Source organism: Plecotus auritus (genome assembly GCF_963455305.1).
Source record: "Plecotus auritus genome assembly, chromosome: 3".
NCBI classification, from domain to species: domain Eukaryota; kingdom Metazoa; phylum Chordata; class Mammalia; order Chiroptera; family Vespertilionidae; genus Plecotus; species Plecotus auritus.
Window position 1 is genome coordinate 222,568,722 of NC_137772.1, and position 66,635 is coordinate 222,635,356.

Here is a 66,635-nt window from a genome sequence, read left to right on the forward strand (position 1 = left end):
TGAGCCAAACCGGTTCCGGCCACCTGAGGTTATTTTTCCATTGATTTTTGGAGTGGAAGGGAGGGGGAGAGACAGAAAGAAATATCAATGTGAGAGAGATACAGCGATTGATTGCCTCCCCGACATGCCCTGACCAGGGCCAGGAATCCAGTCTGCAACCAGGATGGTAGGTCCATTAAGGAGCTGGAACTTTTATTCCTCTGCCTGAGAATGAACTCCCCTAACCCTGTGATGCCTGAATGTCGCTCCTCACAGAGACCTAATCACCCAATTTAATGTTGCTTCCATCTCCCCTCAACCTCATGACCTTGTTTGGTCTTCTTCATAGCCCTTAGGGATGCCAGAGATTATCTGATGTATCTGTTCATTCACATGTCATTTCCTTACTAGGAGTTTGACACCTTAATCACTGTCTCTCTTCTCTTTATATCAGGACCTGGATCATACTCAATGAACTCGTTGAATGAAGGATAAATATGCCTTGGATATCTTAATTTACTAAAGGTTTCTAGTCTTCATACAGGGGCCTGCAAGGACACAATAAATAGATGACAGAAATCTTAACATGGAATCATGAACAAAACTTGAGCTAAGAAAAACTTTGTAGGGTTCCTTTACCTTCCAAGTCTGGTTAAAGCTGTCATGTTTTCACGGATTCGTTGTACCTGTTTATGACTAAGACGGGAAACAAATTGCAGTTATTCTGGTTTAGCAATGGAGTCAACACACTCCATTGCTCTCCGATTTTCTTTCAAGAGAAAATATGAGATTTCAAATAAGCCAATACAAGATTTCGGAGTGATTTGAGTTATACCTCTGCAAGGTTAGAGATACAAAAAGAGGTCCTGGTCTGAGGGTGACATAAAGTACAGGTGTTTGGGCTGGGAAGGAATGTCCAGTAAGAATAAAGAGCTGAATGGGTCACACAAATTCAAGACTAAAGATATGGCTATGGCTGGGAAGCGGAAAGAGGATCGAATTTAGGGAGAAAGAACCCCATAGATGACCAATTGAGGTCCAGGAAACGTGTGCTCAAGTGCGTCGAAATCGTGTTCCTTAACCAAAGGCCATTCTGGGGCATAGAGGCGGGCTAGCGACGGCTCCTAAGTCTCCTTCCTCGTTATTTAGATGGGCAGGTGAAGGCGGAGCTGCAGAATGCCTGCACAGTCTGTCCCTGGCGAGGACGTTCAGTGAGCTTCCTGAGCATTTCCCGAACTGGACTCAGGAAACCAAACGATGCCAGGGCCCCGGCTCCCCCGGCCTCAGGCCTCCAAGGGAGGCAGCATCTCGGGCCTGGCTCGGGAGCCAGTCACGATTTGCGAACGGCCCGTGTGTGGACTCGGATTTCGGAAACAAGAGGGAGGCCGCCCACCCTCACCCCTTTCCCGGCGGTAGGAGGAGGAAAACCCGCCGGCACGCGAGCGGCAGGGTGGCCGGGGAGGCGGGGCTGGGGCCGCAGGTCGCGGTCCCGGCGGAGGAAACAGCCGCCGCCCCAGCTGAAGCAGTGTGGCCGGGGCCTTCCCGCGGGAGGGCGACGAGAGCGAGTCCTTTCGAGCTTTTCCACCCCGCACGCTCACGTCTGCCCGGCCCCGCCCGGCCTCGCCCCAGCCGCTCGGGCCACCGCCTCCTCCCCAGCCGACGCAGGAGGGGGAAAAAACCTCCGCCAGCGCCTTTAAGGGGCGTGGCCACGTGCTCCGCCCACACCCCCCTCGCGCCAGTAAGGGGTGGGGTGTAGAAGGAGGAGCTGGGGCGGGGGGAGGAGCCAGTGCACTGGTGCGCAGGCGCAGTGGCTGGACGGCAGACCGTGTGTTTCCAAAATGGCGGCAGCGATGGATGTGGACACCCCGAGCGGCACCAACAGCGGCGCGGGGAAGAAGCGCTTTGAAGTGAAAAAGGTTGGGTCTCGCCAGCGCCTTCCTCAGGGAAGCTAGAAAGGCGCGGATATGGCTGGCAGGCCCTAGGATGACCGAGGCGCGGGGGAAAGGGCTTCATTTCTGGGCGTTCCTAGGACCGGGTACCACGAAAGGAAGCTGGGGGGCGGGTTTTAGGGTTGATCGGCATGACTGTGGCCCACTGTCAATGTCAGTATTGGTTTCACTTAGAGGCTGAGGGGCCAATCACGAAGGTGCTTATTGAGATACGCGGAGTAGTGAGTGGGCTAAGGGAGCCAAGCGTCTGAGCTGTCACTGGAGTGGTGGTGTTGGGGGGAGGGCGGGGTGGGTGGAAGGGGGAGTCGGAGCGGTGCGGAGGGTGGAGGATGGGGCAGTGCAGCTAAAGCCGGGAACTACCGCATTGGAGGCCTCTGAGGAGCCGGGCTGATTTCCCTGCCCCGCCCCTTTCTGAAATTCGGGGTCCCTCTCACCCTGAGGGACCCATACCCGGCCTCGCCTAATTGAGGCGTCCAGTACCATTAGCTCCTTCTCTGTCCCGAGCCCCGCCGAGTAAGTGTCTTGAGTGTAACTCTTGCTTCTGGGAGGTGTGTTGGTTTGTAACAAGAAGCCACCCCCGTCATAACACATCCAGAATCCCTCTCCAAAAAAAAAAAAATAAAGCCTGGTGGAATTCGTTAAAAAGAAAATGCGAGCCCAAATTGTATCTTTTAAGGAAGGTTTGAGTGATAGTTGCGAACGACCTGCTAAAAGTGGGAAAGCAAAAAATATGGATCGTGTCTTTTTGCATGAAATGCTTTCCAGTGGTGGTTTGCTAAGAGATTGGGAGAAAAGTGCCGAGTCCTACCTAAGATAAAATAAATCTGTTCAAAGTGAAGATTCTGAAACAGGGACGGTGTAATAGCTGTACCATTAGGCCAAACGCAGACAGCATTCCCCCCTCTAGCTGCTTTTTGGCGTTTCATTGTGGGCACTGCGTACTCGGTTACAACCAGCAGCCATATTGAAGAAGAATAGAAGTAGGATATTTTTCCTCCAAGTTGAAGCTATCGCGTGAAAAGTGCTGAAGAAGTTACTGAGAACTGGATTGAAAAAGATGACAGTTTGGAAAGTGGCCCCAAATTAGTGGGTAAAAAGGAAGTTTGGGGATATTTATCATTGCAGAAGCCAGGAGGTTGAGTTACTTCAATGCCAATTTAAATAAACTCTTATTGGGGAATTTTTCTTAATATAAGAGTCTGAGTGTGAAAAGTTGAGAACATCGGGTTATTTGATGGTAGGAGCTAAGTCAAATTCTAGTGAATGCTAGAGTTTGTTTTGAAGTAAATCTTGTAAGATTTAAGTGATGACCTTGTTCTGTGTACTGACACTGGGTAATTAGTTATCCAGCTTATCCCACGATTACCCATTTTATGATCCAGTCAGCATCTTAGTTCATTCTGTACCTAGCTTTCACCTCCCTACTCCTGCATCCAAAGCTGCCTGGAAGAGCAGATACTAACTTATGCAGACATTGATCTCTCCCGCAAATGCACAGTAATTCAACTCTGTGCTTATTAAACCTGAAACAGGCACTTAGAAATTATTCCTGATTTGCTTAATGATGAAATTATTTTAAGCTGTAGAAAAAAGGTAAAATTACATGGGGACTCATGAATTTCTATGTTGATATACTGAACCTTTTGGAGAATGGTTGAGCATATGTGTAGCTTGCTGTTGCCATCTAACAGGAGACTAAATTAATGTGCCAGAACTATGTGGCATGAAACCCTACAGTGTGTGTGTGTGCATTACAAGGAGCGTGTTTGTCCCCCTTTTCTCTTTGCAGTGGAATGCAGTAGCCCTCTGGGCCTGGGATATTGTGGTTGATAACTGTGCCATCTGCAGGAACCACATTATGGATCTTTGTAAGTAATTGCAGGAGGATGGGAGGAAATTGAGAAGGTTACAGAGATTGTGGCTATCCTGATGTGACCAGTTTTATTCTTCACAATGAAATATAAAGCACAGGCAGAGCACTTGGGGTCTTCTGCATCTAGCCCATTGGTATGTTTGAAATAGAGTAGTTTTTTATGATGTTCTGGAGGCATACCCATCTCAGAATAAATCTGTTCAGTCTAAAGATGACAAGGCCACACTTAGAATGAATTGTGGACCCAGAGGCACTGTTGAGTCCTCTACATTTTCCATCTCATACACAGACTCAAAAGCAAAGGTGAAAGGAAGAAAGTAAACTTTGAGCTAAAATATTCAATCAGAGCTACTTTTTGCTGGGCAAGATATATAAATAAAAGAAGCCTAAGAAGTAAGAATTTTCAGTCTTAGCCCCAATCACAGTTAGGACATCACTGCCAACATCTAAACAGACAGTTAATTACACTAAAGACATTTTATTTAAATCTCCCCATATTCCACCACACATGGCAGATTTGATTATAGCTATTGGTGGACTAACTTAAAAATAGGGGCCAGAATGTTAACCCCACCAGGAAGAGTTGAGATTACTTTTTCATCCAGGTACTAAAATGGTTTGTTATTGACATCAGAAATGGGACAAAGAAATTTCAACTTTCTAGAATTGAAATTATAGGCAGTTATTTTTTAAATCACTCACCTGCCTCTCCAACTTCATCTTAACTCACTCTCCTGCTCACTCTGGTAGTGTCTCTGGCTTTCCATTCTTGAAGTGTCCGTGGTCTTTTTTAGAGCCCTTACATATACTGTCCTTTTTGCCTGGAATATTCTCTGCCTCTTCTCCCCCCTACCTTGGTCTAACCCACCACTATCCAATCTAAATGTGAACCACAATGCAAGCACATACGTAATCTAAACTTTACCAGTACCCACATTAAGAACATAAAAGAAACAGGTTATTTTTATTTTATTTATTCTACTATATCCAAATTTGATTTCAATATGTAATCAGTGGTGTTTTTTTTTTGTTTGTTTGTTTGTTTTTAATATATTTTATTGATTTTTCACAGAGAGGAAGGAAGAGGGATAGATAGTCAGAAACATCGATGAGAGAGAAACATTGATCAGCTGCCTCCTGCACACCCCCCACTGGGGATGTGCCCGCAACCAAGCCACATGCCCTTGACCGGAATCGAACCTGGGACCCTTCAGTCCGCAGGCTGACGCTCCATCCACTGAGCCAAACCGGTTTTGGCGTAATCAGTGTTTTAAAGTGCGATATTTTACATTCTCTCTTTTTTTTTTTTTTAAATATATTTTATTGATATTTCACAGAGAGGAAGGGAGAGGGATAGAGAGCTAGAAACATCGATGAGAGAGAAACATCGATCAGCTGCCTCCTGCACACCTCCCACCAGGGATGTGCCCGCAACCAACGTACATGCCCTTGACCGGAATCGAACCCGGGACCCTTCAGTCCGCAGGCCGACACTCTATCCACTGAGCCAAACCGGTTTCTGCTTACATTCTCTTTTTTTTTTTTTTTTTTTTTAATATTTTTATTGATTTCAGAGAGGAAGGGAGAGGGAGAGAGAGATAGAAACATCAGTGATGAGAGAGAATCATTGATTGGCTGCCTCCTGCACACCCCCACACTGGGGATCGAGGCCGTAACCCAGGCATGTGCCCTTGACCAGAATTGAACCTGGGACCCTTCAGTCCATAGGCTGACACTCTATCCACTGAGCCAAACCAGCTAGGGCTTTACATTCTCTTTTTTGTACTAAGCCTTTGAAGTGTATTTTACACTTACATTTAGTCTAATCTTAATTCAGACTAGCCAATATCAAATGCTCAATAGCTACATGTATCTAGTGGCTACTTCATTGAGTAATGCAGAATTATCCTATAATTGGTCTTCAGATCTCACTTTGAACTTGCTCGAAGATGTTTTCACTGACTATACTTAGATACAAACACAGGCTATGACGGTTCTGTTAAATATTCCCAAGACGTTGTATAGTTTCCTTTGTAGCAACCATTTAATTTAAATTGGTCCCCTCTCATGTCCATGTTATTTACTGCTTTATTCCCAGGATTTAGCATAGTGTCTAGTAGTACATTATAGGTTCTCGCTAAATATTTGCTCATCTATATATATAAAAGCCTAAGCGACCGAACCTCTAGTCGAGGGGTCATTATGATGCGCACTGACCACCAGGGGCAGACGCTCAATGCAGGAGCTGCCCCCTGGTGGTCAGTGCACTCCCACAGTGGGAGTGCCGCTCAGCAAGCTTACCGAGTGGTGGTGGAGCAGCAGTGGCAGGTGCAGTGGGGCCCAGGGCCCAGATGAGCGGGAGCAGTGCGGTACCCAGCCTGGGCTCGGGCTTCTCCCTGGCTGCCTGCCGCTTTGCACACTACTGCGTTCCTTGGATGGGGCCGAAACCGGCAGTCCGACATCCTCCAAGGGGTCCCAGATTGTGAGAGGGCACGGGCCAGGCAGAGGGACCCCACACACTGGGCTTCTAGTTGAATAATAAAAACACAGAATTGAGGAATAGTTGGTGATCATTGCAGTTTGGAAAGCACAAATCAAATACTTTGTGTTGGAAAGCTATCATAGCAGGTGTTGGTAGCTTATTGCCCTTGGTTCCTTTAAGTTTTGACCCTGTTTGCCTTTTCACACAGCAGTCAAAGCAGATCGGCAGCTACCATGATGTTTAATACAGATAGAAGGCTCTCATCACAGGAAAACACACGCACGTTTTTAAATGTGTGTGGGTGGGGTATTTGATTACGTGCTTGCCAATTTCTTGGCCATGCATTTTCATGAGGAGTTATGCCCAAGAAAATTTTACTTTTGGGGGCTCTCTTCTGTAAATAGTTCATGATTTCATATAACCCTGATTTTTTTTACCTCTGTATTTAAGTTGTGTGTCTGTCTGGGTGGAAGAGAGTGCCCTTCTTGGGAAGATAATGACAGACAAAGGCCGTTGATACTCTTCTCTTAGAGTTGACCACTTCAGGGATCCGTGTAGGCTTCAGTTAGACACCTGCTTTATCATGTATTTTAAATGTCACATGAACAAGTGGAACACTGAACTCCTATAACAAAACATTATGAAAGTAGTATTTTCAAGTTGTATCTTTTATTCATTCAATAAATAATTATATCCTGGACCTTTCGCTAGGCACCAGAATAAAACAATGACAGATCAAATCTGTATCCTTAAAGAAACATACCCTTTTGTTTAATACAGTCACTAAAGAGAAATCTGATTGCCACAACTGGACTTGTCTTCCTTTCAAAAATAAATGGAATATGACTCTTTTTTTTTTTTTTTTTCGGAGAGGGAGAGAGTGATAGAAACATCAATGGTTGGCTGCCTCCTGCACGTCTACTGGGGATTGAGCCCACAACCTGGGCATGTGCCCCTGACTAGAATCGAACCTGGGACCCTTCAGTCCACAGGCTGACACTATCCACTGAGCCAGCCTGGCTAGGGCTGGAATATGATTCTTGAAAAAGACGTTTTGTTAAAGATGAGAATAAGATTCTTGGTTTACAATGGCCATTTTATAATATATTCTGGTCTGGCATTAAATGAATACGTATATACATAGCTTTAAATAAATAAGAGTAATTATGGCTATGCCCCAGTTGGACTCTCCTACAAAGCATTCTTGGTCTGAAAACTTCTTTTTTTGAATCCAAATTGATACTACATGCCTGCATTTACTTTATATTGCCCCATTTTTTGGTGGCTTACAGAGTTGATTAAATACACAGTCTACTGGGTGTTTTTTCTCTATCTCAGGTAATCTAGTTCCAGATGAAGAAGGCATCCAGAGAGGCTTAGACCCAGCCTTTGTCCATAAGAAGTTAGTCTCTTCCTAAAACCATAGCTTCATCAGTGTTTCGAAAGTGTGGCATCTGTTCACTTTCATTTCTTCCTTTGCTTTCATTGAAGTTTAAAAATTCCCAAGCTGCCCTAACTGGTTTGGCTCAGTGGATAGAGCTTCGGCCTGTAGACTGAAAGGTCCCAGGTTCGATTCTGGTCAAGGGCATGTACCTTGGTTGCGGGCACATACCCAGTAGGTGTGCAGAAGGCAGTTGATCGATGTTTCTCTCTCGTCGATGTTTCTAACTCTCTATCCCTCTCCTTTCCTCTCTGTAAAAAAGCAATAAAATATATTTAAAAAGAAAAAAAAAAATGTCATGATCTCGCTAAAAAAAAAAATCCCAAGCTTTGTATGTCATATGAAATAAGCTTTACATGTTGCTTGTCTGGGTGCTTTTGGTTGACTGTTCCCCTGTTCTGGCCATAAGCATCACTAAGTGGCAGGCCCAGATCACTAACCCACTGGCAGAACAGATTTGCTTTGTTGACAGTGTTTTAAAGACTTAAGATTTGACGTCTTCGTGTAGAACGGGTATAGCTTGCTGCAGGTCTCTTCACCCCCTTTTATCACTTCTGTCCCAGTTCACATGTGTCTGCCTGACTCCTGTAGGCTTCGGAGCTGCACGTGGGTAAGCCTGGGTGTTCTGAGGGCCTACAAGGAAGCATTTGTCAAGAATAGGGAAAAGATGCCAGTAATCAGAACAGTAAGAGTTATGAGGTGACTTTGAATTTACGAGATTTACCAAATTAGGAGGAATCACTTTCATTTGGACAAGTCAGGCTATGTTCAGAATTAAAATGTACCTTTTCTTTCATTACTCTGTTCTTGAACATGGGTAGGAAATCATTGCAAAGCAAACTGTTAAGTCACATCTCTGCCTTATCTGTTCTTCACTCCTTTTCACATTCATTAAGAAAACAAGCCTAATTAATCAGTTTTACTCCACCGCTCCCTGCACCCCGCTCCAAGCATGTCACTGTGTAATTGTGCAGGTAGGACTGCTATAGATTAAAAGGTTGTTGCTCCTGCGGTCTGATCTTGTTGCTCTTGTTCCCACAGGCATAGAGTGTCAAGCTAACCAGGCATCTGCCACTTCTGAAGAGTGCACCGTTGCGTGGGGAGTCTGTAATGTAAGGAAACATCTTCCCCTATCAGCATGCTTGTATAAATGTATTACCGCTTTTCCGGCTTGTCCAGTCTTGAAAATAACTAGAAAAAAAGAAAATGACTAGTCCAACTTTCTCCCAAAAGCTATACAAATAGTTTAAAGATTAAGCTTTTGTGCTAGTCACCTGTTACAGGATGAGAATTATCAGTTATCGTAGAGGCACTAGTTTGTCTTCACACAGGGTGGGCCCACTTTGTTATCCACATTTTGGAGATTAATCTTTGGGAACTGCTTTCAAGAGCCTATGGCACAGGTTTTGGGATATTGTCCTGTTAGTGGAAATCTTTACCTTCTAAACAGATTTTTTTTAAAAACTATATTTCTTTATTGATTTCAGAGAGGAAGGGAGAAGGAAAGAGAGATAGAAACATCAATGATGAGAAAGAATCATTGATCGGCTGCCTCCTGCATGCCCCCTATTGGGGATCGAGCCCGCAACCCAGGCATGTGCCCTTGGCCGGAATCGAACCTGGGACCCTTCGGTCCGCAGGCTGACGCTCTATTCACTGAGCCAAAATGGCTAGGGCTAAACAGTTTTATGTTTTTTTAAGGGTAGGTGTCCTGTGGAACTAAGTTTGATGAATAAATTGAGTGTTTGTGTGTGCGTGCATGCTTGCGTGCATTTTAAGTGTGGCAAATGTACTATATTCGGATTTTTTGGGGGGTGTTCTTTTTTAAACATGGCTCATGCCAGAAATGTTTTGTGCAGCATCGTTGGACTGAATGTACAGCCTTCCAGGATGTGACAGCTGTGAAGGATAACATACATCAAACATGTTATTTCTAGCATGTGTTAAAATTCATTTATAGCCATATAGTCCTAGTCAGATGAGCTAAAATTGTTCTGTCTGGACCTCCTGTGCCAAGGATCCAGAGGACCCACAGCCCCCTGCATGGCACAGACCTAAGAGGCTTGGAGTCAGATCACCATTCCCTGTTGTTGTGACTTGACTAAGTGACTTCGGGCAGGTATTTGACATCTCTCAGCGTGGGTTTCCTCATGTAAAATAGGGCTAACAGTAGGCCGCACAGAGTTTAATCAGAATGAGATGATTTTAAATTCACAGTGCTTAGAACACCTCTTGACACATAGTAAGCATAAGTGTTTGCTAAGTAAGTACCAATTGGGAGTAGTGGTGTTTACTGAAGAGATAGCAGCTATCAGTGCTGGAGGCTCACATGCAGCTTGTAGTTAGTTATCCTCTTAGTTCTGTCAGGGCCTTCTGGGCAGTGTCACGGAAACCTGTATTGGCTAAGGGACAGCGTTGGTTGCTTATGGGGATAAAGAAATAAAATATATTGGGCTCTTTGCTTCCCTGGCATTCAGGCATATACTAAGAACCAGGTTACTCTGTGGCAGAAGGAAAAGAGAGTGAGCTTCCCCTAAATTGCGCTAAGGAGAGACTGACTCAGCCTGCCATAAAGAGGAGCCCGCATGGCGTGGCAGAAACCTTTGGACTAGTCATGGGTTCTAGTTCTGGGTCTTTTACTAAAACCAGCTCCATGAAGTAGGCAGGTCTCTTACCTGGGTTTCAGTTTCCTGTCTATAAAATGGAGATGATAATACCCGTCATGCTTGCTTGCTGGAGTTGCTGTAATGCTCAATGATGGAATATGTCAACATCTGCTGTAAACTGTGAAGACGGGTCAGTGTACTCTGAGACTGCTCAACATTTCCATAATATACCTTAGATTATTAACAGGAAGAAAGTTGGGGTCAGGCAGGTTCAGGGTTGCTGTCACCTGCCGTGTAGCCTCATTTGCATCCCCTCTTTCCCTCATTTTCTGAGGTGATTGGGGCATACAAGGACCCTGGACTGCTGCAGAGTGCCTATTGGGGGAGGTGGGAGGTGGAGAAGGGTGTCTTGGATACCTTAGGTGAGTCTGTGACTATCCATAGTGTACTAGCTATGGATTCCACTCTTAATTACAGAATTCTGATTTTGTCTTTGTCAGAAGACAGTTCGCAAGTTAATAGTCCATATAGTGATTCTTCTTTTAAGTTCCATGCATGTTATGGGAAACATAACTGACAAGATTTCAAGACTGTTATTAACCCAAGCCTGCAAATTCTTTCATTGTTTGGTTGAGTGTCAGCATTTCTCCCCTGTCCCCACCTCAGCTGCCCCATCACACATTAGATAAGGAGGAACAGTTGCCACTTGTACCTTAATACTCTACCCCAGTGGTCGGCAAACGCATTAGCCAACAGAGCCAAAAATCAACAGTACAACGATTGAAATTTCTTTGGAGAGCCAAATTTTTTAAACTTAAACTTCTTCTAACGCCACTTGTTCAAAATAGACTCGCCCAGGCCGTGGTATTTTGTGGAAGAGCCACACTCAAGGGGCCAAAGAGCCGCATGTGGCTCGCGAGCCGCAGTTTGCCGACCACGGCTCTACCCATCTGAGCAGGGGGCGGATAATGGCCGTTGCAGAGGTGATGTGATTAGCATCTGCAGGTCATTAAGGTGCAGGGCACACAGGCTGTCCTTCCCCCCGATCTGAAAGCTAACTCCTAGCTCCCTGTCAGTTGCCAGTATTCTTGGTCCTCTTGCCTTTTTACTTCCTATCTTGATCGTGAAATAAGTCCTTTGATGCTCTTTCAGCTGCTTATGGGCAGTTTGCCCATCATAATACTTCCTTTTACCCTAATTTTTTTACGTCATTCCCTTATAAGACAAAACCCCCTGCCCCTTAAAGGCGTATTGAGTACTGGGGTCCTGTAATAGCACTGTGTTTATGAACAAATCTGGAAATCAGGTTCTTCTAACAGAGTTGAGCTGGGTGTGGGAAGGTTGGAGAAGTACCCATCTCAGCTCTGGATGGGTGGCAGTGGCAGCACACTACCAGGGGCTGAGAAGGCTCTTCTCCTGGGGTTCTTCTTCTCCAAGGAGAGGGGAGTACAGCTGGGGACCAAGAATGGGGAGGTTTGACATCTGCATGTGTCCAAGGAGTGTAGAAGCATCCTTTACAGGCCGAGTAGGACTAGGGAGCCACCATATCTTCCCTTAAGAAAAAGGGAGAGTCACTGCTAGAACATACACTTCTTCCTAAATAGTTTCCTCCTTTAGTAGTAATGACATTTCTAGCAAATGTTTCATTGGAAATGTCCTTGTACCTAGTCCAAGTGTATGAGTTGTGACCTTTGCCTCTCATTGTTTTTTGTCTCCCATTGATCTTCTCCAGCCCCCTGTATGTAACCACCCACTGCATTTGAGACATATTGTGAGTAGATGGTTGAGCCTACACAGTTATTTTTAATAAAATGTGTCTTTTCTTCCAGCATGCTTTTCACTTCCACTGCATCTCTCGCTGGCTCAAAACACGGCAGGTGTGTCCGCTGGACAACAGAGAGTGGGAATTCCAAAAGTAGGTGTCTCTGGCTGTTTCGATGTTGTAAACCTGGGCTCTGTGGTCAGTGCTGTTCTCTGTCTCACCTCAGGCTGAAGGCTGCATAGTCTTAAAACATGGAGCCATGGAAATACCTTGTTTTACAAACTAGCTTTTGGTTGTTGTTTTTTTTTTAATATATTTTATTGATATTTTACAGAGAGGAAGGGAGACGGATAGACAGTTAGAAACATTGATGAGAGAGAAACATCGATCAGCTGCCTCCTGCACACCCCCCACTGGGGACGTGCCCGCAACCAAGGTACATGCCCTTGACCGGAATCGAACCTGGGACCCTTCAGTCCACAGGCCGATGCTCTATCCACTGAGCCAAACCGGTTTCGGCAGCTTTTGGTTGTTTAAGGCGCTCATCGGTATGGAAAATCCACAGAGGTGTGGCCAACATTAGAAGTTTGCAGCCTAGAGTTTCCCAACTGTCTTGGGTCTGTGAAAGTAGAGAATTTCATAGGATCTGCACACTATTAAATATTTTCAAAATCACATCGTGATAGAGATAACCATCAGCAAGGCCTTCTTAGCTTTCTGATTGTACATATATGCCCTTGTTATGTTGTATATGGGTGGGTATACATATATAATTTTTTTCCTTAGCATAGATATGAGCATCTTATATAGTAATTTACCTTCCTTTTTCATTTAATTTTGGAGATTTTTCATATCCACACATGTCAAACTACCTCCTTTCAAATGGTTGCAGAGTATGTTTTTGTGTAGATGTACTGTAATTTATTTAATCAATTCCTGTTGATAGACATTTAGGTTTCCAGTTTTTCACTATCAAAAATAATGTGTAGGGATGAGCATCCTTATACATGAACCTTTGTGTATATATGTGAGTAGTATATATCTGAAACAGTAATTCTTAAAAGAGGTATTTCTGAGTAATGAGTACATTTTTACTTTTGATAGTGTCAGATTTTCCTTTCCTCAGAATATGTACTAATTTACACTCCCTCTAAACAGTGCATCTACACCCCTATACTAGTATATGCAAGTTCAAATATGGAGATAATCAGGAAAGCTAAGAAGCTCTTGCTGGTGGTTTCCTCCAGAGTGAGATTAAAAAGACTAAGGTGGGAGACTCATTTTCCATCTTAGCTACTCTGATAGTTGGAAATTAGTCTTTAGTTGCTTTTTTTACATTTTTATGAGAAGGGGGATTTTTATTTCAATATGAGTTTTGCCTAATAGGATATAATTATGTTTAAAAACAAAAGAAGATTCTTTAGTTTGTTACGTGTTTAGAAATCCCTGATTGGTACAGTTATTTTGCTTTTAGACTGGGTTATTTACTTAGGTAAAGAGTTTTGGAAGTCATATCAAATGCATATTCATTTTTAAGAAACCTGCCAAATACTCAGTATCTAACTCGTACCATTGCTCTCTGTTCAACAAAGTGCATGCTGAGTAATGTGTAAGATGTACAGATGTCTGAGACAGTCCTTCCCTGTTCTTGGGGAGCTTGCGTTCTGAATGGAACCATGACAGGAATGCATGTCCAGGCAGAAGCACTTTCCTGAGTTCTCAAGAGGCCTTAGTGACTTGCTCTTCCCCAGAGCAGGCTCAGGATTCTGTTTCGGACCAAAACTGTGTGTGTTGCCCCTTATATATGCCCCGGACTGAGCCCAAGCACGGGGAGTGTGAAGAATTCCGTATGTGGGGCTTTGACACTGTCACTGTACCCAGCCAGCGACTTAGCCAGGGAGTGGTTTTCTCTTCCTTTTTTTTGTTCATTCTCACCTGAGGTTATTTTTTTCCATTGAGAGAGGTGGGAAGGAAGGGAGGGAAGGGGGTGGCAAGATAGGAAAGAGACACATCAATTGGTTGCCTCCTAGGCGCACCCTGACCAGAGCCAGGGAGCGAACCAGCAACCCAGGTACATGCCCTTGACTGGGAATCGAATCTATGACCCTTTGGTTCACAAGCCAGTGCTCTAATTACTGAGCACACCGATCGGGGCCAGGCAGTGGTTTTCAGTGCATTCGGAAAATAATTTCATAAGGAACACATTACAGCATTCTTTAATCTGATAGGCAGCTTCTGGGTTGTTCTCCAGCTCACTAACAAACACTAGAGCTCTACCCTGTGTGGAGTTGGGCACAACTTTTTTTAGACAATATTCAAGTGGATTTCTTACAAAACGAGCCTTTAAGGACCTAGTAGTAGCCTTTCAGAATGATCGAAGCAGTGATCTGGAGTTCAAGTACCCTGGCTTTCATCCACATAATGAAATAGTTTAATCAGAGGCCAACTGCCCAGAAAGAACCAGGACAGAAGATTAAGTAAGATAACGAAGAGTTTTGTGTTCAAGAAATCCATTTATATGCGAAGAAATTTCCCGGCCTTGTTTACTTTTTTAATCTTACCAGAGCCATATTTGGGCTTCAGGGGAAATCAGAAACCGCTTGGAATTCAGGCTTAGTTTTCCACATCCCGTAGTGGGGTTTGTGTGTGTTCTTTTCCTCTTTCTGACGCTGAGTGCAGTAATGGCCCCTGTGGTGGATTTTGAAAATGAAGGCTGCCCTGTTACTATTCTCGTACCTGCCTGAGTACTGGAGTGGAGGTGCAAAAAAGGCTCCATGGGTAAAGGGAGGTCAAGCGCTCAAACTGTCCGAGCCACTGACTCGAGCCAGCAGGTCGAGTTTCCTTTCACAACCACCAGTTCTGACTTCTTCTCACCTCCCTCATGCTGCCCAGCATCTCTGGTAACTAGGAGGAGAGGCAGGTGGGCATGGCTGAGTCCCAGGGAGGGATCTTCACTAAGGGGGTGGGGGTAGGCAAGATATTACAGAGGATGAGAAGATGAAGGGGCAGGAGACCAGTGGCATAACCCAGTTTGGGAGCCAGACTTACATCGCTTCAAAGTTTTCATCCAATTTGCTCAGATGTTTAAACAGCTTGTATAGTCTCAAAACAGGAAATTACTGAGGAATTAATAAAATGATTTACTTTGTCTTTCAGGTATGGGCACTAGAAAAAGAATATTCTCCATCAAGCTCAACTGTTTTGTTATTCACTTAATGACTTGCCCTCCTGTTACTTAATTGTAAGTTAGATAGAACTGGGTCTTTTCTGCTTTGTCTTTTCAGTTTGCTATTCCTGCAGTCCTGTTGTGTTCTGTGTCAAATAAAATCCAGTTGGATTCTATAATAGATGCTGTCTCTTGTGTATGTGAAAAAAAGGGAACATAAATGTAGGGTCCCCTCCTCTCGGTCGGACAGCCAGCTTGTGAAAGTGAGACGTTTGTTCATTAGAGCCAGGGCAGAGGTGTCCTGCGCGCACATCACTCGGTCACAAGGCTCTGTCCACATCCTGGTTACTGATGGCGATCTTGGGCAAGTCGCCTCTGCCCCCAGCTTTCCTCCTCTATACAGTGGCTTCTGAGGACTCACTGGCATCATGTGGGCACAGAAAGAGGCTTTGTAAGCTGTAAAGGCACTGTACAGATGTTAGCTCTGTGTATGACATACTGCTTTCTCCTCTTAGTTTAGAAAAGTAAACTTAAAAAATCTAATAGGTAATCTTGGCTGGCAAAAGAATAATACATGAAACCAAGTTAAAAATTGATGTCACTTAAAATAGAATTTACAGGATAACTCAAGTTTCCTTCACCACCATCACTTCCGGAAATTCGTTTGACATGTGTTACCCTGGTGGGCTTGCCAGTTATAATACTCAGTGTCTGTGTGTAGAATCTTCCCCTGAGAAGCAGTCTGGTTACTGCGGTGGTTCTCAAAGTGTGGTCCAGAGCAGCGGTCGCCAACTGGTGGTCCGTGAGGTCCGAAAGGTTGGTGACCGCTGGTCCAGAGGACTTCTGGTGGCACCTGAAATGCTTTGAGGAGGTTCATGAAATTTCTTTTCCAACTGCCTGTCTGTATGAGGGCAGCTTTTCTTTATATGATTCAATCAAAGCAACGTATTGAATGAAGAAGCAGATATGAAGATGCAGCTGTCTTCTATTAAGTCAGATATAGAGAGATCTGCAAAAATGTAAAACAGTGCCAGTCATCTAATTTTTTTGTTTTTAAAAATAATTACTTGTAATAAAGATACTTATTATGTTAAATGTGATGGGGTTTTGTTTTTTATAAATCTTTTAAATTTCTTGATTTTGATTTCTGTTATGGTAACTTTAGATATAACCCATACAAACAAAAATTCTTTAAGGTCTTCAATTTGTAAGATCATAAAAGGATTCTGAGACTAAAAAGTTTGAGAGCCTCTAACTTAGTAATAAAGAACTTTAAGTCTTGATAAACCTGAATCCAACCCAGCTTCCCCACTTACTATAGCTACCACACATGCCTGGCACAGAGCAAGCACTCACATGGAGGTAGCTGCTGCTGTTGCTGTTATTTTAGGGCTTCCACCTGGGACAGAAATACCATCCTTTAAACCCCTTTCACGTTGGTCATTTAAACTGCATGAATACTTTCAGTAGCGAAAACCACGTTAGCTTTTCGACACCATTATACGGTGTGTGTTTGGTGAGTTCCCAGGTATTTATTAGGACTCGGTTGCTGAGTACAGAAACTTAGCTCCTCCCTAGGTAAAGGGAAACCTATTGGAGAATGTGGCTATGGAATGGATCAGAAGAAAAGGCTAGGGAGACAGCCAGACCTAACGGTGTCGAACCAGGGAATCACTGCTGGCATTCTCCCTGCTGCTCCTCCACAGAGGCCAACACCTCTGCCACCCCTTCTCCCACCGCTCCTGCCACTTGAGAGGGACTCTCCCAAGTTCTGACTCTGAAAATCCCAGCTGGGTCCGGTGCCCGTAACTGGACGAACTGGCAGATGCGTGTAGAAAAGAGGGACTGCCTTGAGAACCTCGCAACTGGAATGTAGGGTAACAGTTGCCAGGAGAACGGGAGTGGTGCGGGAACGACAAAGCAAGAGGTGTCTACCTAAACGCTGGCTGGGAAGATTCACCTTGACCAGAGTGTCTTCTTGTAACACACATACTCAGTTATTTTTGTGTTTCCTTATGTAAGTGGGGGACATAAATCTTCCTCAAGAAATTAGTGGAATTATTTGCTAAATACCTACTATGTGCTCTACCTAGAGGACACAGCTAATTTAGACAGTCTAGGAGATTGTTGCAAGAATGAATGAATGATGGAAACTGATTCTGGAGAGCTTGGCAGGGTCCAGACTGGGCTTGATCTTGAAGTGCCCATTCTCTCTTGGTTTTCCTTCTAACAGCTGTGCCCTGTAGAAGCTTCTCTTCTCCAGTCTGCCCCTGAAGGTTCTGGTCTCGGTCCAGCTCTGTCTGGGAGACCTCATCCTCACCTGTAGTCAAACAGTGTACCAGAGCCTCAGATGGGCTCCTGACAGCTAATTGTGTGCCTCTCTTCCCAGAGTCACTTCAGGAACCTCTGGTTGGTAGCTTGGAAGTGTATTCATCCACAGAAATGGGATGAATCAGTGTCTCTTCCCTAGAGAGCCTGTTGTTAGTCATTTACCAGCAGACCACTGCACATTGTCTATCCCCGATTGTGTATCTCGGACACTCAAACGCAGCATGTCAAAAATAACAGACCTATGATCATTTTCCCGTATTAATGTCATAGTCACTCATCCCATTTCTGAAGCCACAGGCATTTCAGATACTCTCCTTCGCCTCTGCATTTAATTAATCATTAACCTCTATTCATTCTACTCTTGAACTCTCACTAAAATCTGTGTCGTGTTTTCCATTCTCACTGCCAATGACAGAACCCAACCCTCTTCACTTTTTTTAAAAAAATACGTTTTTATTGGTTTTAAAGAGAGAAACATAGATGTGAGAAACATCGATTAGCTGCTTTCTGCATGCCCCCCTACAGGGCATCGAGCCCGAAACCTGGGCATGGCCCTGACTGGGAATCGAACTGGCGACCTTTGGTGCAGAGCACCAAGCTCAACCAACAGCTACACTGGCCAGGGCTCATTTTTCTCAAAGAAGATTGAAGTTCCCTGACTGGCCATACTGTCATTAGTCTCCTTGCTACAACCTGAAGTGAATCTTTAATTTGGTCTGATGCCCCTTCCACTGGTTGAGAAATTTCCCACCTTGATGGAAGCAGAGTTCATTTCCCATCATAGACTTTGAACATGCTGATCTTGGCTCTCCAGCAAGGTGGGTTACCTAACTGCACCTCTCAGGGACACTCTCCCTGCCATCCATTATGACCGTGGGCAGCAGCACTGACAGCACGCATGGCCCAGTGCAGGTGGAAAAATGGATTATGAAATCCAGCGTTGAACAGCATCAGCAGCCAACACCTTCCCAGACTCGTTTTGTGGCATGGTGTTGGCTGTGGTCCCCATGGCTGCCCGTTTTCTGACCCCAATTCCCTAACACCCCTACTGCTCCCATGAGCTCTCCAAGACCTTTTAATTGTTTCTGTTGTTCTTAATCCTCACCCCAGGATATTTTCCCCATTGATTTTTAGAGGGAGTGGAGTAGAGGTAGGGAGGACAGGGAGAGAGTGAGAGAAACATTGATGTGAGAGAGACATGGATCAGTTAGTTGCCTTCCCAACCGACCGAGGCAGGGTATTGAACCTGCAACCCAGGTATGTGCCCTTGACTGGGAATTGAACCCATGAGTCTACACTCTTAACCACTGAGCAACACCAGCAAAGGCTCTCCAAGTCCTTTTAGTATGGACTCTACTATAAAAAATCAGCCAGCTCTTTGGAGCCCACTGCCCACTCTCTAAACCTGGCCCTGACCCCGTGGTCTGTAGACCCTCACAACCTGTAGTGTCACAGAGTGACCCTGTTTCTGCCCGTTCTTTCCAGCTTTGCATGAGTCCCTCAGCCCACTGGCAAAGCTAACCTCAGTGTGGAGAGCTCGGCCTGAGCACATTGGCTATTTGTATCACCTAACTAACTTTAAAGAACCCGCCACTGGCTTCTCATTTAACTTAAAATTGGAACTTCTCACCCAGGCTGACTCATCTCCAGGTGAGCTGGCCCCTCCCCGCCTTCCTTCCTGATCTCCTCTAAGAATGCCATTCACTCTGGTGTTCACAGAGCTCCAACCACCCTGAAGGGATCAGCGGCTGCCTGTGGCCTTGGCCAGGGACTCCCCCACGTCTCCAAATGGCTGGCTTCTTCAAGTCTCAGAACACACCTTCACAGTCACCTCCCCAGGGCGGACTTCCCTGCCCCCCTGTGGAAATGGCCATCCAGTTCACTCTATCCCATCAGCCCATGTTACTGTCTAGAAAGCACTTAGTGTGCTTGGCCCCTTATCTGATCACTTGCTTGCCTACCTTCTGATTCTGAAGTTCCAGGAGAGCAAAACCTTCTGTCCTATTTGCCCCTGAATCTTCAGCACCTACCCCTGTGCCTTCATTGGATAAAGAAAGAAATAACAAATGAACTGCCCTTGGTTTTATTTCGCTCCTGCCTGCCACGCCAACTGATCAGGATTGGGGGAATCCACTAGGAAAGAGTATTAAACTGATGGTGTAGATATGAGTATTTTTTCTGATCCCTAGAATAGTTGTGGTTCACTTTGAACTTATTTTTGTGTTATATGAGCTTAAGAGCTTGGTAATGTTTAGGTCTCTGAGTTTGCAAGACTGTCATGCAGGCCTCCCCTGAGCTTGTCAGGTCAGCATGTGGCCCCTTTCGTCCACAGTAATTATTGTTGATGTTTATTATTATTTTTTACTATTCATTGACTGTCAATGATGTGCCAGCCACCGATGGGAACTTGACCATTCACTGAGTCTTCACCAAAATAGAATCTGAATGCTGTTACTGCCCCATGTTACAGACCAGGAAACTGAGGCTCAGAGAGCTTAAGTGACTGTAAGTTCTCATTGTAGGGAATGGTGGAGGCAAAATTTGAATCGGGGTCAGTCTGACTCCTGTCCCTGGGCACAGGGTTGACACCAGGCCCTTTGCACTCCCCACCCAGAGGATTCGGCTCACCCTCTCTTGGTCTTCGCTGATAATAATTCCAACTCACCCCACCCCTTGCACAGGCCTGCCCACCCTGCAGTGCCGTCACCCATAGGCAATCTTTTCATTTTAACCTGTAGCTTTTTTTCTCTTCAAAAGACATGAACTTTAGGGAAGAAGGAGTGAAGACATCACCTGTTGTTTTTCATTTGTTTGTTTGCTTTGTTTTGTTTTGTTTTTAAGAACCCCAAGTTTTAATATATTAAAGGTCAGAGTTGAGTGTACAAATCAATAATAATAACGCTCTTCATCAAACTGAGGCTGAAGGAGCAGCCACGTTCCCTGGTTAATAGGGAGCCCTGACATTTGTGCAGCCCTTACCCATTTACCAATTAACTCCCTTCTCTCATTCCCCCTCACTAGCCCTCAGAGAGGCAGCGTGGTGGAGAGGAGGCAATCTTGGAAGGAGATAAACCTGCCACTGCGGCCATGTGACCTTGGGCAGGCCACTCTATCTGAGTCCCTCGTTTATATTTTACTTTAAATTATCATGCAATAAGTTTGACTTTAAGAAAATCTTGGTGAATAGTCCCATGAATTTGAACAGAACACGGGTTATTATAATCGCCACCACAATCAGCGTACAGAGCAGGTCCACCTCCCAAATACCTCCCTTGTGCTATCCTATGTAATAAAAGGCTAATATGCAAATAGACTGGACGGCAGAACAACCAAACAACCAGTCACTATGATGTGCACTGGTCATCAGGGAGTGTGTGTGTGTGGAACATGGCAGGCATCAGCCACGGCGGGATGGTGGAGCAGGTGAGGGAGGTGGTGCCAGACCAAGGCGGGGCTCCAGTTGCTGACATCGGAGCGAGCCTCTGGTGGTTACTGAAAATTCTTTGCTGCCGTGCACCATAGTCCTGCCCTGCTGCCTGCACCGGCCCCATTTGCACCCGCTGCTGGCGCCAAAGCCGCCACTTGCACCCACTGCCAGTGCCAATCCCGCTTGCACCCGCTGCCAGCACCAGAGCCGCTGCTCGCACCCGTTGCCGGTGCCCAGTGCTGGTCCCAATTGCACGGCACCATCAGCAGGTGTGAGCGGCAGCTGCCGGCCCTGATCACCCCTGAGGGCTTCTCCACCACCCCCTGTTCCTGAGGGGCGATCAGGGCAGCAGCTGCCGCTCATACCCACTGACTGTGCCAGCCCCGCTCGCACCTGCTGCTGGCACCAGCCCCAATTGCTCTGTGCCTTCAGCGGGTGCAAGCAGGGCCGGTGCCATCAGTGCGTGGGATCGGCAGCAGCGGGAGCGGGACTGTCGGCAGACAGGGGACGGGGTGGGGGGATCCTGAGACCCGCCCTTGTGCCTACCGCAGCCTTGCGGCCCACAGTTCCTTTCAAGGTGCACAGATTTGTGCACTGGGCACCTAGTCTCTTTATTAACATACTTTCCCCACTCCTAACCCCTGACCACCACTGATCTGTTCTCCATCCCTAAAGGGTTGTCTTTTCAAGAATATCATATAAGGGAATCACACAGTATGTCACCTTTTGAGATTGGCTTCTTTCACTCAACATAATGACTTGGTGATTAACCAAGTGGTTGTCTGTATGACTTATTTGTTCCATTTTATTTCAGCATGTGGATGACAACAAGTTGCTTATCCGTTGAAAAACATTTGGGAAACATGTTTGAGTCTCTTGTTTTGGTTGGTTGGTTTTGGTTTTTTGATAAATGGTGGTAAAATATACACACTATAAAATTTACCATTTTAAGTATACAATTCAGTGGCATTAAGTATTACGTTTAAAAAGTTTTATAACCATCACCAACTATTTCCAGAACCTTTTCATCACAAACATATTCTCTACTCATCAGACAATAACTCCCCATTCCTCCCAGCCCCCACCCCAGCCCTGGTAACCTCCATTCTTTCTGTCTATAAATTTTCCTGTTCTGGGGACCTCATATAAGTGGAATCATACTGTTCTTTTGCATCTGAGTTCCTTCACTTACCACAATGTCTTAAAGATTCATTGATGTTGTAACTTGTGTCAGAATTTTATTTTTTTTTAGACTGAATAGTATTCAATTGTATGATTATACTACATTTTGTTTGTGCGTTCATCTATTGGGTGTTTTCCACCTTTTGTCTATCATGAATACTTCTGCAATTATATACAAATAATTATATACAAATATTTAATTATATACAAATACAAATTACTAGTATATACAAATATTTGTATATAATGTATATAAATACCTCTTTGAGACCCTGCTTTCAATTCTATATACCTAGAAGTGGAATTGCTGAATCATATGGTAAATTCTATACTTAGCTTTTTAAGGAACTGCCAAATTGTCTTCCATAGAGGGTGCACTATTTTTACGTTCTGTGGCTTAAACAGAAATGTATTATTTCTCACAATTCTGGAGGCTGAGAAGTCCAAGATCAAGGTATGGGCAAGTTTGGTTCCTGGTGAGAGCTTTCTTGCTGGCTTACAGATGGAGGTCTTCGGGCTGTGCCCTCACATGGCCTTCCCTTGGTATTGGTGTGAGTGCTCAGGGACAGAAAGAGAGAGAGAGGGCCCGACCACCGTGGCTCAGTGGTTGAGCATGGAGCCATGAACCAGGAGGTCATGGTTCGATTCCCGGTCAGGGCATATGCCAGGGTTGCGGGCTTGATCCCCAGTGTAAGGCGTGCAGGAGGCAGCCGGTCAATGATTCTCTTTTATCATTGATATTTCTATCTCTCTCTCCCTAACCCGTCCTCTCTGAAATCAATAAAAATATATTATTTAAAAAAGAGAGGCCCTAACCAGTTTGGCTCAGTGGATAGAGCGTCGGCCTGCCGACTGAGGTGTCCCAGGTTCGATTCCGGTCAAGGGCATGTACCTTGGTTGTGGGCACATCCCCAGTAGGGAGTGTGCAGGAGGCAGCTGATACATGTTTCTAACTCTCTATCCCACTCCCTTCCTCTCTAAAAAAAAAATCAATAAAATATATATATTTTTTAAAAAAGAGAGAGAGAGAGAGAGAACTCGAGCCTTTCTTACTCTCTTCTTCTTCTTCTTCTATCTATCTATCTATCTATCTATCTATCTATCTATTTATTTATTTATTTTTGCTGCAAAAATCTTTATTGTTCCATTTGGTCCAGTGCATGGGCGAGGGCTTCAGGGCGGTTGAAGAATGGGTAGTTTCGGGGAGAGGCTCTGACAAGCCAGACATAGGGGAATGCTGAGGGGCCGCTTAAAGGCTCCTAGTTGTGCTTGAGGGTGAGCCTTTGGAATAGATACTCGCCCAGCCCAGCCTGGAGCTGGCCAGCCAGCGAAGGTTAGTCAGGTGTGGCCCATCTTCCTGATGAGCTTCACCTCCTGGCCCAGGAAGTGGTTCTGCAGGAAGTCGCAGAGACGAGGGCCTGCGGGCAGAACCCAGGCCTGCAGCGCCACAAGGGCCTGGCGCAGGCTCCGCTCCCAGGCCAGGGCGGCCTCCGTGGCGCTCCCCTTGGGCGGCTCCTGCACGTCCTGGAAGAGAACGCGGCCACCTCGCTGGTCTGGCGGCTTTAAGGTGCTCGGCGCCCTCACGCTTCCTCTCCGCCACCTGGAGGAAGGAGTGGCCCAGCCCTGGAGAGCCACATGGTCCCATCGAAACAGAAGCCCAGGGAGAGGTGGGTGTGGAGGCCGCAGAGGCAGGGGCCAGGCGGGTGGCGGCAGCCTCCACCTGGGGGGGGGGGGGATAACGCTGATGAATTTGGGAGCTCATGGCTGTTCGGCAATAAGGAGTTAAGGCAGGAAAAAACCCGGTGTGTTGGCTGGTCCCGGAGGTGGTTCTGCAGGTGGAGACTGGCTAAGACGCAGGAGAGTGGCCGGAGGAGGGAGAAGGGGCGTCCCTGGGCCTGTTCCGTCCAAACCCTGTGGAAGCAGGAGACAGACCTGGGCCGCCGAGGGCGCCTCTTTCTCTTCTTATAAGGACACCATCGCTTTAGGAGCTAGGGCTTCAACATATGAATTTGCGAGTGGGGAGGAGACACAATTCAATCCATTGTAACATCCTTGCCAACACGTATTATTTTCCATTTTTATAAAATAACCATCCTAGAGGGGTGAAGTGGTATCTGACTGTAGTTTTGACGTACCTTTCCCGAATGACTAATGATGTTGAGCCTCTTTTCATGTGCTTATTGGTTATTTTTGTATCTTCATTAGTAAATGCCTTAAGTGCTTGGCCCATTCTTTAATTGTGTTGGTTGGTTGGTTGGTGATGATTTGTAGGCGTTTTTTTTTTATATAAACTGGATATTAAATCCTTATCAGATAAATGATTCACAAGATTTGTTCCCATTCTTTGGGTTGTCTTTTCACTCTCTTTTTTAAAAATATTTTTTTATTGATTTTAGAGAGAGGGATAGAGAGATAGAAACATCGATGAGAGAGAAACATCGGCTGCCTTCTACATTCCCCCACTGGGGATCAAGCGCACAAGCAACCCGGGCGTGTGCCCTGACCGTGACCTCCTGGTTCATGATCCAACGCTCAACCTCTGAGCCTCACCGACCGGCTCTTTTCACTCTCTTGATAATGTCCCTTGGTACACAAAAGTTTTAAATTTTGATTAAGTCCAATTGATCTGTTTCTTCTTTTGCTGCCTGTGCTTTTGGTATCATATGTAAGAAACCGTTGCCAGATCCAACATCATAACTATTTGCTCTTAGTTTTTATTCTAAGCGTTGTATAGTTTTAGCTCTTAGATTTAGCTCTTTGATCTATTTTGAGTTAAATTTTGATCTATTTTTGAGTTAAATGTGGTAGGAGGTGAAGGTACAACCGCATTCTTCTGCACGTGGATATCCAGTTTTCCCAGCTCCATTTGGGAGAGAGACTGTTCTTTCCCTCCAAAATCCATTGACTTTATATCTGAAGATGTTCTTCTGGGCTCTCTATTCTAATCCATTGGTCTACATGTCTGTCTTTAGGCCAGTACCACACTGTTCTGTTTGTTGGAAGAGAATATTACCTCCTTTGCAAGCTGTCATGAGAATGAGAGAGAATGCCTGACACGTAGTAGGTGCTTAACAAACAGCTGCTATCCTTAGGAGGAATCTGGTTAGGTGCTTTCAGGCTGAAGGGAGCAGAGATCCCTCAGGGATTCACGAATGGGACATCCTCCCCGTCAGCACAATGGGCCTTGGCCACCGGACTGTCACTCAGGAGGCAGCGGGCCCTCCTCTGGCTGCCCCTGAACAACTGTCCACAGCTTCTCCGCGCCTGAGGTAGGTTTTCCGTTTCTGCTTCTCTCCTCCAGTGCTAATGTCTAAATCCAGGTGCCCCCAAAGACCCTGAGGCGAGAACTGGGTAGTTTATTTTGGAGGAGATTCCAGGAAGCACAGCGGAGGGAGAGGGAAAGTGAGGCAGGGAGTGAGGGAAGCCCGCGAGTGGGTTACCTCGCGGGGCTCAGTCCCTCTGGGGGCCAGCGGCGGGGCCACGCAGAGCACAGCGCAGCACTGCGGGGATGTACCCACGGACTCGCACGGCCTGGAGCTTTGAAACCTCTGGCCCCTCCGGGCCGCCCTGCGCAAGGGGCTGAGCAAGTTCCCACAGCTCCAGCAAAAGCCCTCAGGCTGAGAGGCAGAGCCAGGAGGGCAGTGGAGGAGAAAGCATCCATGCACAGGCCACCATCTCCGTCCTGTGCCTGCGGGTGGACTGAAGAGGACCGGAGGGATGCGGGGCAGGTACCAGCAGCCTCTGCAGCCAGCACCGCCAACGCCTCTCTGCCCTGACTCCTCCTCGCGCCTCCCGCCTGCTCAGGGCTCCCACTTCTCCTCTGAGCTCCCATCCCTGTCCCTGGGTCTCTGTCTCACTCGCTGCCCAGGTCAGTGGAAGTCTTGCACTTGGCCTGTCCTGCTGAGTCACCGCCTTGACTGGGCAGGGCTTCCCCACCAGCCGGCCCCTGGGGCTCAGGGAGCACTAACCTCCAAGGCCGGCAGCTTGCCCCAGGCCCGGATCCTCCTCAGTCCACATTTCTGAGGGCTGAGGAACAAAGCATCACTTTTGCATGAAAACCGATTCCGCCTCTGTCTTCCGTGGGGGCCGCCAGGGTTTTCCCGATTGCTCGCCGGCGGTACAGTTGGTGTCTCCCTTTACAAATGAGGAGACTGGAGCTCAGAGCATTTTAGACACTTGCCTAACGGCACACGGTTAGCTAAGGGCAAGCTTGGACGCGTACACAGTCTCCTGAGTCTAAATCTCACGCTCTCTCCACTCCATCGTTTTATCTCTCGCACAGGAAACAAAAGCTCCAAGTGCTGAGAGTCCTGGGAACCTTCCCATCGGGCGGGTTATCTCGCGCTGGGAAGGGATCTCAGACTTTCAGGGTCCTGGGTTCCTGGACAGCAGAGCACAAGATTGGGGTTAGTCCTAACCCCGCAGTAAGTCAACCCGTTCCCTATGTGCCAGATCAAATATCACCCTTTGTGAAATTCCAGTTGAAGCGAGTGGTAGCAGACATCAAAGATTCCAGAAAATTTTTCAGGAAGAAAGCATGAGATTGAGGAAGCTGCTTGGACCAGTCACGTTCTTGGTGGCAAATGCAGGAAACCAACCAGCTGGCTTGGGCAGGAAAGGGATTTATTGGTAGAATGTGGAGTGGCTCACAGAATGGCAGGAAGGCTAGAGAAGCAGCTTAGAAAACAGGCCTGCCCGGCAGGCGTGGCTCAGTGGCTGAGCGTCAACCTGTGAACCAGGAGGTCACAGTTCGATTACCGGTCAGGGCACATGCCCGGGTGGGGGGCTCGATCCCCAGTGGGGGATGTGCAGTGGGGGATGTGCAGGAACCAGCCAATCAGTGGTTCTCTCTCATCACTGATGTTTCTATCTCTCCCTCTCCCTTCCTCTCTGAAATCAATAAACATATATTAAAAAGGAAAAAGAAAACAGGCCTGAACCAAGAGGGCAAAGGGCAGCCAAGACCGAATCACAGATATGGTCGCTGGCACAGCCACTCCAGGACAAGTCACCTACTTGGGAGCCCAGACGGCCCCGGGCTGGGTCATACGCCCATGTTCGGTGCCCAGTGGGTGGAAGCGGGTAATGCCTGATCCATTTCTGTTTCTGTGATGGGAGGTGTGGGTTTAAGATAATTCCCCAAATTGGAAGGGTATTTGGAGGCTGAGCCGCCAAAATGACAGATATATTCAGTCTTGCTGTTACTCAGCCTCAGTGCTGGGCACTCCTGGTTGTCTCCTCAACACAGAGCCAGAGCCTCTTCCTCGTCAAAACACCTTCCCCCGCAAGACTTTCTCCTGCAGCGCATCAGCCTGGGCCTCCAGGTTTCTTGAAAGGACTGTTCACACTCATGGCGCCCCATTTGTCACCGTCCCTCCCAGAAGTCTGCCATTTCTCATCCACTGAAAGTGCCCACTTAAGTGACTAGGGCAGCCGTGGGCAAACTACTGCCCGCGGGCCGGATCCGGCTGTTCTATCCGGTTCTCTTGCTCTCCCCTCCGCTCCTTTACTTTGAATTTATATTAGTTCACACAAAAACTCCATCCATGCTTTTGTTCCGGCCCTCCGGTCCAGTTTAAGAACCCATTGTGGCCCTCAAGTCAAAAAGTTTGCCCACCCCTGGACTAGGGGCTTTCAGATGACGAACCAACTTGCAGCTCTTCTCGGCGAGAATCCAGGGGCTTGGTGAAACCCTTCCCTCTAGGTATCTGCCTCCTTTGTTTTTACTTATTTGATTTTATTTTTTAAATAGTCGTTTTATTTATTTGTATGTAAACGTATAAACCAACCAGCCAAACTGGTATTATTGTCATGACACGGCAAACTACTTGAGTAATAAATTAAGGGTTGTAGTGAAACAGCAAGAGGGGCAGAGGAAATCAGTGCAGCATATGACAGCTTAACCATTCACCTGAACTGAGGTTTTTAACAAGCCGCCCAATCCCAGGAAATAGGAATAATCCTTTCTCACACACCTTTGTAGTTTTACTTTCCATTTTTGAGGTTAAGATTCTCGATCTAGAGTTAGTTATCCAAATACTAGATCTAGTATTGTATCTAATCCTGTGTAATAAAGAGGTCATATGCAAATTGACATCACACCCTCACACAAGATGGCCACCACAAGATGGCCAGCAGGGGAGGGCAGTTAGGGGCAACCAGGCTGGCAGGGGAGGGCATTAGGAATGACCAGGCTGTCAGGGAAGGGCAGTTGGGGGCAATTGGGCCAGCAGGGGAGCAGTTAGGTGTCGATCAGGCTGTCAGGGGAGTGGTTAGGGCAGCCGTGGGCAAACTACAGCCCGCGGGCTGGATCCAGCTCATTCGGCTGTTCTATCCGGCCTGCGGAGCCGAAAGAGCCGAGGGTTCTCTTGCTCTCCCCTCCGCTCCTTTACTTTGAATTTATATTAGTTCACACAAACACTCCATCCATGCTTTTGTTCTGGCCCTCCGGTCTAGTTTAAGAACCCATTGTGTCAAAAAGTTTGCCCACCCCTGGGTTAGGGGGTGATCAGGCTGGCAGGCAGAAGCAGTTAGGGGCAATCAGACAGGCAGGCAGGCAGGCAAGCGGTTGAGAGCCAGCAGTCACGGATTGTGAGAGCGATGTCCCAGATTGGAGAGGGTGCAGGCTGGGCTGAGGGACACCTCCACCCCAGTGCACAAATTTTGTGCACTGGGCCTCTAGTTATCTATAGCCAGAGGCATCTTTTATCATTTGTCTAATAGCAGCAAGACTGCAGAAACCTCTTTGCTTAGACTCCAGTCATTACCCTCCCCCTCCAAATTGACACAGTAGGCATAATGAGAAGCAGCATATAAAGGCAGAGATACATAGAAAAGTCCTAGGAGAGCCGAAACCGGTTTGGCTCAGTGGATAGAGCGTCGGCCTGCAGACTGAAAGGTCCCGGGTTCGATTCCGGTCAAGGGCATGTACCTTGGTTGCGGGCACATCCCCAGTGGGAGGTGTGCAGGAGGCAGCTGATCGATGTTTCTCTCTCATCGATGTTTCTAGCTCTCTATCCCTCTCCCTTCCTCTCTGTGAAATATCAATAAAATATATTTAAAAAAAAAAAGAAAAGAAAAGTCCTAGGAGAGGTAATAAAGCCACTGCCCAAACTGAGATTGAATCATATACCCATCATCACACTGTGTTCATGGCTGTATGTTTGTGGACTCAGGCCATATGTTCATGGAGTAATCTGGGAATAAATCCGTGGTTTGCTGGGTACCACAATACTTAGGGGCTTTCAGTATTGCATCAGAGGTTTCCCCAGCAGTTTCCCAGGAGGCCTCCAAATCACGGACAGGACTTTGCTGGAACTGGATCTGGGGCTGCAGGGATTCCTCTCCATAACTATAGAACTGGTTGTTCCAAGCCTGGTTGTTCCAAACCTGGTTATCCCATGCTTGGGGACACCAGGTGTGACCATTCCAGGCAGGGTACTTCCAAGATGGGCTGTTCCAGGAATGGTTGCTCCACAAGGGAAGGTTTCCAGAAACGCTCGCCAGGCATCCCCGGTGACAGGAGGAGAGGCCCAGGCACTCTGTAGGTGCTGAGCTCACCTGGGTCACACGGTGGCTATTCTCTGGCCAGCTGTATTTCTGCCACCTCTTACCTTTCACCCTCTGGTTCTGGAACCAGGTCTTACCCTGTTTGTACCTACGGTTCGGGATGTTGGAAAGTTCTTGCCTCTGCTGGAGGCTGAGACGTTCCTGTTCCTGGAATCTCTCATTGAGTACACAGAGCTGGGCCTGTGAGCAGACGGTTCCAATGTTCTGTTTCTTGACCTGGGCTTTCTCCTCCGTCCCTGTCCTGTTCTCTGCAGAAGTGGGTAGTGTTGTGCTGGGACTGGTGGGAGAATCAGGGCTGTTCTGAACAAGCAGGTCCATGGGAGGGAGGAAGAGAAGAAACTGCCGTCTCCGTGTGGAGCGCCTCAGCAGGTGACATTCGCAAGGATGCAGCGTTTTTTTCAGGCTCATAAATTTCAGGCACTGGTGAAGACTCCCTAGAATTGGATGATGGGAGCAGGGCAGGCTCTGGGGATAAGCCGAATCCACACTCACGTTGCTGAGTTGAAGGAGAGAGAAAAAAACACCAAAGAGCTAGATTGTAAGAAAGACTCAGCCCTTGCCGCTTTGGCTCAGCCTGTAGACTGAAGGGCCCTGGGTTTGATTCCGGTCAAGGGCACACGCCTGGGTTGCGGGCTCAATCTTTAGTGGGGGGCATGCAGGAGGCGGCTGATCAATGATTCTCTTTATTGATGTTTCTATCTCTCTCTCCCTCCCTTCCTCCCTGAAATCAATAAAAATATATTTAAAAAAAAGAAAAAGACCCAGGCTTAATTATTTAGCTAGAAGAGCTTAGAGAGAAATATGAAGATCTCCAGATGGAAAAGTATCAAAAAGAAGGGAGAAAATAGGTCAGCTTTGGAGTAACAGGTACCAACCAGCCAATTTTGCAAAAAGATCTGTTTTTACTTTTTATTTTAATTTTTACGTATTGCCCTAGCTGGTTTGGCTCCGTGGATGAAGCATTGGCCTGCGGACTGAAGGGTCCTGGGTTTGAGTCCGGTCAAGGGCACATGCCCGGGTTGCGGGCTCTAGGCAGCTGATCAATGATTCTCTCTCATCATTGATGTTTCTCTCTCTCTCCCTCTCCCTTCCTCTCTAAAGTCAATAAAAATAAAAAAATATATTTTACTTATTGATTGAGAAAGAGAAAGAGAGAGAAAAACATTAATTTGTTGTTCCGCTTACTTATGCATTCTTTGGTTGATTCTTGTGTGTCCTGACCAGGGATTAAACCTGCATATCAGGATGAAGCTCTAACCCAGTGGTCGGCAAACTGCGGCTCGCGAGCCACATGCGGCTCTTTGGCCCCTTCAGTGTGGCTCTTCCACAAAATACCACGGCCTGGGCGAGTCTATTTTGAAGAAGTGGCGTTAGAAGAAGTTTAAGTTTAAAAAATTTGGCTCTCCAAAGAAATTTCAATCGTTGTCCTGCTGATATTTGGCTCTGTTGACGAATGAGTTTGCCGACCACTGGTCTAACCAGCGGAGTTCCTGGCCCAGGGCTGCCTTGTTTCTTTTAAAACGGTTGTCATGTGTTATAAAGCGTAACAGGGGCAGATTCAAGTTTTAGGGGGCCTGAAGCTTATGCATTTGTGAGGAACCTCTTTAAGAAAAATAGTACAAAGTTACCTAGAGAAATGCCTAGAGCCCCTCTGGGAATTCAAAGGAGCCGATGCAAGTGAGGGGCCCTGGAGCTTAAGCTTCCTTACCTCCACAGTGAAGCCTCCCAAACCCGTTTTTGTAACCATTCTCCATCGATGGGCGTGATGGATTTGCCGGCTTGTGCTACTACAAAACGACTGCAAAGAACATAACTCCTTCGTAAGCATTTGACTTTCTCCATGAGAGAAAGACCAGGAGTCTCAGAGTTCTAGGTCATGGGCCTTCTGACTTTCATTTGATGGTGTGCTGCCAAATTGCCCTTCAAATAGGTGTCGGTAAACCCCGCTCCAACCAGCAGTTGGCGTGGGAATTTTCTCACATTCTTGCCAGCACTGGATATTAGAATCCTTGTGTGTGTGTGTGTGTGTGTGTGTGTGTGTGTGTGTGTGTGTGTGGTATTTTTCTTTTTGCCAAGCTGATGAGAGAAATAAGGCATTTCAATGTTTTAATTTACTGTATTAGTTTCTAGGACTGTTGTAACGAAGTACCACAGACTTGGTGACTTTAAAGAACCAGAGATGTATGTCTGGCCGGATGGCTCAGTTGGTTGACCCACACACCAAAAGGTTTCGGGTTTAATTCCTAGTTGGGGTGTGTACAGAAGGCAACCGTTTGATATTTCTCACATTGATGTTTCTCTTTCTGCCTCTCTCTTCCTTCCCCTCTCTCTAAAATCAATAAGAACATATCGATAAGAACCTAGCTGGTTTGGCTCAGTGGATAGAGTGTTGGCCTGTGGACTGAAGGGTCCCGGGTTCGATTCCAGTCAAAGGCACATGCCTGGGTTGCAGGCTCGATCCGCAGTAGGGGGCATGCAGGAGGCAGTTGACCCATGATTCTCTCTCATCATTGATGTTTCTATCTCTCCCTCTCCCTTCCTCTCTGAAGTCAATAAAAAAATATATATATTTTAAAAAGCTCGTTCTTCAGAAAAAAAATAGTAAAACTAATAAAACTTAAAAAAGAACGTATCTTCTGGTGAGAATTTTAAAAAATCCATGTCTTTAAAAAACAGCACAGCCCTAGCCGGTGTTGCTCAGTGGTTAGAGCGTCAGCCTGCGGACTGAAGGGTCCCGGGTTCAATTCCTGATCAAGGGCACATGCCCAGGTTGCAGGCTCAGTCCACTCCAGTAGGGGGCGTGCAGGAGGCAGCCGGTCCATGATTCTCTCTCCTCATGGATGTTTCTCTCTCTCTCTCTCTCCCTCTCCCTTCCTCTCTGAAATCAATAAAATTAAAAATTAAAAAAACAAAACAGCACAAATATCTCACAGTTCTGGAGACCAGAAGTGCAAGGTCACGTTTCCAGAGGCCCACGCTCTCTCTGAACTCAGGAGGAGGGATTCTCCTTCCCTTTCCTAGCTTCTGTGAGGCTCAGTGTTGGTGTTTCATTCCAAGTTCTCTGTCCTCACGTGGCACTCTCCCTGTCCTTCTGTCATCGAGTGGCTTTCATTTCACAAGAAGGACACTAGTCATTTTGGATTAGGGCACAAATCTACCCAACAGTGAACTCATTTTAACGACTTACATCTGTGACAACCCTATTTCCTAATAAGGCCACGTTTTGAGGTACTGGGTTTTAGGACCTCAGCGTATCTTATTTGAGGGGATACAATTCAACCCATCACATGTACATTCCTCCAAATTCTAGGGGCATTGGGCATCTTTCCATATGTTTACTGGAGATTTGGACCCTTTATTCTGCATATCACCCTTCCGTATCAGTTGCCCAGGTTTCTATCAGGTTATTGTTCGTTTTCCTATTTCTTTCACGATCCTCTATATTTTTCATGCTGAAGCTGTTGTATACATGGCCAAGGTTTGCTCTCAGCCCATCACACATGCTTTAACTTTGGTTTTGGTGTTTGCCTTGACTTCTGTGACACTCCAGGTAGCCCTCTTCTCTGGTTCAGCATCTGTGTGCTTCCTCCTCTGCCTCTTCACTCCGAGTCTTCCCCGCCTCATAAATGGCACCCCATCCCTCCACCCTCCAGCAGGAAGCACGGTGTCTCCTGATCTTCCTTCTCCCTCATCCTCTGTATCTGACTTATCACCAATCTCCGCCAACTGAACTCTTAATACTTGTAAAATTCATGCTTTTTGTACCACCTTTCTCACTGGTCTAAGGCACCATCATCTCTCACTTAGCCATTTGCCAACAGATTCCCTGGTTTCCCTGCATCTTCTCTGCCCACTCCAACCCATTCTGCCAGGATCTGTTGCTGTTTATTTTTTGTTGCTATTTTTTTCCAAAAAAAAAAAAAAATTGTCTTGAGAGAGAGAGAGAGAGAGAGAGAGAGAGAGAGAAACATCGATGTGAGAATGAAACATCGAGCTGCTGCCTCCTGCACATCCCTTACACGGGATCGAGCCTGCAATCCGAGCATGTGCCCTGACTGTGACTTGAACCCGAAACCCTCTGGTGCATGGGATGATCCCCAACCAACGGAGCAATTGATCTTGTCACATTGTGAAAGGGCTGCTTCTCACTCTGAGTCAAGTTCAAAATTGTTCTTGTAGCCCACAGGGCCCTGCCTGGTCTGGCCAGACCCCCCTTCCCCCCCAAGTCACTCTCCAAGGCTCTCTGGCCGTATCAACCTTCAGAGCCAAGCTGCCTTGCTCCTACTTCCTGGAGGCCTTTTCCCTTGTGGTGCCTTCTCTCTTGAAAGCTTCTGTCCCCGCCAAAACCTGTTTGGCTCAGTGGATAGAGCGTCGGCCTGCGGACTGAAGGGTCCCAGGTTCGATTCCGGTCAAGGGCATGTACCTTGGTTGCGGGCACATCCCCAGTAGGAGGTGTGCAGGAGGCAGCTGATTGATGTTTCTCTCTCATCGATGTTTCTAACTCTCTATCCCTCTCTCTTCCTCTCTGTAAAAAATCAATAAAATATTTTTAAAAAAAGCTTCTGTCCCCACTCCTCTTCCTTCAGAGACCACATTTCACTTTCTCAAACAAGAATGACCTTTCTTGCCGAAACCGGTTTGGCTCAGTGGATAGAGCGTCAGCCTGCGGACTCAAGGGTCCCAGGTTCGATTCCGGTCAAGGGCACGTACCTTGGTTGCGGGCACATCCCCAGTGGGGGGTGTGCAGGAGGCAGCTGATCGATGTTTCTCTCTCATCGATGTTTCTAACTCTCTATCCCTCTCTCTTCCTCTCTGTAAAAAATCAATAAAATATTTTTTTAAAAAAGCTTCTGTCCCCACTCCTCCTCCTTCAGATACCACATTTCACTTTCTCAAACAAGAATGACCTTGCTTCTCCCCCAGCCTCAAGTTCAGGTAGAGTTCCCCCACCAGGGTTCAGCCAGATGAACACTGATGTGCACCAGCCCCTGGACTCCAAAAGGCAATCCACGAGTGGGGTGCAGGTGGGTGCTCCAAGCCTGCTTCCTTCCTCCTTTCGGAGGTCACAGAGGCTCATGCCATGGAAGGCAGAAAGTTGTTCCTGACCTTTAGGAAAAGGGCATGTTTGCTATCATGCTGAGAAATGCATATTCTCTTCCTGCCCTGCCCAAGACCTACTATCGACACCAAAAATAAAATATACGTCGACAAGCTCTTCACTGCTACTCCTCCCAGACTCTCTGCCTAACGCAGAAGATTAATTACCTCGGAGGAGCATTAGAATTGCTATGGCGGGAATGCATACAACCAACGGTCAGGATTCAGCCGCTGACAGTCACAATGAGCTCTTGAGGCCCACGTCACATAGAATAGCCTTCCTTAGTTCACCTATTTTTTCTTTTAACAAATACTTATTACGCCCCCACTATGAGCTGGGAGCAGTTTGAAGCAGAGTGTGGAGATACAGCCAAGAAAAAGGTGGGATGCCCTCCAAGAACCCACTCCAGTGGAGACAGAAATTAATCAAATAAGCAGGAACAGTAGTGAGCTCTATGGAATATATGGTATATGTGAAGAAAAACAAAGCAGAATAAGGCACAGAGTGTGGGGGGGCTGTTTGGGGCAGAACGGACAGGGAAGGCCTCTCTGAGAAGGTGACATTGGAGCAGAGCTCTGAAGGTGGCAAGGAACGAGCATTCCGGGCAAAGACCTCAGCTGGGGATGGCTCGAATGTCTGAGAAGGGCAAGGAGGCCAGTGTGGGTTGGGTGGAGTGAACAAGGGTGAGCACAGTGGGACTGGGGTGCAGAGTAGCCAGATCTTACAAGGCTTGGACATGGACCCGAAGTTCTGTGGTGGGGACTGTGGGACGCCAAAGGAGAGGAGTCACTGGCTTCGATGTATGTTTTGGAAAATTCACTCTGGCTGCTCCATGAAAATAGACCGAGGGGGCAGGTGTGGCAGCGGGGACCAGGTGAGAAGTGACTGCAGCAAGGATGACAGCAGCAGCGGTAAAGGCCATGAGATATGGGTTGGGGGGATTTTGAAGCTAGGGTTTTTAGCACTTGGTGATGGGTTGAATAGAGAAGGGTAAAGGAAATAGAGGTTTCTAGGGTGATGTTTAGGCCTTTGTCGAAAATCAAAAGGCTGAATGGCAGCGTTGCCTTTTACTTGAGGAAAAGTGAATTTATAGATTCATGCCTCCAATTTGGAGGGTCTTTTATTATTTTTTTAAATATATTTTATTGATTTTTTTACAGAGAGGAAGGGAGAGAGATAGAGTTAGAAACATCGATGAGAGAGAAACATCCATCGGCTGCCTCTTGCACACCTCCTACTGGGGATGTGCCCGCAACCAAGGTACATGCCCTTGACCGGAATCGAACCTGGGACCCTTCAGTCCGCAGGCTGACGCTCTATCCACTGAGCCAAACTGGTCAGGGCTATTTTTTTTTTTTTTTAAACATATCATCCCTAGCACTTTATTGTTGTTGTTAATCCTCACCTGAGGATATTTTTCCATTGATTTTTAGAGAGAGTGGAAGAGAGAGGGAAAGACAGAAACATCGATGTGACAGAAACACATTGATTGGTTGCCTCCTGCACAAACCCTGACCAGGGCCTAGGCGGGGGAGGAGCCTGCAACCAAGGTACATACCCTTGACCAGAATCGAACCTGGAACCCATCAGTCCAGAGGCTGACACTCTATCCACTGAGCCAAACCAGCGAGGGCTTGGAGGGTCTTTTAAACACCCAAGTGGAGATGTCTACAGGCGATCACATGTGCTCGTCGGAGCTCTATGGAGAGCCTGAAGGTGAAGATATAACGGACTCACTGGCCGAGAGTGGTCCAAGGCATGACATTGGGTTAGATCACCTATGGAGTGAGTTTCAGTAGAGAAAGGAAGGGGTCTAAGGGACATGTAGGTAGAGGAAAGGACCCCATCATGCTCCATCCTGCCCAAAACCCATGGCTCCCACCTCGTCACCTGGACCCCAACCCCATATGACTCTGATCATCCCTAATCTGCCCAGTCTCACTCCTCATCTGCCAAATGCTCCCACCATGTCTTGAGACCCACAGCCTACCCCCAGCTAAACCTTCTCTATCCCCAACTTATTTTCTACTCTCCCGACTCTCTCCTGAGGACACTGCTTCCACTCAGTCCTTAAGGATAAGGTTTTATCCTCCAAGATCCATGTACCAAAGAGCGGGCGGTAGGAGTAGCCTCTTCCATGTTCCTCGTTGCCACTTCCTGGCCCTTGTCCCTCCCTCCTCCCTCAAACCTCCCAACACCTTTGGTACAAGGTGGAGAGCGAAACATGGATGTGAGAGAGAAACATCAATCGGTTGTCTCCCATACATGCCCTGACCAGAGATCAAAACCTCAACCTAGGCATGTGCCCTGGGGACAATGTAGAGTGCCCATAGGAAGGGAGGTGACTTGCAATCAGGAAGATCATTCAGCTGTTCAGCAAGGAATAGATCAAAACAATGGCCCTGGCTAGGAGGCTCAGTTAGTTAGAGCGTCATCCATACATCAAAAGGTTGCAGGTTCGATTCCTGGTTAGGGCACATGCCTAGGTTGAGGTTTTGATCTCTGGTCAGGGCATGTATGGGAGACAACCGATGGATGTCCACCTCTACTCTTTCCCAACTTTCTTCTTCATGAATTCTGCATCCATGTAGACAATTAATCCAAAACCTAGGCTATCAGTTCCTTGACCTCTATGCTGCCAAGGCCATCTGCTACCCTTCTCATACCCTGGACCTTATCATAGCAAGAGCAGTACCACTTCCAGAATTTCCATGTCTAACATCCCAGTCTTCAACCTCTACCTCCCACTGTATTTCTAGCTCCTTCCTTTTTTCTGATATGACAATTCTTCCTCACATTTGGGATCCCTATGCCACTGGCCCTCCATCTATCTATCTATCTATCTATCTATCTATCTATCTATATTTGAGTTTTTACAGAGAGGAAGGGAGAGGGATAGAGAGTTAGAAACATTGATGAGAGAGAAACATCGATCAGCTGCCTCCTGCACACCTCCCACTGGGGATGTGCCCACAACCAAGGTACATGCCCTTGACCGGAATCGAATCTGGGACCCTTCAGTCCGCAGACCGACGCTCTATCCACTGAGCCAAACCGGCCAGGGCTGGCACTCCATCTTTTAACTGGTCATAACCTCCTTTCCAATCATCACAACCCTTCTTGCTCATATTTTTGTATGTTTTTATTGATTTGAGAGAAATGGAGAAACATGGATGTGAGAAACATCAATCGGTTATCTCCCATACATGCCCTGACCAGAGATTGAAACCTCAACCTAGGCATGTGCCCTGACCAGGAATCGCACCTGCAACCTTTTGGTGTACAAGATGATGCTCCAATTAACTGAGCCTCCCGGCCAGGGCCATCGTTTTCACCTATTCCTTGCTGGACAGCTGAATGTGGCTGGGGAGAAAACACTCAGTCGTGCTGAAGGTTCACACTTTGACTTTATCACACAGAACTCAAGTGGGGCCTCAGTGCTGCTCAGCAACCCAACTCTCTCCCCAAATGCAGGTCCATTTCTTCTCGCACCTCTCTTAGAGATAGAGCAGTAATCAATGCTAAACACAACCTCCTTCTTGACACTTTCTTTCAGGCATTTTGTCAGGGGGTAAGGAGATCTGAGGAACGCCCACCTGCTGTGGGAAGGGCTGAGGCAGAGAGCCAGAGTTTTGATTTACGCAGCTGGGTTTTGAGACGACCGAGGTAGCCCATGAATGGGGAAGGACGTGGTATTTATCCATCAACATTAGCTTGGGAAGAAAAGAGATAAAGGGTTAGGCTTCACCTAGCGTGGAGGAGATTCTATCTGGGGGTTCAGGTGGAGGAAGAGAGTCAGGAGGAGTTTGGTGGCGCCTTCCTGACTCAGGAAAAGAGCAGATGTTGGAATCCTCTCTGGATGCCCACACTCTGCAGGGAACTAAACCAACTCCTGGGACCATCGGACACCCATCACTTGAGTGCACACTGCATGCCACCTCTCACCTGTGTCAAGGAAGACTGAGCTGTATGTCTTGCTCTCAAAGGAGGCTCTCCCATGACCAGCTGCCTGCTTGATCATGTCTGTCACCCACTCCCCTGAGTTCCCACTGGCCTCCCATTGTGCTGACCTTCTGCTCAAAGCCTTGCTCATTTTATCCTAAGTATTTTATCCTAAGTATTCCACGTGAACAACGCTCTTGTCAACAGCCCACAACACTTGTAAGCACTCCCCCAAACTGAGAGAGTCTCTGGACATCTACGGGCTCATGGTAGTGGAAAGCCCAGGATTTATTCTTGGGGGGAATCGACCCAGAAGCAGCTTGTGGTTATTCCCATTTGTGAAGACACTGGTGATACCTATTCCCCTTACGCTGGCTTCTAAGGATCATGCTTTTTCCCAGGGAGCGAGGTAGGAAGGAAAGGTACCAATCCTATTTAATTCTTCCCCTAATTGGGATGTGGCAGGGGAGCTTTCTAAGCCCTCTCTGGCACAGTATCTCCCTAATCCACCCCCTTAGCTCCATCCTCAGGGTCACTTACCTAGTTGTTTATCTTCCCTCCCAGAGTGCTTGCTCACCAGTCTCTTTGGCTGGCATACTTGCTCCCACTCTGATCCATCTTTCTAAAAACCAGTTCCAGTTACGTCACTCTCCTGCTTTCCATCAGAGTTGGCAAACTTCAGCCTTTGGGCCAAACCTAGTCCGCTGCCTGTTCTTGTACAGCCCGTGAGCTAAGCATAGTTTTTACATTTTTAAGTGGTCGGAAAAAATTCAAAAGAAGAATAGTATTTCTTGACATATAAAAAGTATATGAAAGTCGTAACTGGTTTGGCTCAGTGGATAGAGCGTTGACTTGTGGACTAAAGGGTCCCAGGTTCGATTCGGTCAAGGGCACATACCCGGGTTGCGGGCTCAGTCCCCAGTGGGGAGTGTGCAGGAGGCAGCCAATCAGTGATTCTCTCTCATCAATGATGTTTCTATCTCTCTCTCCCTCTTCCTTCCTCTCTGAAATTAATAAAAATATATTTAAAAAATAAAAAGTATATGAAATATGACATTTTGTTTATTTATTATTATTATTTCTAGCAGGCTTAATTCACTTTATTTTCTTGTATAAAATTATGTGGTGGCCACAGCTGGAGCCTGGGCCCTCTGCACAGAAACTCTGGTGTGGGTTTTGACAAGATGCTCAGTGAATTCCTGATGGGGAGGCTTGGTGAACACTGTCTCTTTCCAGAGATCCAGGGTGAGGTAGCTGTAGGTCTTAGAGATGGCATCAAAGGTGGCCTTGGCGAAGTTGCCCAGGGTGGCAGTGCAGCCCCTGGCCAAGGTATAGCAGAGGCCAATACTGGCCATCATCAGCAACTTCTTATGCCAGTGCCCCTGGGGCAGGGATGAGGCGCACCAGCACAGAGCCACAGCGGCCAGTCACCTTGCAAGGAACGTTGACCTGTTAGCAGTTTCACAAATTCTGAGAGTCCTCCCACTTTTTAAATGCTCTTGTTCCCCTTCTTTGCTTGGGCAATTTATACATATCTTTTCAGGCTCTGCCCTGATGTCACCTCCTTCAAGGAGCCCTCCCTGGCCCTCCCCAGGCTGGATGAAATGTCTCTCCCATGCGTTCCCACAGACAATCTCTATCGCATCACCTGCCACTTTGCAGGTCTACGGGGTGTTCGATGCTGCGGAGAAGCCAAACAAGTGAATGACTTGGTTAGATTGGGCAACAAGGACGCTGGGGTTGGTCTGCAAGAAATGTTTCCGTGGAATTGCGGGCAGAAGCCAGGTTGCTTTGGGGAGCGAGTGATGTATGTGGAACTGAGGCAGCCAGTGTGGACAACTCTTTCAGACCTTCTTTGGCTTAGAAGGGGAAGAGGCTAGTTGCTGGCAAAGGTCAAAGGGTACAGGGCCGGAGGTAGACATATGAGGATTCTTTTATTTTTTTAATATTTTTTTATTGATTTTTTTACAGAGAGGAAGGGAGAGGGATAGAGAGTTAGAAACATTGATGAGAGAGAAACATCGATCAGCTGCCTCCTGCACACCTCCCACTGGGGATCTGCCTGCAACCAAGGTACATGCCCTTGACCGGAATCGAACCTGGGACCCTTCAGTCCCCAGGCTGATGCTCTATCCACTGAGCCAAACCGGTTACGGCAACATATGAGGATTCTTGTTTGCTCTTGGCCAGGAATCAGCGGAGAGATCACCGAAGCCTGAGAGAGCTTCTAGGAGCAAAAGGTGGAATTGGGGGCATGGGATCTAGCACAGGGAAGCACTGGCCTTAGATGATGTCCGTCTGTTCCAGCTGCTGGAACCAAGTGCCATAGACTGGGTGGCTTATAAACAACACACAGTTGTTTCTGTTTTGGAGGCTGGAAGTCCCAGGGCAGATTCAGTGACTGGTGAAGGCCCTGATCAGGTTGCAGACTGCCCCGGATGGCAGAGGGGCAAGGGGTCCTCCAGGGCCTCTTTTATAAGGGCACGAACCCCATTCATGCCCCAATCACCTCCCAAAGACCCACCTCCTCCTACCATCACACTGGGCATTAGGATTTAACCTGTGAGTCTGCTAATATTTGTATTATAAATACAAGTATTCAGACCATGGCAAATAGAAAAAGGACATGTCTTCCCCTCGGGAGGTGACAGACAAGTGGGTGCAATCAGCCAGGTGGGCATCTTGATGGCAGGCTGATGGGAGCGTTCCTGTCGGAAAACTTCAGTTTCTGTGTAACAGAGGGTGAAGTCAGAGGGTTGGGGACAGTGGAGAGCGTTTGAAGTGGCCACTGTGGGGGGTGACAGGGTGAGTTGATGAGGGAGGCAGAGTCGTTGGTGTGCAGTATTGACGGGTCGGGTTACAGTTGATGTCTGTGAGTTAATGGCACCAGATTCTGAGGCCACACGATTTTCTCCAGCGTAGCTCAGGGCCCAGGCTGACCCGACTTGGGTTTTCCAGACAAGTCCAACAGAGAGATGCATCAAGAGAAGCGAGAATGTTGTCAAGAGAGTGGTCAAGGTGAGGAACTGTGGAATCCCTGTGGGAGGGGGAAGGAAGTGAAGACAGGAGGAGGGGAATCAAAGACCAGCTGGAGGTCAAAGAATAGGAAGGGCAAGCCATGAACAAACAGCTGGAAAGGAGAGGCCACAGTAACTCGGGTCAGTGGCAGCTGAGATGGAGGAGAGGTGAAAGGACTGGAGGAAGGAAAGGAGCTGAGCAGACAGGTTGTCTGTGGCATGGGCCACAGACATGGACCGTGGAACAAGGCGGGCCGGGAGGGGAGGAAAGTGGTAAGTTTGGGTCTGTCGTTGCCGTGAATGTTCTTGCAGCTCAGGGGCAAGGACTTCAGAGGAGGCAGGGTCTTTGACAGCCAGCCAAGGATAAAGGTCTAGAAGAGGCCTTGGGGCAGTTGCAAGAGGGAAAAGGAAGGGGAGGAAAGAAAGCCGACAGGAGGGAGGGGGGCTGAGAAGTGATGACTTCAGAGAAGAGCATGATTTATGTTGAAAGCTTCGGAACTGGTGGCCTGCAGGCCAAACCCCAGTTTGCTTTGCTTGGTCAAAAAGTAAGTGAATACGAAAAGCATCCTGCGGTCCTCACCAAGGTCCAGATTGCCGGGCTCTTTCTGCTTGTTCGCTTGCTTGTTTCTGAGAGAGAACTCCCTTACCATAAAATTCATCATTTTTGCGTGCACAGGTCCGTGGTTTTTAGTATATTTGTAAAGTTGTCCAACCATCATCATGATCTAATTCTAGAACACGTTCTTCATCTCAGATCGAAAGCCTGTACCTGTCAGCTATCACTCCCCATTTCCCTTCTCCCCCAGCCACCCCCCCCCCCCCCCGCCCCAGCATCTGCTTCCTGTCTCTATGGACTTGCCTGTTCCAGACGTTTCACCCAAAGGAGTCCTACGGTAAGCGGCCTTTTGTGACCGGCTCCTTTCACTTGGCGCAGTGTTTCCAAGGCTCATCCCCGTTGCAGCAGGAATCAGTACCTCGTTCCTTCTTCTGGCTGAATAATACTCCGTCGCCTGGCTACACCTCTTGTGCAGACATTCAGCCACTGATGGACTTTCCGGTTGTTTCCACTTCGGGGACGTCATGAACACTGCTACTAGGCACATTCTCGTACAAGTTTTTGTGTGAACTTTTTTCAGTTCTCCCAGGTAAATACCGAAGAATGGAATTGCTGCGTCGTATACTAACTCGATGTTTAACCTTCTGAGGCACTGCCAAACTGTTTTCAAGGCGCTGCACCGTTTTGCATTCCCACCAGCAGTATATGCGGGTTTCTTGCCTCTCCTGAAACTTCTGAAGACCTGGCCATGCCCGTTCCTCATTCCCCCCTGCAGCTGGGCCAGGGCTCTCTGCCTGCCAACTTCTCACCACGCACCGTGTGGGCACAGGCATTGACCCCTTGCCACTAGCCCTTCACCCTTCACCTATTTTCCTTACCTGCCTGGCCCCAGAGTAAAGCATAGACTGGGCCTGGAAAGAGTCAGAGTGATTTTTACCCAAGAACTCGTTTTCCAAAGGGCCAAGTGAAAAGGATTGGAAAAATAAAAAAAAGGTTTGGAAAGCGGGGAAGCAGGGGGTTGTCCAGACAAGAGGGATTGCAGAGCAGTGGGGAGAAAGAGATGGCCAAGGGGGCTGGCGTGGGGGCACGAAGGAGGATTACAGGTATGGCAGGGTGAGCAGCCTTGACTGGGCCTCAGAGGACTGTGGCCGGGAGCTCCCACAGCGGTCCTGGTGGATATGAAGGACCAGGCCCCCGGGCCCTGTAGCTCAGTGACTTAGCAGCTTAAGGGAAATTTGTCTCAATCTAGCTCAGAACTATCTAATAAAAATAGATCATGAGCCATACATGTTATCAGCAATACTAGTTTTATCTTTGCCAATCGTTGAGTCTAAGACTCTAAGCGGTATCTCGTCGTGGTTTTCATTTAAGTGAGGCTGAGCATTTATACAAGTTGTTTTGATGCTACGTAACTTCGTCTCTCCCTTGTTTAACTGGTCCTTGTGTTGCATATGTTGTTGGGTCACCCTTTCTTTGATTTGATTTTTTTCCATGGAAAATTTAAAAATGTTTATTGTGGTCAAAGTTGATGACTTCTTAGTTATGAGTCATACTTAAGTAAACCCATCTCAAGAATATAAAAAAATTTTTTTTAATCTGGTACTTTAATGCTTTCATATTTTAGATTTATATCTTTGAGCTGTTTGCAGCTTATGTTAGTGTAGTAAGGCAGGAAAGATACAAATGTGTTTCCAAATATTCCCCCAAACAATTTATTGCATAATCTATTATTTCCTGTGTGTGTTTGGGTCTGTTTCTGGGCATTCTGTTCTATTGATCTGTCCACTCATGTTCCCAAACAAAAAGTATTTTCAAATTGTAAACCATAGTTGTTGTTTTTTTAATATTTAAAAAAAATATTTTTATTTATTTCAGAGAGGAAGGGAGAGAGAGATAGAAACATCGATAATGAAAGAGAATCACTGATTGGCTCCTTCCTGCACCCCCCCTACTGGGGATGGAGCCTGCAACCCGGGCATGTGCCCTTGGCCGGCATCGAACCTGGGACCCTTCAGTCTGCAGGCCAACGCTCTACCCACTGAGCCAAACCAGCTAGGGCTAAACCATAGTTTTACAATGTTTTAATGTCTGGTTGGACTAGCCCGCCTCCTTATTCTTCTTTTCAAGAATTTTCTGCCCAGCTAGCATGGCTCAATGGTTGAGTGTTAATCTATGAACCAGGAGGTCATGGGTTCAATTCCTGGTCAGGGCACATGCCTGGGTTGCAGACTCCATCCCCAGTATGGGGTGTGCAGGAGGCAGCTGATTAATGATTCTCTCTCATCATTGATGTTTCTCTCTCTCACTCCCTCTCCCTTCCTCTCTGAAATCAATAAAAATATATTATTTAAAAAAAAAAAAAGAATTTTCTTAGCTCTTAAAAAGTAGCTTTTCTGCCCTAACTGGTTTGGCTCAGTGGATAGAGCGTCGGCCTGCGGACTGAAGGGTCCCAGGTTCGATTCCGGTCAGGGGCATGTACCTTGGTTGCGGGTACATACCTGGTAGGGAGTGTGCAGGAGGCAGCTGATCGATGTTTCTCTCTCATCGATGTTTCTAACTCTCTGTCCCTCTCCCTTCCTCTCTGTAAGAAATCAATAAAATATATATATATATTTTTTAAAAAGTAGCTTTTCTGCCCAGCTGGTATGGCTGAGTGGTTGAGTGTCGACCTATGGACCACGAGGTCATGGGTTGATTCCCGTCGGGCATGTGCCCAAGTATCCAGCTTGATCCCCGGTAGAAGGGATATGCAGGGGGCAGCCGATCAATGTTTCTTTCTCATCAGTGTTTCTGTCTCTCTATCCCTCTCTTCCTCTCTGTCTAAAACCAATGAAATAAAATATTTTTTAAAGTAGCTTTTCTGTTTCCTTTGGGGAACCCATATTAAATTTATAAGTTAATTGAGAAAGAATTGGCATCTTTCTAATATTGATTTCCCCCTTTTCTTATACATACTATATAATCTATTTCTAAAGCCAACATACTATATAATCTATATAATCTACTTCACTCCTTGCTTTCTTTTGTTAAGATTTTTAAATGATTTTTAGAGAGAGAGGAAGGGAGAGGGAGAGAGAAAGAGAAACATCGATGTAAGAGCAAAACATTGACGGCCATCTCCTGCATGCCCCTTACCAGGGAGTAAGCCTGCAACCCCGGCATGTGCCCTGACCAGGAATCGAATCAGCAGCCTCTCAGTGTACAGGATGATGCCCAGCCACCTGAGCCACCCTGGCCAGGGCAACGCCTTGCTTTTTTTCACTCACCAGGGTGTCCTGGAGATCATTCCATGTGACATCATAGAGACTGTCCTTATGCTTTTGGGTAGCTGCCTAGTATTCCATTGGCAGCCATCCCTTGTCTGTTTAACTGGTCCTCGACAGATGAACACACATCCCATGAACCCTTTGCAATTACAGACATAACTCATTTTGTGTGCACACACCAGGCTCACCCCTACGCCAGGGACGTTGTGCTCCCTCATCGCACCTCCATATTCCCATGATTCACGCATTTGCATTTACCTCCTTCCCTCTCCGGGAGGCCCATCCTGACCACCCAGCTTTCCCAGTCTCCCTATCCTGCTCACTTTCTGTTCTGATAGCACACTTCATTATTTACTTTGTAAATTATGTTTAATATATGTTTCCTACCGCCAGCTTGTAAGGGTTTCATTGTTGCTATTGTTTGTTTTTGTCTCATTTGTTTCCTCCTGTATTTGTGGCACTCCGGTATCTGACACTGAATAAGCATTCAATAATAACTGCTGAATGAAGAATGGATAAATGAATGAATATGCAAGCCTCTTAGTAAGGTAAATATCTATAACTGGGATTTTTGGATCAAAATGTAAATCTTCCATTATGTTTTCAAAACCAATTTTTAAAAATATATTTTTATTGATTTTAGAGAGGAAGGGAGAGGGAGAGAGAGAGAAACATCAATGAGAGAGAATCATTGATCGGCTGCCTCCTGCACCCTCCCACTGGGGATCGAGCTCGCAACCCGGATATGTGCCCTGACTGGGAATTGAGCTGTGCCCTCCTGGTTCATAGGTCAATGCTCAACCACTGAGCCACACTGGCTGGGTTCATTCCTAAACCACAGATCTGTGGTAAGGTGGCCACGGTGGGGCAAACAAAGGGTCCCTGGTTAATAACCATGGTCAAGAGTAATGCAGGTGTGTTGGGAAATCTCTCTCTCGCTCTTTGCTGCTTTGTGTTAACCCTTATCAGCTTTTTCTCTTTTTAAAAAAAAAAATATTTTTAATTGATTTCAGAGAGGAAGGGAGAGGGAGAGAGAGATAGAAACATCAATGATGAGAGAAAATTATTGATCGGCTGCCTCCTGCACACCCTCCACGGGGGGACACAGCCCGCAACCTGGGTATGTGCCCTGAACCGTGACCTCCTGGTTCATAGGTCGGCAATCAGTTAGGAAGCCACACCCGCTGGGCAGCCTTATCAGCTTTGACAGAAAAGCCTTAACTCCCTAGTTTATCAAGAAGAGAGTTCACTGGTTTTGAACTGGACTGCCTGCAGCTGTTGTTTCTAAAAGTTCAGTTACCACGGCAACGAAGCGAGCACCCTAGGGCATCTATTAACTTTGAACAGGGAAAATCTGGATGAAGGTGTGGGAGGGTGGAAAGGGCTTTGGTGTGACGCATTCGTTCTCAGGCACTGGAGATGCATCTGTGAACCAGGCGGATAAAGGGAGTCAGGCAGACCTGTGTTCAACCGCCAGCCCTGCCTGTTAAGAGCTGTGTGATGAAGGCAAAGTCACTGAGCCTCTCTGAGCCTCATGTGCAGAACGGAGCTACTAGCACCTGTTTTGCAGGGCGGTTGAGATAGCCTCCATATGGTTCCTGGATGTGGCTGGAGCAGGTGCCGTGTAACTCTCCGTTCCCTTCAGCCCTTTCCAGGCTGCGTGACTTGGGAGGAGGTATTTATCTTCTTGGAGCTTCCAATGCCTCCTAGATCCGTGGTCGGCAAACCGCGGCTCGCGAGCCACATGCGGCTCTTTGGCCCCTGGAGTGTGGCTCTTCCACAAAACACCATGGCTTGGGCGAGTCTATGTTGAAGAAGTGGCGTTAGAAGAAGTTTAAGTTTAAAAAATTTGGCTCTCAAAAGAAATTTCAATCGTTGCACTGTTGATATTTGGCTCTGTTGACTAATGAGTTTGCCGACCACTGGAGATGATCTCTCAAGTCCCTTCCTGCTCGGGAGCCGTGGGCCCTGAGGATGGAATAGGGAAGCCCCGAGAAGCTGGGTTCTCTGCTCCTGCTTCTTCTTTCCCACCTGGAACAAACCTGAAGGACGGAGAGCAACCCCCAGCCACAGGTTCCCCAGGGCAGGGCTGATTTCACCTCTGAACCCCGTGCCTGTCAGACCAGATCTCCTGGTTTCGGAAACCCAGTTGTCCTAAACTGATCTCGCAGGGAACACATCCCTTTGCTTCTCTGAGGTCCTCTTCTCGCAGGGGGCAAGGCCTCACGGCCACACAGACTTGTGCAGAATAGCCGTGGAGTCCCAGGCAGTGCGGGCTGAGCCTCCCATTGGTCCTCCGCAGAGGTGGGTGGTTTTTTGTTGTGTTTTTTTTTAAAGTTGAGGTAAAAGTCACATAACAAAAAGTTAACCATTGTAAAATGTTTACATTTACATTCAGTGACATTTAGTACATTTTCAGTGTTGTGCAACCATCACCTCTATCTAGTTCCAGAACATTTTCATCCTGTACTCATTAAGTAGTCACTCCACTGCCCCTCCCCCAGCCCCTGCCATCCACTAATCTGCCTTTGCTCTGAAGATTGACCTCCCCTGGATAGCTGGTATGAACGGAATCATGAAACATGTGGCCTTTTGTGCTTCTTTCATTTAGTATGTTGTTTCCGAGGTCCATCCGCCTTATCACATGTATTGGTCTTCCATTCTTTTTGGCTGAATAATCTCCCATTGTAGGGATAGGCCATTTTTATATACCCACTAGAGGCCCGGTGCATGAAATTCGTGCATGGGGGTGTGTGTCCCTCGGCCCAGCCTGCACCCTCTCCCATCTGGGAGCCCTCGAGGGATCGGGCCTAAACGGGCAGTCGGACATCTCTCTCACAATCCAGGACTGCTGGCTCCCAACTGCTCGCCTGCCTGCCTTCCTGATTGCCCCTAACCGCTTCTGCCTGCCAGCCTGATCACCCCGTAACCACTCCCCTGCCAGCCTGATTGATGCCTAACTGCTCCCCTGCCAGCCTGTTTTCCCCTAACTGCCCTCCCCTGCAGGCCTGGTCACCCCTAACTGCCCTCCCCTGTAGGCCTTGTCCCCCCCCCCAACTGCTCTCCCCTGCAGGCCTGGGTCCCCCCCAACTGCCCTCCCCTGCAGGCCTGGTCACCCCTAACTGCCCTCCTTTGCAGGCCTGGTCCCCCCCAACTGCTCTCCCCTGCAGGCCTGGGTACCTCCCAACTGCTTTTCCCTGAAGGCCTGGTTGCCCCAACTTCCCTCCTCTGCCAGCTTGGTCACCCCTAACTTCCCTCCCCTGCAGGCTTGATCGCCCCCAACTGCCCTCCCTTGCAGGCCTGGTCCCTCCCAACTGCCCTCCACTGCTGGCCATCTTGTGTCCACATGTGGGCAGGATCTTTGACCACACGGAGGCAGCCATCTTGTGTGTTGGAGCGATGGTCAATCTGCATATTACTCTTTTATTAGATAGGATTTATTAGCGGATGGGTATTTGAGTTGTTTCCACCTTGTGACTGCTGTGAATAGCGCTGCTGTGAACATTCTTTGTGCAAGTCTTTGTTTGAATACCTGCTTTCAGTTCTTACTCTTCACAGGATTTCCGTTCTGCCAGCTGGGAGGACCGCCCTGCCGTTCCCCCTGCCTGGTGCGAGGGCCGAGGATGAGGGGGGAGAAAAAACAGTGAGCAGTTCTAACAGCGCCCCAGTGTACATCAGCCGCCTGTTGGCATCTTTGTGTGGATTCCTACCTGACATCCAGATCCGTACCGGGAGCCAGGGAGCATCCCCAAAGGGAGTCCGCACGTGTGTGTCTTTCCACAATGCCAGCTTTCTTAGGGGAGACCCCAGGAAGCCAACAGTCACACCCTGTGACACACACAGACACAGAGGCGCTTACGTGATAGAAGCCAGCAGAGCAAGCGTCCAACGCCAGGTCCGCGTCGCTGGCAGTGCCCACAGGTGGGGAGGCGGGCGTCGGTCGCCGGCCTGCTTCGGGTGCAGGGTAGTCCAGCAGGCCTCCAAGGGTGACTGTGGTGCAGCCAAGCTCGAGTACGGGGTGGTTGGAGCTCTGAGTTCTTACAGGCCCCAGGGGTGGAGTTCTCACACATATCGGTGTCCAGATGGTGTCCTTATCCGAGTGTCCAGACTTGTGGCTTTGGGCATTCCAGGCCCCTCCTAAGTACATTTTTATTCCACCCAATTACCTCAGTCTTGACATAACCAGCATGGCCATAGTGACTCCATATTGAATTGTCAAAGGTGTCCAAAGTGCCTGCTCTGCTCTGTGCATTTTGAATACACCCCAAACTGAGCGTTTGATCTCCTCCCCAAACCTATTTCACTTACAGCCTCCACCATCTCAGTTGGTGGCGATTGATTGCTCCCACTTGTCCAGGCTCCAAACCCCAGCATCATCCTCTCTTTCCACCTTCCACATCCAGCCCTTCAGGAAACCAAGCTGGCTCTACCTTCAAAAATGGATCCAGAATCCGACTATGTACTTCTCCCCACCCCACCACTGCCACCCCTTGGTACCGGCACAAGGTTTCAGCATCCGCTCTTCTGGCCTCTTCCCTTACCCTTTATAGTCTACTAGAGGCCCGGTGCACAAAATTTGTGTACTCGGGGTGGGGGGCGGGGTCCCTCAGCCCAGTCTGTGCCCTCTTGCAGTCCGGGGGATGTCTGACTGATGGCTTAGGCCCACTCCTAAGCCAGCAGTCAGACATCCTTAGTGCTGCTGTGGAGGCAGGAGAAGCTCCTGCCACGGCCACTGCGCTTGCCAGCTGTGAGCCCAGCTTCTGGCTGAGCGGCGCTCCCTCTGTGGGCGAGCACTGACCACCATGGGGCAGCTCCTGCACTGAGTGTCTGCCCCCTGGTGGTCAGTGCGCGTCATAGGACAGGTCGTTCTGCTGTCCGGTTGATTTGCATATTGTGCTTTTATAATACAGGATGCTCAATCCTGCAGCCAAGGTTTTCCTTTATTTTATTTTTTTGCTAATCCTCACCAGAAGATTTTTTTCCATCGCTTTTTCAGAGAGAGTGGAAAGAAGGGGTGGCAGGGGGTGGGGGGAGAGAGAAAGATTGATGTAAGAGAGACACATCTGTTAGTTACCCCCCACCCCCACACACGCCCCAATGAGGGTGGGGAGCGACCTGGAGACCCTTCGGTGCATGGGCTGACACTCCAACCAGTGATCCAGGGCCAAGGTTATTCTTTTAAAATGCAAGTTGGGCCCTGACTGGTTTGGCTCAGTGGATAAAGCATTGGCCTGCGGACTCAAGGGTCCCAGGTTCGATTCCGGTCAAGGGCATGATCCTTGGTTGCGGGCACATCCTCAGTAGGGGGTGTGCAGAAGGCAGCTGATTGATGTTTCTCTCTCATCCATGTTTCTGATTCTGTCCCTCTCCCTTCCACTCTGTAAAAAAAATAAATAAATAAAAAATCAATAAAATATTTTAAAAAATAATAAAATGCAAGTTGGGTCCTAGCCAGTTTGTCTCAGTGGATAGAGCGTCAGCCTGCAGGCTGAAGGGTCCCAGGTTCTGTTCTGGTCAAGGGCTCTGGTCAAGGGCACGTACCTTGGTTGCAGGTTCCCCAGCCCTGGTTGGGGTGCGTGCAGAAGGCAACCAATTGATGTGTCTCTCTCACATCGATGTTTCTCTCTTTGTCTCTCCCTCTCCCTTCCACTCTCTCTAAAAAATCAATGGGAAGCCCTGACCGGTTTGGCTCAGTGGATAGAGCGTCGGCCTGAGGACTGAAGGGTCCCAGGTTCGATTCCAGTCAAGGGCATGTACCTTGGTTGCGGGCACATCCCCAGTAGGGAATGTGCAGGAGGCAGCTGATCGATGTTTCTCTCTCATCGATGTTTCTAACTCTCTGTCCCTCTCCCTTCCTCTCTGTAAAAAATCAATAAAATATATTTAAAAAAAAATAAAAAATAAAATAAAAAATCAATGGGAAAATATCCTCGGGTGAGGATTAACTATACGTATAATTTTTTTTTTAATGCAAGTTGGATCATGTTCTTCTGCTCAAAACCCTGCAGTAGCTCCTCTTCACTTGGCCTAAAAGCCAAGTTCACAATGGCTGGCCATGACCTACGATCTGGCCACCTCACCTCTGACTTCCTCTCCCCAGCCCCAGCCACTCCCACGTTTCGCTTGGGGAACTTTGCACAGGCCTGTCGCTTCTGACTCTCTTCCTTGAGATTCTGGCAAGTCTGTCTCCCTCACCTCCAGCCTTAGCTCAAATGACACCTTCACGATGAGTGCCTACTCTGTCTTCCTGTTCAAAATAACAGTCCAACCCATCCCCCCGCACTCCTACCCCCAAAGTGACATTTATCACTTTCCAGCCACTGCTTCATTCACTCATTTGTTGTTTATTGTCTCTCTCCTCTGTTTGAATGTAAACCCCATAAGGGGAAGAGTCTTGGTGTGTTTTGTTCAGTGATCTGGTCCAAGTGCCTGGCACATAGTAGGCACTTCATGCCTAGTTGTTAAATTCGTAAACAGTAGTAGTAATAATAGGGACCATTTATTAAGCCTATTGTGTGCCACAGTCTCTACGAAGATCCCCCATTGTACGGCTGAGAACCCGGACTCAGAACATTTCAGGTGACTTGCCCCACGGTACGTGGCAGAGAAATGCTGCGCTCCCAGGTCTGTCTGCTGGACTTTGGAACTCTTGCTCTTTTCTACTTTGCCCTGTGGTCATTGCTGTACTTAACATCATTCATTCATCCATTCATTCATTCAGTATTTCCCAAGCCTCCTCCACCTCTCTCGCACTAAAATGCTAGGCCCAGCCCTGGCCGGTTTGGCTCAGTGGATAGAGCGTCAGCCTGCAGACTGAAGGGTCCTGGGTTCGATTCCAGTCAAGGGCATGTACCTTGGTTGTGGGCACATCCCCAGGATGGGGTGTGCAGGAGGCAGCTGATTGATGTTTCTCTCTCATCGATGTTTCTAACTACCTCTCTCCCTTCCTCTCTGTAAAAAATCAATAAAATACACTTTAAAAAAAAATAAAATAAAATGCTAGGCCCAGACTGAGGACCCGCACACAGATGGGTCCTGGATCCTGCCCAGAGGAGCTCAGGTCCCACAGCCTAGGCAACAGTGTCCCCAGGGGCTTTGTAAACTTGAGCAAGGGTCTCCCGCTCCCCAGCAACTCCTCATTAGCGCCACTAAACGGGAGTCCATCTGAACTGATGCCCCTCATTTATAGCAGAAACAAAATAGCTCTCATGGTGCGGCCCCTGCCTGGCCCCAGGCTGAGTGAGGCTGAGGGTGGCCCCCCACAGCATCCTGCACCTTGCCCGGTCAACAGCCCCAAGGGGAGAGGCTGTGGGTGTGGGCACAGGCCCAGGGCAAACCAGACAGGAGCAAGCGAAGGCAGAGAGGCAAGGCGGAAAGATTAGGAGGAAGTGTGGGCGAGGAGGAGTGCTAGGTCTGGAGCAATCGCGATTGCCAAATGGGGAAGACACCAGCCCGAGAGAAAGGGGCCCATCCTGTAGCTCCCTTTCCTCCCCAGCTCACAACTCTGCACTCTGTCCCGCCTCCTGGCTGTTTGCTGAGATTCACCCCCTTCACCCCTGCATCTCCCAAGAAAATCGGGGAACAACTCAGCCAGCAGCTAACCCTCCACTGCTTTGGCACTTCATTTTGTACAGTCGCTGAGGAGTTGGTATTCGGGTTGGGAATTGATTAAACACACACCCTTGGTCATGCAATCTGGGTGGCTTTTCTTTCATGTTTCATTTAGTCTGCACACATTATGAAAGTTTCCTCTGTGCCTGACCCTCTGCCGGGTGCTGGGGGCCTGAAGCGCTCGGGGTCTGCTGGAGAAGCAAGAAAGGCCAGGGACACCACATTGCAGCTATGGGAGGTGCCAGGGGTTCTGGGGCCCCAGAGAAGTCCGAGATGCAGCCTGGAAGGCAGGATACTGCCCAGGTCAAGATGTACATGACCATAACATAACGCGATCAAATGAGGCCCTGGGCTCTGAAGGGAAGCTCATTATTATTAAGTGCCTACACCCAAGGACACTGTCCTTCAGAGGTCTGGAGGCGGCTGGGCAGTAGAGTGAATTTCTGTCCTTGAAACTGTATAGCTGGGAGGTAGAAAGGGCACGCCCATTATACAGAGGAACAAACTGAGTCACAGAGGTGAGTTTGCTCACTCCCCTAGACCAAAGGCTGCCTTGGACATAGGAAATCAGGCTTAAATCCACATCTGCAGCACTTAGGGCATGAAAGAGTTTTAAAATTATACAGTGGTAGGCCTGGCCGACGAGCTCAGTGGTTGAGCATTGACCTATGAACCAGGAGGTCATGGTTCAGTTCCTGGTCATAGTTCGGTTCCCGGTCAGGTCACATGCACGGGTTGTGGGGCTTGATCCTCCGTGTGGGGTGTGCAGGAGGCAGAAGATCAATGATTCTCTCTCATCATTGATATTTCCATTTCTGTCTCACTCTCCTTTCCTCTCTGAAATCAATAAAAATATTTTAAAAAATTATACAGTGGTAGGATATTTATTGCTAGGGTAACATAGAAACAGTTTACTAAAACGTTATATGTTGTATGATCCAAATGTTATAAAATACACATGTATATATTTTAAACACTGCCACAAGTAGACTACAAAATATTAATAGTTATTTTAAGTTGTAGTTTGCAAATGTTTTTAAAAGGCTTTACAATATAAAATATTGTATGTACACGGGAAAACAGACAAAATAGGATAATGAGCCTTCATTAGCCCACTAATCAACCCATGCCTGACATGCCCCATCCACACCTCCATGATGTATTTCATGGCAGTAAGTCCTACACATCAACCATTTCTTCTCTAAATATTGCAGTGTACGCCCTGGCCAGTGTTGCTCAGTTGACTGGAGCGTCATCCTGTACACCAAAAGTCTGCAGGTTCAATTCCCCATCAGGTCACTTAGGTTTCGGGTTCGATCCCCAATTGGGGCGCATACTGGAGGCAACTGACTGTTCTCTCTCACTGCGATGTCTCTCTCCCTCTCACTCTCTCTCTCAAATCAATAAGCATGTCTTCAAGTCAATATACATAGCCCTGGCCAGTTTGGCTCAATGGTTGGAGTGTCAGCCCACGGATCGAAGGGTCTCAGGTTCAATTCCGGTAAAGGGCGTGTACCTCGGCTGGTTGCAGGCTTGCCAGGTTGCATGCAGGAGGCAGCCAATCAGTGTGTCTCTCTCACATCAATGTCTCTTCCCCTTCCTTCCACTCTCTCTAAAAATCAATGGAAAAAAAATATCCTCCAGTGAGGATTAACAAAAAAAAAGACAACATAACTACAATGCTATTACAACTAAAAGATGTATAATTATTCCTAATATTAACAAATGTCCAGCGATGGTCAAATTTCCAATAATCTCATAAATGGCATCGATGTTTCATTTTACAGTTTTTAAAAAATCAGGATAAAGATAAGGACTGCACTGTTCAGTTAGCTGATGTGTGTATTAGGTCTCTTTTGTCCAGTTAGCCCTCCGTCTCTTTTTGTTTTCTTTGCAAACACATGATTTAGCCTATCTCATCCCACAGTTGGGATCTTGCTGATTGCATCCCTGAGACATAATTTAACAAGCTTCTCTGTCCTTTGTATTTCTTGTAAACTGTTAGCTTAATCTACAAGTCGGATTAGATTTAGATGATAGTGGGTTTTTTTGACAAGACTAAGTCATAGGAGGTGTTTTGTGATTTCATTAGGAGGCAAATAATGTCTGGCTGTCTTTCTTGGTGCGACATAAGTGGCCATTGCTGTTCAATACTTAGATCCCTGAATTCATGGGGGGGTTGCAAGATGAAAATCATTGAATTTGATCGTTCTCTCTCTACTATTAGCTGGAAACTTCTCTGAAGAGAAAATTCCCACCTCACCAATTTCATTCCTCTGAAGTACAAATTGTAAAGGAAGGGCAGGATAAGGGCTTCATTCTTGCCTTTTATTTACTGTCTTCAAACTAATGAGTTGGTTCTCTAGCACCCACCAATGGGGACAAATCAAGTGTTTTGTTGTTGTTGTTTTTCGTTTTGTTTTTTAATATATTTTATTGATTTTTTACAGAGAGGAAGGGAGAGGGATAGAGAGTTAGAAACATCAATGAGAGAGAAACATAGATCAGCCACTTCTTGCACACCTCCTACTGGGGATGTGCCCGCAATTAAGGTACGTACCCTTGACCGGAATCGAACCTGGGACCTTTCAGTCCACAGGCCAACTCTCAAACCACTGAGCCAAACCGGTTAGGGCTCAAGTGTTTTTTTTGTTTTCTAAATATATATATATATTTTTTAAATATATTTTGTTGATTTTTTACAGAGAGGAAGGGAGAGGGATAGAGAGTTAGAAACATCGATGAGAGAGAAACATCGATCAGCTGCCTCCTGCACACCCCCCACTGGGGACGCGCCCGCAACCAAGGCACATGCCCCTGACCGGAATCGAACCCGGGACCCTTCAGTCCGCAGGCCGACGCTCTATCCACTGAGCCAAACCGGTTAGGGCTCTAAATATATTTTTATTGATTTCAGAGAGGAAGGGAGAGGGAGAGAGAGAGAGAAACATCAATGATGAGAAAGAGAATCATTGATCGGCTGCCTCCTGCTCGCCTCCTCCTGGGGATAGAGCCCACAACCTGGGCATGTGCCCTTGGCTGGAATGGAACCTGGGACCCTTCAGTCCGAAGGCCGACGCTCTATCCACTCAGTCAAAGCCGCTAGGACTGTTTGTTGTAAGTATTATTTTTTATATCATTGTGGATTTACACTTACAGGTTTAACCATGTAATGTACTTTACAGTTCATTACAGTTGTTATTATTGATATTCACATTATCCCAGCTTTGGTCTGTGGAAATCTCTTCAACTTGGAGGGAAATCGTATATAGAGATCACAAGCTGAGTGCTAGGGTTATAATAGGCTTTTTTTTTTTTTTAACTTTTTGTTTTGAAATAATTTTAGAGTTACAGAAAAGTTGCAAAAATAGCACCAAGAGTTCCCGTATATCCTCTTACTGAGCTTCCTCTCAGGTTAACATCTTACATAACCATGCACAGTAAAATGATCAAAACCAAGAGCATAATATTTGCTAAACTACAAACTTGATTCCGATGTCACCAACTTCTCCATTAGTGTCCTTTTTTGTTGCTGTGCCAGGATCCAATCCAGGATTCCCACGCTGAATTTACTTATCACGTCTCCTTCGTCCCCCCTAACCTGTAACAGTTCCTCAGTCTTCCCTTATCCTTCATGACCTTGCCACATTTAAAGAGGACTGCTCAGGTGTTTGGAGAATGTCCTTCAGTTTGGGTCCGTTTCGTGTCTTCTCATGATGAGACTGAGGTCCCGCCTTCTGGGGAAGAATCACCCGATGCGCTCCTCTCTGGGTGCTTCTGCGTACGTGACATTGACCTGTCTCCTTCCGGGATGTTAGCGTCGTCATTTGGTTAAGATGGTGTCTTCCAGGTTTCTCTACTGTCCAATTGTTATTTTCCCATTTGCAGTTAATAAATATTCGGGGAGGAGCTTTTCACACAATGCAAATATTCTGTTTCTCCTCAAACTTTTGCCCATTCATTTTGACATCCATCGCTGGGTCTTGCCTGCAATGACTATTATTAGGGTGTTCCAATGGTGAGCGCCTATGCCCCTCACTCCTTTCGCATTTATTAATTAGAATCCTTCAGCATGAAAGAGCTGCCCCTCCCTCCCTGACGCTATTTATTTATTCATGTCCGTAAGGACTTGTGGGTGTTTTATTCTGTGGGGGATAACCCAGTACTGCAGCTAGTATAATAGGCTTTGAATAAATGCATCGGGGAGAAAGGAAGGCAAGCAGGGAAGGAGAAAGTAGAGGAGAGATTGGAAGTGGAACTTGTCTGTCTTATTCATTTATATTTAATAAATATTTTTTATTTTTATTGATTTTTTACAGAGAAGAAGGGAGAGGGATAGAGAGTTAGAAACATCGATGAGAGAGAAACATCGATCAGCTGCCTCCTGCACACCCCCTACTGGGGATATGCCCGCAACCAAGGTACATGCCCTGGACCGGAATCGAACCCGGGACCCTTCAGTCCGCAGGCCGACGCTCTATCCACTGAGCCAAACCGGCTTCGGCGGGCAAATTTTTTGACTCGAGGGCCACAATGGGTTCTTAAACTGGACCAGAGGGCCAGAACAAAAGCATGGATGGAGTGTTTGTGTGAACTAATATAAATTCAAAGTAAACATCATTACATAAAAGGGTACGGTCTTTTTTTTTTTTATTTCAATAGTTTTATTCATTTCAAACATTTTAACAAGAAGAATGTAAACACTAATTATTATAATTTGAAACTTCAAAAAATGGAGGAATCATAGCACAATAACATACCTTATATTGAAGATGGCAAAGGCAAAATAAAATTGCCTAACAAAGGAAAGGTACAAAAGCCTTTCAAATTAAACTTAAATATAATAAAATAATTTAAAACTAAAACAAATAGAAAAGAACAAAATGTGTAAACAGTAAATTAAACATTTTCTTTCTTTTTTTTAAAAAATATATTTTATTGATATTTTACAGAGAGGAAGGGAGAGGGATAGAGAGCTAGAAACATTGATGAGAGAGAAACATCGATCAGCTGCCTCCTGCACATCCCCCACTGGGGATGTGCCCGCAACCAAGGCACATGCCCCTGACCGGAATCGAACCCGGGACCCTTCAGTCCACAGGCCGACGCTCCATCCACTGAGCCAAACCGGTCTCGGCTAAACATTTTCTTTAGTGCAGCTTCCAAATTATGCCCAGGACGTAGATGTAGATGGCAATGTAGACTGGGTTGAAAGGTTTTTGGTCTTTAAAACATCAACTTCAGTGGAAACAGTGTTGTTGGTCTCCTTTTTTAGCTAATGCATCAAAGTCTGGAGTTAGTTTTGTTGTGGCTATTCTCAGGATAGATCTGAGGTGTTCGTCAGTTAAGCTGGATCTGTGAGGGGCTTTGTTGATGTTCATGACGCTAAATGTCTGCTCACAAACATAGGTTGACCCAAACAGCAACAGTATCTTCTGTGCCATCCTCTGTTTGGAAAAGTGGCTTCATTAAGTGAAGCATAAAAGTCTCTTAGTTCAAGAGAGCTGAATTTCTCCTTTAGGACAAAGTCAGACTGAAGATCGATGAGTTCCAGTTGCACCTCTTCTGGTGCTGTTTCAGGGTTTTGTGACAAAGGACAGGCCACCAGTTGAAGTGACTAAAAGCTGAAAGTCTTTGTTGTTTTATTAACAAGTCATTGTGATGTACAGAATATGGGAACAGGAAAAAATTGTGTTTGAGTAGAGCTCTTAATCTTACCTCAGAAAAGCTCTGATACTGTGCTCTCCAGGGGCGTGTCTCCCTACATCACCATGATAACGTGTCTACGCATTCCCAGGGTGATGTCGGGGGACGCGTCCGCGGGCATTACAAGGAGCCTCTGGAAGACTGAGAGGTTGTTCCTTCTACTGAATGTGCGGATATAAATCCGCCCACTCAGAAGAAGGAGCTGCGGCCGTGTTTCCGGACGTTGCCATGTTAACACTGCTGCTGGTGAAGGAGCGGAGGGGAGAGCAAGAGAACCCTCCGCTCTTTCGGCTCCGCGGGCCAGATAGAACAGCCAAATGGGCCGGATCCGGCCCGCGGGCCGTAGTTTGCCCACGGCTGATCTAACTGCAACCAAGGTACATGCCCTTGACCGGAATCGAACCTGGGACCTTTCAGTCCGTAGGCTGACGCTCTATCCACTGAGCCAAACCGGTTAGGGCTATATTTAATAAATCTTTATCGGAACACACTACACAGGCCAGCAAAGTGTCCCCTGTGCTGGTGGGAGTGACTTTTCTACAATGCACATCTGAATACCGTGTTTCCCCGAAAATAAGACAGTGTCTTATATTAATTTTTGCCTCCAAAGACATGCTAGGTCTTATTTTCAGGGCATGTCTTATTTTTCCATGAAGAAAAATACGGTACACATTTATTGTTAAATGAAAATAAAGGAAATGTATTACCTGTATACGGTACGGTAGTACGGTAGTTGTCAACACAAACCAGACAAACTATGAATCCTACAGTATCAAGAATTTACTCATTTATTCAATGACAATCATGTCATCATCTTCTGGAACATCATCATAACAATCCAATTCCTGAATTTCCTGGTGAATTTCTTGTGACTCCATTTCTTTCAGAATCAGTGGACCAAATCTCTCATGTTTAGCAATAGCACTGTCTTTAAATGAGTACTTCTTGTCAAGGTAGCCTGCTCGCAGTGCATTTGCAATGCAACTGTCAGTGATTTTCTACCATGAATTCTTCACCCAAGTCACAACTTCTTGCAGTTTAGGTTTCACAAAGTTTCCATGCTGATTTCTCTCCATTCTATTTTCAATGTAGTCATTAATTTCCATGCGCAAATTGTCTTTGAATGGCTTGTTTATTGCAATATCAAGAGTCTGGAGATAGGCCGTCATTCCTGCGGGAATCATTATCTGATCTATTTTTCTTTCGTGAAGAAATGTCTTCATGTCTTTAGCGCGGTGAGTGCTGGCTGCATCCCAGACTAGCAGACCTCTTTGGCTCCCTCGCATAACAAGCGGCAGCATTAAATCGACCCACTTCCTTATAAATGCTTGTGTGGCCCAGGCTTTTTCAGTTTCAAGAATAAAAACGCCCAAAACATGTTCAATCTTTTCCTTCTTGCCCTTAGAAATGATTAAAGGTGGGATTTTAGTGCCATCCAGACGAATTGCCAAAATACAGGAAACACGTGCACTTTCGTAAGCAGTGGAGGGAATGTACGCTAAGGAGGCACCCCACTGTTCAATTGTTGTTTGAGATGATTGGCCCATAAACACTGCAGTTTCATCCATAGCAATCATGTTGGAAAGATTGTATTTAGAGAAGTCAGCATCATCAATAAAGGACTTGAATGCAAGTGCTCGCTTAATAACTTGAGTATCTTCCAACCTAAACAATGTTGTAGATCTTCTTAAAGACAGTTCACTTCGCTGAAGGAAATTATCCAGCCAGTGTTGTGATGCTTTGAAGTCTTCGGGGGCTATATCAAACTGTGGTGCCATTGCAAGGGCAAATTCTTGAATCTGAGCCCTATTCACAACCAAAGCCTTTGCTCTCCTGTCAACAACCCATTCACAGATCAGGTCTTCCAGCTCGGAAAATAATGGTTGCCGACCTGATCCACACTTGCGCTTTTTAGCATTTCCCTTGTCCACTTGTTCAATGAGGTTACCATACTCTGCTCGCCATTTTCGGACCAATCGGATACTCAACATCTTCTCTTTGCAGAAAGTAGTAAGATTTTGGCCCCAAGAGTCTTCCACGATTCCTTTCTTGTACTCCACGGAGTAGCTTTTTCTTTTTGCGCTCATTTCTAGAGGTAAAAAAAAAAGGAATTGGGGTATCAAGGTGGGGGGAGGGGGATCACTCAAAATGACACAGGGGGGATCAGAAGGGGGAATCAAAATGGCACAGGAGAATCAGAGGGGGATTACCATTTTAGTAACCCCTTTTGATCCTCCTGTGTCATTTTGATTGTCCCCTCTGATCCTCCTGTGTCATTTTGATTGTCCCCTCTGATCCTCCTGTGTCATTTTGATTGCCCTCTCTGATCCTCCTGTGTCATTTTAAGTGATCCCCCTCCCCCCACCCCGGTGCTACTGAACACCTTCACCAGACATTCCCCCTACCCCTTTATCAGACATTTACCCCCTGGGGCCTGCCTGGGGACTGTCACTGGGCTTGCTGGGGCCTGGATCTGGGCTGGAGCAGGGTCTGCCACTGACTGAGAACCTTCAGTCATCATGAAGGCGGCCGCGAGCATCAGGTAGTGTCACCAGAGATAGACCAGCACTCACCACCTTTGCCGCGTCCCGTCTGCTCTAATCCTCCTGTTCTTCTACACGCATCTGCGAAAGTCTCCTCCTTTCTCCCGCCCCGCGCTCACCGCTCACTCCGACCTCCGCTCCGCCTCCACACAGCAGTGACATCAGGACTCCGCGTAAGGTCACTGGTTGCTAGACGCCAGTCGGGGAGGCCCTAGCGACCAGTTTACAGTAAATTAATTTTCATTCTGAGACAGAGCCTGGGGGCTTATTTTCGGGGGATGCCTTATATTTCACTCAGAAGGAAACGGGTAAGTAGGTCTTATTTTTGGAGGATGTCTTATTTTCGGGGAAACACGGTAGGTTGGGGGACACCCCGCTGCCCTAGGAGCCCCTGTGAAGTTTCCCAGCTCTCACTCTTAAGCATCACAATGGCCTCAGGGTCTGCTTACTTTAAGGCCCCCTCCCCTCTCTGGCCCCCTTCTCCTCTCCACCCCTCCCTCAGTCACCTTGGCTCCCTGCCGGGGAGGCAGGGTCTTTGCACTGGCTCGGACTGCTCTTCCCCTAGATGTCCCTGTGGCTCCCCAGTCCCTTTCTCCCTTCAGGTCTTAAAGGTCACCCTCCTCAGCGAGAACTTCCCTCATCACCTTACCCCCAAACTGCCACTTTCCCACACTGCCTACTTCCTTTCCTCCATAGCACTATATATTTTTTCCTACTTTTTGTGTGCTTCCACTGGAATCTAAGCTCTGGAAAAACGGAGGTGCTTTCTGTGTTGCAAATCTGACCTTTTTCTAGGGTTTAAAATTGTTCAAAGGCTTAAAGACTCTCTCACCCAGCGCTCTTTTAGCACAGGAGACCAAGGCTGGAGCGTGCTGTCGGGTCCCAGAGCTGTGCTGGTCAGCTCCATGGAGACGTAGCCAGGTTAGAGCTTGAACAAAGCTTTTGCGCCTCTCTGTTACCCTGAGTGGGCCCTGCGTTCACTGCCTGCAGACTAACGGACCTGATGCCCTCCGGGCTCCGGCCCTGCCCGGCCCTCAAGCCTCTTCTTCCATCTCTTCCTCCCGACCTGGTCCCTGCCGCAGCTCACCTTGTCTTTTTGAGCATTTCAGACACGGCGCTCCCCTCTTCCTTACACTCAGCAGGACTGGATTTGACGATGGCTCTCTTCCAAGAGGTGGGGAGGGGTCAGCTTTGCTCCTTGTTGAGTCCCCAGCTCCTAGCATTGCCTCCAGCTAAGAGCAAGAGGTTGAAGAAATATTACTTGAGCAAATGGATGCTTGTAGGGGGAGAATCGTGAAGTTATTACAGCGATCAAGGTGAAAACAAATGTAGGTCTGCTCTTGGTTAGTGATAGTTGTGAATTTTTTTGGGGGGGGTGGGCATTGGGGGGGGAAGAGAAAGGAGTCCAAATGGGAGAAGGTTTGCAGAGGTGGATTTATTTTTTTATCCTCACCCAAGGGTATTTTTTCCCATTGATATTTAGAGAGGCGAAGGGAGGGAGGGAAGACGGGGAAAGAGACACCTCCGTTGCTTGCCTCCTGCACGCACCCCAACTGAGGGCAGGGATCGAACCTGCAACCCAGGTATGTGCCCTTGGCCAGGAATCAAACCTGCAGCCCTCCGGTGCGGGTGCCGATGCACTAACCACTGTTCAGGGCACGCAGAGGTAGAATTTAGGTATTTGTTCTGCACCTCACATCCACACTCCATTTGTCCCAAGGTGGTAACTTACCAGTGTGGCTGAGTGCTTGGAGCTGCTGCAGAGTTCTCCATAGATGAGCAGTTGCTCTCTGATAGGCACTGTTCTGACATCTTGTGTTCTAGAAGTTGCCTCAGCCTGAAGGTACAGGGGGGCTGGGCCTGGGCCTGGTCTGGAGGGCCCCTCACCCCTGGGCCAGCACATTTACCTCCCTGGAACCTGGGTACGTGTGGCCAGTTTGGGGGTGCCCGAACCTCTTGGGCCAGACATGTGCAGGTATGGCTGATAGTCCACCTGCAAAATCAGTTGCAGTGGCAGGGCTGTTGCCATGGTAACAAGGTAGCTTTTGCAGGTACCCTCAGACTCTGCTTCTAAACCGCCCTGAGAGGGAGGGAAGGCCAATGGATCGCCAGGTGGCCCCGGCAAGCCAGTGAGCCGAGAAAAGGCCCACTTTTTATCCTAGATTCAAACCATAGCGGAGTGCCACAACTTACATTCAAATCCCAGCTCTCGCCCTGTCTGTCCTCACAAGTTATTGAACTTCTCTGTGCCTCATTTTCCTGACCTGGAAAACGGAAATGTGAGAAGTCAGTGAGGTTATACAGGTGGTAAAAGTTAGCTAATATTCAATCACCTCAGACACATGCCCCGCACTCATCCTCTGCAGAAAAGTCTGACAGGAAGCCCAGAGGAGTTTTCACACAGCACAGCCACTCGGGTGCAGGGCAGTTTTCTGGGGTGGTCAGAGGAGCCTGAGATGAGAGAGGGGAGAAGGCGGCTCTCACGGGGCCTCGGCAGCTCCCTCTGGCCGGCCAGGGGCTTCCTGGGCCTTCAGGTGGCCGGCACAGCTCCCACCTACACCGGCCTCTGGTCTTCTCTGCTGCTGTGGGTGGCAGTACAACCACATTAGGATTAATTGCTTGAGGTGAATCTTGGCAACTCACTGGAGACCAACCACGAAAACAAGCAGGTCCAACCTGCACCCCATCATCCTTTTATTCTTTCTTTCTATTTTATTTTATTTTTATTTTTTAAAAATATATTTTATTGATTTTTTACAGAGAGGAAGGGAGAGGGATAGAGAGCCAGAAACATCAATGAGAGAGAAACATCGATCCGCTGCCTCCTGCACACCCCCTACTGGGGACGTGCCCGCAACCAAGGTACATGCCCTTGACCGGAATCAAACCTGGGACCCTTCAGTCCGCAGGCTGACGCTCTATCCACTGAGCCAAACCGGTTTCGGCTATTTTATTTTTTAAAACATATTTTTATTGATTTCAGAGAGAAAGGAAGAGGGAGAGAGAGATAGGGACATTCTTGATGAGAGAGACTCATGGATCGGCTGCCTCCTGCACGCCCCACACTGGGGATCGAGCCCACAACCCGGGCATGTGCCCTGACCGGGAATCGAACCATGACCTCCTGGTTCATAGGTCAAAGTTCAACCACTGAGCCACGCCGGCCAAGCCATTTATTCTTTCATTCATTCGACTCACTCAACGTATGCTGTGCTGGATGTTAGCGAGTCCATGTGTAATAAGACAGTCCTGCCCTCACGGAGCTGCCAGTCCTTGCAGAGGAACGAGGAGAGCAAACAGATGTCTACCACCTGGCAGCGTCCAGCCACTGAGTCCTGCCTGGGGAGTCAGGTGACGCAGGGGCACCCCAGTGGAGGCCCAGCTGTGCAAGGCAAGGACGTAAGAACTGTTCAGTGCTGCTCTGTCTTAATGCCTACAGTGCGGTGGCTGGGAAACAAGCTAAAAATGTGACACAGATCCTTATAAGCCACCTGAGGAAGTGTGGCTTTTATTCAGAGGCAAAGGGCCACCTTTAGGGGGCTTAACGGTGTAATTGTTTGGGGTTTTTTTTACGTAGCAGGACAGGGATGGATGAAAAATGGAGAACTGGCCGTTGGGGTTGTTTGGGGGCGGGGGGATGCTCTGTGTGGTGATATGGGGACAAATGGGAACACCTGATGAAACCTGGATGGATTTGAGGGACCTTAGGGGTAGAATTGGTAGGGCCTGGATCCTGGCTGAGCTGATGGTCCTGCGAGCTTCCAGAATGACAGTCCAGGCCGCTGTGCTGACTCTGGCCCTGGCACTGGGCGTGCCAGGCTGCTCAGCTGCCACTGGCGTTGTGGGAGCCCAGCAGGGCAGGGAGGTCCAGCCTGGGCTTGGCGGGACCGCCTGAGCGATTTGGCTATGTCCCCGCTTACACGAGAGCATGAATAAAGCGCTTGGCATAGAACCTGGCCCAGCAGAGGCACTCTAAACGGGACCTAGGATTATTAATTTGTTATGACTGCGGGGAGCACCGGGAGGGAGACAAAGGAAGACGCCCTCCCCTTGCACAGAACACCTGGGACAGGCCTGGGACCGGAGCGGCTAAGCCACAGCGTTGAAACTGCATCAGGCACTAAGCCCTGCAGGACGTGGGGCAGTTGGAGAGAAAGTGGTTCCCTCCAGAGCTCTTCAGTGCAGAGGTGGCAAGCAAAAGGGGTCATTCAGGGCCTACAGGAGGGTCGGGGTTCACCTCCACGTCTAACCTGAGTATCTCACCACCTTTTGGAAGAAACACCAACAGTGTCCGGGCCGCATGGCCTTTTACAAAACATGTCAGGGAGCAAATACCCCAAGTGCAGGGCACTACCCTGGGCCCTGACCCACGGGAGGGCTCAGGCAGAACAGGGCCCCTGGCGGGCTGGCTTCCAGCAGCTTCCAGGGCCTACTTCCTGGTCCCAAGGAAAGAGTCAGGGCTTTTATTGGCTTCTCCAGGCCCAGCCTGCTGCCTTCCTCAGCGCAGCCTCCGCCCCGCACAGGCCTGGTGCCAGCAGCCTCAGAACATTTCATGGGTGGAAGGAATGAAAACCCGTGTGACTGGGTCTGTCCCACACTGAAGTGTGTTTGTGGCGTGCTGTTCCTTCAGAGCAAGGAGGCCAGGGACGGTTTCCCCCAGCACGGCCGTTGCCAAGCACAAAAGCTCCACTTGAAGCGGCCACTCCCCTTACAGAGACCAGGAAACTGAGGCACAGAGATGCGATTTGCTGAGGTCACACAGATCCTGCCCCGAAATCGGCGTCCTGTCCACTCTGTCCCTGTCCTTCCGATCCAGGAGCCCAGCATTGAGGTCGGGCTCGGCCCATCAGTTCCGTGGTTGGAAGGATGACCCAGCCCAGGTCTCCATCACCTGGCCGACGCCGGGCGCGTTTCCCGGCTGCAGCCACCACCACGGTCCCCGGGACGCTGCCTGGATCCCCTGCCCTCCAACGCTGCGCCAGCACCCAGCACCCAGCACCCAGCTCTGAAATGCCGGGGAGTGGGGAAGCCACGGCACACACTAGGTCCCCCCTGGCTTTGCAGTCGGGCCACCACGGTCACACCTGTCTCCGGATCGTGACCTGGCTGGAGTCGGGACACCGGCGCCA

At 47.7% G+C, this 66,635-nt stretch overlaps 2 protein-coding genes across 4 annotated transcripts; one reads left to right on the forward strand and one right to left on the reverse strand.

The window, feature by feature from the left end:
* Nucleotides 1-1,760: 1,760 nt before the first annotated feature.
* On the forward strand, nucleotides 1,761-16,353 carry RBX1 (ring-box 1; the record flags this gene model as incomplete). 3 transcript variants are annotated; one of them, XR_013960301.1, is made up of 6 exons in its annotated part: nucleotides 1,761-1,895; nucleotides 3,718-3,796; nucleotides 8,766-8,836; nucleotides 12,160-12,245; nucleotides 15,249-16,024; nucleotides 16,075-16,353. XR_013960301.1 is itself a non-coding variant. In XM_080663114.1 (5 exons), exons 1-5 carry the CDS (start codon nucleotides 1,818-1,820, stop codon nucleotides 15,259-15,261), a joined length of 327 nt encoding a protein of 108 aa, XP_080519240.1. In that variant the 5' UTR covers nucleotides 1,761-1,817. The 3 variants fall into 3 exon arrangements, 2 of the variants coding, with proteins under 2 accessions (XP_080519240.1, XP_080519241.1); XM_080663114.1 differs by having other exon boundaries at nucleotides 15,249-16,353; XM_080663115.1 differs by lacking the exons at nucleotides 15,249-16,024; nucleotides 16,075-16,353 and having other exon boundaries at nucleotides 12,160-12,249.
* Nucleotides 16,354-23,536: 7,183 nt separating this feature from the next.
* LOC308244336 (homeobox protein NANOG-like) lies at nucleotides 23,537-31,514 on the reverse strand (the record flags this gene model as incomplete). The annotated part of the gene is given in 4 exon segments (XM_080660268.1): nucleotides 23,537-23,918; nucleotides 29,433-30,085; nucleotides 30,087-30,263; nucleotides 31,476-31,514. Coding segments are annotated over 4 exon segments (1,251 nt in total).
* Nucleotides 31,515-66,635: the final 35,121 nt, after the last annotated feature.